The 72,089-nt window shown below is 33.0% G+C and overlaps 6 protein-coding genes across 7 annotated transcripts; 4 read left to right on the top strand and 2 right to left on the bottom strand.

The window, feature by feature from the left end:
• Nucleotides 1-3,615: 3,615 nt before the first annotated feature.
• On the bottom strand, nt 3,616-6,127 carry LOC141537104 (uncharacterized). Its single transcript, XM_074257943.1, has 6 exons — nt 6,098-6,127; nt 4,840-5,126; nt 4,706-4,747; nt 4,313-4,454; nt 4,062-4,233; nt 3,616-3,966 (listed from the first exon to the last, which is right to left on the bottom strand). The coding sequence occupies exons 1-6, from the start codon at nt 6,110-6,112 to the stop codon at nt 3,755-3,757; spliced, it is 870 nt and encodes a 289-aa protein (XP_074114044.1). The 5' UTR covers nt 6,113-6,127; the 3' UTR covers nt 3,616-3,754.
• A 3,326-nt stretch (nt 6,128-9,453) lies between these two features.
• LOC141537114 (uncharacterized) lies at nt 9,454-12,581 on the top strand. The gene is made up of 2 exons (XM_074257956.1): nt 9,454-9,465; nt 9,852-12,581. Exon 2 carries the CDS (start codon nt 10,184-10,186, stop codon nt 11,855-11,857), a length of 1,674 nt encoding a protein of 557 aa, XP_074114057.1. The 5' UTR covers nt 9,454-9,465; nt 9,852-10,183; the 3' UTR covers nt 11,858-12,581.
• Nucleotides 12,582-14,703: 2,122 nt separating this feature from the next.
• Nucleotides 14,704-17,318, top strand: LOC141537093 (uncharacterized). Its single transcript, XM_074257928.1, has 3 exons — nt 14,704-15,752; nt 15,864-16,963; nt 17,014-17,318. Exons 1-3 carry the CDS (start codon nt 14,704-14,706, stop codon nt 17,316-17,318), a joined length of 2,454 nt encoding a protein of 817 aa, XP_074114029.1.
• Nucleotides 17,319-17,836: 518 nt separating this feature from the next.
• Nucleotides 17,837-30,771, top strand: LOC141537123 (uncharacterized). The gene is made up of 3 exons (XM_074257963.1): nt 17,837-18,033; nt 18,114-18,262; nt 29,361-30,771. Exon 3 carries the CDS (start codon nt 29,365-29,367, stop codon nt 30,517-30,519), a length of 1,155 nt encoding a protein of 384 aa, XP_074114064.1. The 5' UTR covers nt 17,837-18,033; nt 18,114-18,262; nt 29,361-29,364; the 3' UTR covers nt 30,520-30,771.
• Nucleotides 30,772-48,319: 17,548 nt separating this feature from the next.
• LOC141537092 (uncharacterized) lies at nt 48,320-52,976 on the bottom strand. The gene is made up of 5 exons (XM_074257926.1): nt 52,958-52,976; nt 52,221-52,323; nt 51,573-51,726; nt 49,078-49,143; nt 48,320-48,966 (listed from the first exon to the last, which is right to left on the bottom strand). The coding sequence occupies exons 1-5, from the start codon at nt 52,974-52,976 to the stop codon at nt 48,406-48,408; spliced, it is 903 nt and encodes a 300-aa protein (XP_074114027.1). The 3' UTR covers nt 48,320-48,405.
• A 2,793-nt stretch (nt 52,977-55,769) lies between these two features.
• LOC141537126 (uncharacterized) lies at nt 55,770-69,562 on the top strand. Of its 2 annotated transcripts, none has more exons than XM_074257967.1 (4): nt 55,770-56,036; nt 66,452-66,685; nt 66,753-66,812; nt 68,896-69,562. In XM_074257967.1, the coding sequence occupies exons 1-4, from the start codon at nt 55,938-55,940 to the stop codon at nt 68,920-68,922; spliced, it is 420 nt and encodes a 139-aa protein (XP_074114068.1). In that variant the 5' UTR covers nt 55,770-55,937; the 3' UTR covers nt 68,923-69,562. The 2 variants fall into 2 exon arrangements, with proteins under 2 accessions (XP_074114068.1, XP_074114067.1); XM_074257966.1 differs by having other exon boundaries at nt 68,861-69,562.
• Nucleotides 69,563-72,089: the final 2,527 nt, after the last annotated feature.

Raw genomic sequence — 72,089 nt, 5'->3', positions numbered from 1 at the left:
ATTATGATATTTAATTGGTGTAATTCGAAAGTTAAATATTTGAACGTTTCCGCGCAGGACATAGTCGATTACATAACTTTGTTTCTATGCGTCTTGGAGGCGTAGAAATAGCCGTGATCGCTTGGAAATGACCTGCTAATCACGATTGTGATAATAAATTCGAGAAATTCGAGAGTTAAATTATTGAACGTTTCCATGCTGGAAAACGTCGATTACATAGCATAAAAATGGCCGAAATATGGCCCAGATGAGGCAAAAATATAGCACATATATGGTTAAAATATGGCCGAAATATGGCAGAAATATGGCCCGTATCTGGCTCAAATGCATCACAAATGTGGCTGAAGTATGAACGTTTCAGCGTAGGAAACAGTCGATTACATAACATAGCTATTATGGGATTTGGAAGGTTGGAAATAGTGTAGATCGCTTGGAAATGACCTGCTAAACACGATTATGATATTTAATTGGTGTAATTCGAAAGTTAAATATTTGAACGTTTCCAAGCAGGACATAGTCGATTACATAACATTGCTATTATGAGAATTGGAAGGTTGGAAATAGTGTAGATCGCTTGGAAATGACCGGCTACTCACGATTGTGATAATAAATTCGAGAAATTCGAAAGTTAAATTTTTGAACGTTTCCATGCTGGAAAACGTCGATTACATAGCACAAAAATGGCCGAAATATGGCCCAGATGAGGCAAAAATATAGCACATATAGGGTTAAAATATGGCCGAAATATGGCACAAATATGGCCCGTATCTGGCTCAAATGCAACACAAATATGGCTGATGTATGAACGTTTCAGCGTAGGTAACAGTCGATTACATAACATAGCTATTATGGGATTTGGAAGGTTGGAAATAATGTAGATCGCTTGGAAATGACCTGCTAAACACGATTATGATATTTAATTGGTGTAATTCGAAAGTTAAATTTTTGAACGTTTCAGCGTAGGAAACAGCCGATTACATAACTTTGTTTCTATGGGCGTTGTAGGCGTGGAAATAGACGTGATCGCTTGGAAATGACCTGCTAAACACGATTATGATATTTAATTTGTGTAATTCGAAAGTAAAATTTTTGATCATTTCCGTGCTGGAATCAGTCGATTACATAACATTGCTATTATTAGAATTGGAAGGTTGGAAATAGTGTAGATCGCTTGGAAATGACCGGCTAATCACGATTGTGATAATAATTTCGAAAACTTCGAAAGTTACATTTTTGAACGTTTCAGCGTAGGAAACAGTCGATTACATGACATAGCTATTATGGGAATTGGAAGCTTGGAAATAGTGTAGATCGCTTGGAAATGACCTGGTAAACACGATTATGATATTTACCCTGATAGCCACTTTACCAGAAATTTAACGGCAACTTGTATTGACAATTTTTCCGAAATCTACTGCCGGTATTCAACAACAATTTGTCCTCAAAAGTTGGAAAGTAAAGTTTACGGTATATTATCGGTCAAATTTAAAATAATTTTGTTACTGCAAAAAAAGATGGCGTTTATGCATTTTTATCATAAAAAAAGATAAGTTAGCGACAGTTTCAACAGTTAAAGTAACACTCTTGATTATAGATGCATGAAAGTAAACATTAATTCAACCAGATGGCATTATTTGTTCAAAAATCAATCATTCTATATATACGCATATACATACACACACACATATGTATATTAGGGTGGGTCAAAAAAATCGAATAATTTATTTTTGACTTTATACTCTGAAAAATAGGTTCGTAGACACCTAAAAAGAATTCTCTCCAAGTATAAGCTCTTAATTATAACGGGAAGGTCCTCCGCTTTGCGGGTTTCTATTTTTTTCGAATAATCAGATAAAAAAATTTATATCTCGCTTCCAACTGCTTGGAAAAATATTCCGTGGCATAGATTTTGTGAGAAATTGAATGCTTTACAAAAAAGGTCTCTTATGACTTTTTCAAAAACTCAACCGATTAAAAGATATTCATAGTTGAAGTATGGCTATTTTAAGGAAAATATTCGTTTTTATTATGAATTTTATAAGTCGATGAAAAAAAATTATTTCGGATTGCGGAACTCATGATTTTGTAGGAAATTCACTGCTCTACAAAAATGGTCTCTTATGATTTTTTGATTAAGTGAAGCCGTTACGAGATATTCATCGTCAAACATTAACGAATATCAATATTTCCAGTTTTTGATCAATAATTCGATAAATTTTAATTTAAACTATGAGTTTCAGGAAAATTTACATAAATTTGAGTTTCGATCGATAAAGAAATGTTATAAACAATTTTTTTAATATTGTTTTCAGTCTTCTAGATTCTAAAGCTAAAAGATTTGTAATTGCTAAAAAAGATTTGAATTCATTGGCGCAGAGAACTCTGAGTGACTTTGTGTCTAAAAAGTCATTAAATCTTTTCAAAATCTTCAATCTACCGTATGACTTTCTTGATGTCGATGTTGAATTATGGCCTACTAATGAGAGTTATCTCGAAAATAAAGAATACTTTCAACAACTAAAAGTTGTCAATGATTCAGCAGAGCGAGCTGTTGCATTAGTCAGTGAATATAATCAATGCTTGACAAAAATGAAGAACAATTCCAGTACTTATTGAAAGTTGTCAAAGAACATCAAAAACATTCCCAAATTGTAATAAAAGAAATTATTTATAGTAATAGCGTACTGTTATGTTAAAAATATAGACAATTATATTGCAATTGATAATTCAATAAAAAATTTATCTATAAAAAAGTTAAATACTGGTTGTTTCTCACTTGATTCAATACTTTTCATATTAAATTTGACAAAGAAATATGTCATTCACTTCAAATTAAACTAATCATTGGCTATATGTCGAAAAAAATGCTCTAATTTCTTGTTTTAATGCAATCAAACAAGCTCAAGACTGAAAACAATATTAAAAAAATTGTTTATAACATTTCTTTATCGATCGAAACTCAAATTTATGTAAATTTTCCTGAAACTCATAGTTTAAATTAAAATTTATCGAATTATTGATCAAAAACTGGAAATATTGATATTCGTTAATGTTTGACGATGAATATCTCGTAACGGATTCACTTAATCAAAAATCATAAGAGACCATTTTTGTAGAGCAGTAAATTTCCTACAAAATCATGAGTTCCGCAATCCGATATAATTTTTTTCATCGACTTATAAAATTCATAATAAAAACGAATATTTTCCTTAAAATAGCCAAACTTCAACTATGAATATCTTTTAATCGGTTGAGTTTTTGAAAAAGTCATAAGAGACCTTTTTTGTAAAGCATTCAATTTCTCACAAAATCTATGCCACGGAATATTTTTCCAAGCAGTTGGAAGCGAGATATAAATTTTTTTATCTGATTATTCGAAAAAAATAGAAACCCGTAAAGCGGAGGACCTTCCCGTTATAATTAAGAGCTTATACTTGGAGAGAATTCTTTTTAGGTGTCTACGAACCTATTTTTCAGAGTATAAAATCAAAAATAAATTATTCGATTTTTTTGACCCACCCTAATGTATATATACACATATATATACATACATACATAATTCTATAAATGTGACTAAATTATTACAATTAATGATTAAATTAAAAAAAAAAAAAGTAATTATTACAAACATATTTATTTTTGAATTTCTTGGTTTTACATCATGACATAACATACAATAAAATAAACATAAAATAATTTATAATATTTTAAATTATCTAAAACATTAAACTAGGAATATTTTTTAATATCTATATTAATCTTCAGTTATATTCATTTCACCATCATATGGTCCATCGTAAAATTCTTGTTGAATACCACTTTTTTTACTTTTTCCAGAATTTTTTATTTTTTTTTCTCGCGACATCTCGCGAGCTTTAACTCTTGCAGAAGCGGCTTTGAGAACTTGCTGAATAGCTTTTTGGTATAAAAAAATGGTGAGACTAGGATACATTAATTTTAACGAGTCTGAAAAAATACAGTATATAAAATATTAGAAATTGCAAAACTTTATTTTAATATAAGCTGTGATATTAAAAAACAAATCTGATCTAAATACTCACTATAAAGTGCGTGATCTACCCGAGTTTGCCCAATAACAAATTTGCCTTCTCTTGGCTGGATATACACAAGTTTGGCAATGAAATCTTCAGTAAATAATCGATCTTTACTTAAAATAAATCGAAGACTAGCACTTAGCGACTCTCCTCCACGATAATTATTTAAATAGTCAATCTGCAATAAATTAACTTAAATTAATTTTCAATTCTTATCTAATTTTCTAAAATTACTTCTATTATATTAATTTTCTTACCAATTGCTGATGAGCGTTCTCATCCATGTCTTTTAAATTTTCAACTTCCTTCATATTTTTAAAGGGAATAAAATTGGGTCTAAGCCCCATAAATCTAGGTATTGGCGGATTGGCAGCTAACTGTATACCTACGTCAAGTTGGCTGTAATTGTGAAGAAAATACTGTTTAGTAATCGATAAATATTTGTCTCGTAATTCAAAAAGATTACAAATATTGCGCTAAAGTTTACACTCTCATTTAAAATTAAAAAATAAAAAAATATTCGGACCAGACAATAAAATATGTAAATAGTATAAAACTGATTTTTTCGATAACGTAGAACGTTATCGATGTTTCCTCAAGCGGTTTAAGCTAAAAATTAAATTAATAAGTAACGAAATACAGATACTTACTTAACTTTATCCTTCAATAATTCTCCATTATTCTCGATTTTGCTAAAACAGAAAAAAAATCCAAATAACGTTTGAAATACATCCACATTATTTATGTTTTAATTTTATTGATTACCAAAATATGTAACACTTACTTCAATCTAGCATTCTGCTGTTCTATTCGATCATCTATTGTACTTAACATACGAATAATTTCATTACCCTCTACAGTCTTAACTGTTAGTATCTTTGTATTATTTATTACGGGTTTTTTTGGCTGAGGGGGATGTAAGGGGGACAAAATTACTTTTTTGTTAAGCAGCTTAAGTGACGACGTTGGTGTGGATGGTCTATTAATACAAGAGCTTGCAGCAGCACTAATATTCACAGTTCGAGAGCTTGTTGACTGCTGTGAATCGTTGTCTTCAGAATCACTCAATTGCTGTAAGAATTTTTTTCTTCATTAATTTAAGTTCAATATTGCACTTCATTAATATAACAAACAAGTCCCAATATAACTTTTAGATTATTCTTTATGGGACATTCTTAAAGAGTTAATAATTTAAAAATATATTTATAATTATAAACATTCTTACTATAATAATATAGAGTTAAATGTTTAAAAGCAGACATTTGTAAGTTTCATACCCTTTACATTTTTTCAGTTTACAATACAACAAAATTCATAAAGTGTAATTATTGGATTTAAATTGTTAACTTAAATCCTCTTTCTCCATTGATTTTAGGGATAAAGAAGTGGAGAATCCCATCATTCTGCGAATATAAAAATCACTTTAAATTTTAGATTTTGTGTCTCTCTGAAATTAATATTGTGAAAAACACAGTCAAATAGTACATTTTCACTATTGACTGAATTTCTTACTATTTTACATTAACAAAGTTCATTATATTTAAAAGCACAATTAAATACAGAAGTAAAATATGTTAGCATGCAACACTTAAAATAGCAAAATAATTTAATTAAAACTAATGTAATCGTACGTACACCACTATTGCGAAACAAAACAAGTAAGAAAACAGTCATGAAAAAAAATTTAATCGCCATTTCCCTAACCCTATAAAAATCACTTCAATCTTATTAGCATTCCAAAACAATTCAATACTTATACATTACCTTAATTACAGTTTTATTGCAGCGATAGTTACAAAATCAAATATTTATTAATAAGCATTGATTATTATAAGAACCTTGATTGAAAAAAAAAAAAAGTATTGAATCCCAGTAAACTGTTTATATACATAGAATATAGATATACAATTTGCCGGTGTTCAATGCTTTTTAGTATTTAGTTGTTCACAAAGTAATATAATTCAATAACATTGAATATCATTTGTTGGGACAAAATTTAAACACATTTAGCTATTAAAATAATTATGTGAAAAAATACTTACCAACTTAGAATTCATCGCGAATAATGAAATTAAAATAATAAAATAATAACTGAAGATTCAGCGAATGATGTCGAATATTTTTGCTTGCAAATTAACGTCTTGAACTGGCCTGAAGTTGTGACAAGTGACAATAGTGCGTATAATACTCTGAGCATGCGCGGATAATTATACCCCACAACGCTCTACCCATAGTCCACACAACGATACGCTACCATGTCGGTGAGCGAGCAGCGCCGATACCGCTCGGAAAGAGGTATAGGAGTTGTCGAGAAGCGCAGCCCCTCATGCGCCGATATTCCCCCACCAAACGCTAGGCATCTGTTGGAATCCAACACAAAAAAAAAAACATGCCAGCACCTGGAAATCCACGTGCTACATAAGTACAAAATTTTTATGACTCTAGGTTTTTTCTTATTATAAGCAAGTTCTCGTAAACTAATAATAAAAATAATTATTATTACAATTAACGGTTACTTACATGTTAAAGTTCTCAAATGCAACTTTTATGAAACCTAATACCTCTTGCTAATAAACTGATGTAATAGGCGAACGGTTAAATTTTTGTCTCAACCGCTATAAGTTTCGTGTTCGATTCTGCTGAAAAAAACTTTTTTTTTTTTTTTTTTTTTTTTTTACATAGGCTTCATTTCTTAATTTACGATTTTTTATTATTTAATAATTTTTATTATAATTATTGTAACAGGTAATGGTTAAGTAGAGGTTGAAGGTTGAAGTTCTCAAACACAACTTATTTTATATAATCTAGTACCCTACGCTGACAAATTGATACAATTATCTTAATCATTACCCTTACTTAATCATTAACTGTTACAATAATTATAATAAAAATTATTAAATAATAAAAAATCGTAAATTAAGAAATAAAGCCTATTTAAAAAAAAAATTTTTTTTCTCAGTAGAATCGAACACGAGACTTATAGCGATCGAGACAAAAATTTAACCGTTCGTCTATTTTATCAATTTTTTAGCAAGAGGTATTAGGTTTTATAAAAGTTGCATTTGAGAACTTTAACATGTAAGTAACCGTTAATTGTAATAATAATTTTTTTTATTATTAGTTTACGAGAACTTGCTTATAATAAGAAAAAACCTAGAGTCATAAAAATTTTGTACTTATGTAGCACGTGGATTTCCAGGTGCTGGCATGTTTTTTTTTTGTGTTGGATTAAAAAAATTATATTTGAGTGCCCAGAGAGTTAAATTAAATTTTAAATAATAATATAAGTAAATAAGCCAAAATAATAATTTTTTTTCTTTTCATTCCTATTGTTTTATGTAATTTTAATTTAGTAATTAAATAAAAATTATTAATTAGAACAACCTCCCACTATTAGTTAGTCATAAATTAAGTTATTAATTATTATGACTATTAACGGTTACTGATAACAGTTGCTAAGAATGGTTACTGGGAATCCGGTTATTATCCTCAAGCACAGTTTTTATATGAGTTCTCACTAACGATTCATAAGTGTCCGAATAGAGCCGAGCGCTCCTCTTTTGCTTCGTACGTGCAAAGGCGCAAGTTCAAACCCGCTACCAAGATGCCATATCAAAGCTAATTTTTTTTTTTTTTTTTCATTTAAAAGAAAACAGCTTTCCATATCACCCTGGAGGTACTGTGCCATGGAATACGTCCCCGTTATTTAACGTGACGGGATCCCCAATAGGCCTTCACCACGAACTTTGAATCTCAAATGAATCTTACTATATTTAAATAATTAAAAATTTATTACTAATTAATGATTTCTGTAACAAAATGAGTTGATTGGTAATTTGAGATTCATAGTTATAAATTATTCTAGTTGATAAAATTCTATCTAGTACTGTAACCAAATTAAACAATGTAAAACATTACGAAGAGAAGCTTTGAGCTCGAACTTCCTAATTAACTCGAACAAATAAATGAAATAATTTAACGAATAAATTTCTAACTAAACGAATGAATAAATTTACGTTTATAATGAATAAAGATCTCAATGACTAGAAATAAAAATAAAGCTAACTTGACTAGCAATAAATTAAACTCTAGGACGACTCTACGACGATTTTTTAATTTCCCTCCATAACCCAGTCATCACTACTATCATACCGATTTACGCGCAAACTCTTAAGCTCAGGGTTCTTTCTTATCGCATACAGATTGCACGAGGTCATCATCTCGACATAGTCTTTATCAATGAATAAAAAAAAAAAAATTAACATAGTCGCGGGTTTGAACTTGCGCCTTTGCACGTACGAAACAAAAGCGGAGCATCCGGTTCTATTCGAACACTTATGAAGCATTAGTGAGAACTCATATAAAAACTGTGCTTGAGGATAACCGGATTCCCAGTAACCATTCTTAGTAACTGTTCTCAGTAACCGTTAATAGTAATAATAATTAATAACAAAATTTATGACTAACTGTTCTAATTAATAATTTTTATTTATTTACTAAAATAAAATTACATAAAACAATGGGAAAAAAAAAAAAAGAAAATTATTATTTTGGTTTATCTGCTTATTTTATTATTTAAAAGTTAATTTAACTCTCTGCGCAATCAAACATAATTTTTTAATTAATTACAAATTTTATTATCGCATAAGTTCTTTGGTGTATGCATTTTAAACTTCGGCTATGCTCAGATTCTCACGGACACGACTTGTCGTTGTGTGTGTTGGCTCTCTGTATCACCCGGTAGGGGAATAATTTCTCCTCGATGTGACGTCACGCTCGGTTTCGTTCGGCATGATTCGGGAATCCGACTCACGGACAGGCGTCGGTCACATGTATGTGACGAGCGCGCGGTGCTAGAGAAGGGGTAAGTTTTACCCACGATCTAACTGCACTTTTTATTTATTATTCTCAAATCGATATCCCAGTTGTAGATTTTACTCATACACATTTGCATACATTAAATACATTTATAATATATTATAGACGTAAACTGCTCACCAGATAGAGAGATTTTAGATTTAATTACCTTCATTACAAGTTATAAATAAAACTAATGATATACCGCTTTTTTACTTATTTCTCGTATGTTAAAGTAATTTTTTCGATAAATAAATAAATAGTTCCTGCGAATAACCTATAAAGTTACAACCATTGGCGGTAGTTCAGCTAGTGTTATTGAAAATTTAAAATATAAATGAAAGTGTAAATAGCGATTACACCAGTGAAAAATTTTATATGTATTCATAATTCGTGACTATTATGTCATATATTTGAGAGATATTCATGAATGTTTTCAATGTCCAGTGATACATTTCAATTTTATATCTGCCAATGACTAAAGTTTGATTCCAGTTTCATAATTTATCAGGATTATTTGCAATATTAATAATAATAATATTTGAAAGTTAAGGTTCGTATTACTATTAATACAATAATTAATAAGTAATCTATATTGTCTGAGACTATTTCTCTTTTTTTTATTTCATAGGAATATGAGGTTATGTCATTATATGTACTCAGATGTATTTACGATGGGATAACCATTCATTTAATCGTAAAAAATTGTTACATTTTTTTATATAATTTTTTCAAACATTATGCAGAAATGATTATATTTAAATCAAGTTTATTTATATATCAGTATAATAACTCTTACAAGTTGAACTTTAATTTGCTTATGTGTTATATAAATAAAATAATCCTACGTATTCATATATTCTTAAAAATGATCATTTTAAACATGAAGACTAACTTATTGTATTAATATTACATGATTATTTGTTGTTATGATTGCAGATACTTTATATAAAAAAATTTATAAGAAAGGAACATGAATTTTCAAATAAATCAGTTTTTGGAACGACCAGATGATCGAAAACCTTGGAATGAATTGTCAGCTGATCAGAGGAGAAAGATACGGAAATACAATGCTGATAGTATTTTGCATAATAGTAATATAAGACATGTTCAAATTACAACAGCAGCTGATTCTCAAATAAATACCAGCAGCATTGAAAATCAAGCAATCGCAACTTCAGTGCACGTTGAAACTCAACAAAATCAACAGATTATTGCCGATAATTCAAGTTCGCTTTATAATATTGAGCATCACTACAAAATCTCTCCTCATGAAATCACAACGACAATTACCACAGAAAATTCTTCTACTACCATTACTGGTAAAGATGAAAAAAAAAAAATTACTTACTGACAATACCAACAATGTGAATAATTTTTTCATTCAGGGATTAATGACACAATTAAATTCAGGGATTCATGAACAAGAACAGCAGGAAAGTTTTTCGGATTTGGACCAACGTTTTTTACAAAGTCTTGGAAAGTGTTTCGTTGATAACAATATTAACCAATCTCAAGGCAAAGCATTGCTAAATGTATTACGAAGTTATCCACAGTTACAATTTGTTCCGAAAGACTCTCGATCTTTATTACAGACTCCACGAGATAGAATTGACGTAGAAGACATGCCTCCCGGACAATATCTTCATATAGGCATTCAGTCAACCATTTTCTCAATATTATCCGGTAAATTATTGCACCCAGTTCCGGAAGAGTTACTAGTCGACTTTAGTACAGATGGAGCTGAACTAAACAAGAATACACAAATGTGGCCTCTTCAAATTCGTTTGGTTAATTTTGTATATAACAAACCTAAGCTTGTTGGTATTTATGTCGGAGAAAAAAAACCAGCAAGCTTTAAACATTTCTTTGCGAACTTCGTTAAAGAAGCACAACAAATTATTAAAGATGGTGGTATAATGTACCGCAACACTCGAATATTGATCAAATTTCGATGCTTCATTGCCGATGCTCCGGCCCGATCATATGTTCTCAATCATATTTCTCACATAGGAATGAAACCATGTTCAAAATGTGAAGTTCAAGGCGAAAGATTTCAACATTCAACTCGATACAAAGGAATAAATCATAAAGTAAGAACCAATAAAGATTATCGAGATCTTGTTGATACAGAGCATCATACGGAACTTTCAGCTATAGATGGTCTTCCAATGGATCTTGTGAAACAAGTACCTTTTGATTACATGCATCTTCTGTGCCTTGGTGTTATGAAGAAATTGATTGAGGCGATATGTTTCGGAAAATGTATGGCACGAAAATTACCAACGTATAGCATTGAATTTTTATCACAGCGTTTAATTATATTACACAGCTTTTGTCCACGTGAGTTTGCACGAATACCTCGAGAGTTAGATAAATACACAAAATATAAAGCCACTGAATTCCGTCAGTTATTATTATATACATTTATCGTTGTAAGTAAAGGAATTATTTCTGATGACCATTACAATCACTTTTTATACATTCATACTGCTATGCGTGTATTACTAAATGATGCATCCTCACCAGAAAATATTGAATTTGCAGATAATGCTATAAAAAGATTTATTTTGGAAGGTCCAAAAATACACGGATTAAAATTTATGACTTATAATACTCATGGTACTTTGCATCTTGTGTCAGATTATAAAATGTACGGCTCTTTAGATTCCATCTCAGCTTTTACATATGAAAACAGTATGCCAGTATATCGTTCATTTGTTAGAAAACATCATCAACCGCTTCAACAAATATCTAAAAGAACATGGGAACGATTACATTTTTCAGAAGGTCTTGACAGCAAAGAAGATGAAATATTTAAAGGCTGTAATACTCATGATCAAGGCCCAATAATGGATATTATGAAAGATAATTCAAACCAATATGAGAATTTAAAATCGCCAAGTTTTTTTATTCCATTCATAGTAATGATAATACAGTATTAATTGGAGATTCTCAAATTGGCATAATAAAGAATATTATCTATTATGAAAACCATTATTACTTTGTAATTAATCTTTTTGAACAGATACGTCCATTCTATAATCTATATATATAAAAGAGGATGTTTGTATATATGTCATCGATAAACTCAGAAACTATTTGACCGATCATTATCAAAATTGGCATGCTTATGTATTTTATCACGGAGAAGGTTTATATGCTATGCCCATTGATGAACTCGCCACCAGGCGGCGCTGTCAAGTATCGACTTCCGCCCCGTTCAACCGATTGTCATAAAAATTGGCATGACCATGTATTTTTCCATGAAGAAAACGAACATGCTATGTCCATCGATGTAACTCCCCACCAGGCGGCGCTGTCAAGTATCGACTTCCGCCCCGTTCAACCGATTGTCATAAAAATTGGCATGACCATGTATTTTACCGCAGAGAAAGTAAATATGATGTCCATGTTATTAAATATCACCATCATATAACGCTTCAATGCATTAAGTTCTATAGCGATCAACTGATTTAAAATTTTATATGCGGCAATGAATGCAATAAAATGTTTTCTCATTAAATTCAATGAGTTATTTTACAACTTATATTAAATAAGAAAATAAAAGAAATTACTAACCTTCATTTGTAAATAAAAAAATATAATTTATTTAAAAAGCAAATCAGCTAACTTCAAATATATCATTTGTTATTGAAAATAAAAATAAAGCAATAAAATAAAAAATAACTTATAATTACAATTTAAATTATAATTATAATTTAAAATAATACTTATGTATTATTTTAAAATGACATGATCATGTACTAAAATAATTGATTTGTAATTTTAATTGTAAGTGTAATTTAATGAAATTCAATAATACTCTTCATTAGTAAGTATACTCAAGACTTTAATAATAATAAATAGTTAATTTAAATTGTAAATAGAAAAGAATTAACTAATTAATTATTTATGTAAATAGATAAAACAGGTGCTTCACAAATAATATTATTTACAATGCCACGGAAAAAATCAAATATCGGAAGATCAACGAGAAATACGAAGCAACAGGCAACCAAAAGAACTACAGAAACACCGCAACAACAAACAACACGATTAGAATCAAACAGACTTCGAGCTTCGTCTTTGAGAGCTAATGAAACAGATAGTGAACGTGTTGTTCGAGTTACAGACCTACGATCAAGAGCGTCTTCATCAAGAGCTGCCGAAAAACCTGACGAACGAGCTCAACGTTTGGATGATCAAAGATTAAGACAAAATCAGTTAAGAACTAAAACCGATCTTAATAAAGCAGCTTTTAATTACGATAAGAAATATGATTACAAGATCCATCCCGATGTGGTCATTGGTTCAATGAATGTAGTATGCCCGCATTGTCGCGCTAAGAAGTTTCAAAAAGAAACTGCCGGTTTGTGTTGCTCCAACGGCAAAGTTCATTTACCAACACTGGTTGAACCACCAGAACCTCTGCTTACCTACGTATCTGGAACTACTAAGGAGTCTAAACATTTTCTTCAGCATATTAGAAAATACAACTCCTGTTTTCAAATGACATCGTTTGGAGCAACAAATATTGTAAAATATAATCATTTTATGCCCACATTTAAAGTGCAAGGACAAGTATACCATCAAATTGGTTCACTTCTCCCAGTACCTGAAGAAAATCCCCAATTTTTGCAAATTTATTTCATGGATAACGTAGAAAAAGAGATTGACCGACGATGCATGTTCAGTACGACAACTAACCGGGAAATTATTACTAAATTACGGATTATGCCATGAAAATAATTGTTTGATTAGAGATTTTAAATCTGCATTAGAAGGTGCGACAACAGATGATTTCAGGGTCATTATCAGAGCAGATAAAAACCTTCGAATGAGCATGAAAGACGCTTTAATGCACCCATGGCTTCTGAAGTCGCAGCTGTAATTGTTGGTACAGAAATTACTAAAAGAGATATTGTTATCACTAAGCGAGATCAAACCAAGCAACGTGTTGCTGAAACACACCGATCGTATGACGCCCTTCAATATCCAATTCTGTTTCCGCGAGCAGAAGATGGATATCATCTCGAACTATATCAAACTAATCCCACGACAAGCGCTGTGACATTGAAGAGAGTTAGTTGTATGGATTTTTATGCGTATCGTATCATGATAAGAGATAATCAATCTAACCATATTCTTAAGTGTCGTCAACTGTTTCAACAATTTATTGTTGACATGTACGCTAAGGTTGAAAGCGAACGACTAAACTTTATTCGATACAATCAATCGAAACTTCGAGCCGAAGAATATACTCATTTGCGAGATACAATATCGAATGATAAAGAAGCTGCAAATATTGGACAAAGAGTAATACTTCCATCTACGTATACTGGAAGTCCAAGACATATGCAGGAATATGCTCAGGATGCTTTGACGTATGTTCGAAAATATGGACGTCCAGATCTTTTCATTACCTTCACATGTAATCCAGCTTGGGAAGAAATTAAAGATTTACTTCTGCCTGGGCAGCAATCATCGGATCGACATGACCTTATAGCAAGAGTTTTTAAACAAAAATTGATAAGTTTAATAAGCCTCATCACCAAGAAGCATATATACGGAGAAACTCGCTGTTGGATGTATTCCATTGAATGGCAAAAGAGAGGTTTACCGCATGCTCATATCTTAATTTGGTTGGTTGAAAAAATTGTTCCTTCTCAAATTGACAATATTATTAGTGCTGAGCTACCCGACCAAAAAGAAGATCCAGAATTGTTTGAAATTATAAAAAAATATGATTCATGGACCATGTGGATCATATAATCCAGACTCACCCTGTATGAAAGATGGAAAATGCACCAAAGGTTACCCCCGTCAGTTCTTGAAAGAAACACAAACTGGAGGTGATGGTTATCCGCTGTATAGACGACGAATGCCAGTTGATGGAGGACACACAACAACTATCAATGTTAAAAATGTACCTGTCAAAATTGATAACAAATGGATTGTGCCTTATACTCCAATACTTTCGAAATCATTCAATGCGCATATCAATGTAGAGGTCTGTAATTCCGTAAAATCTATCAAATATATATGTAAATATGTAAATAAAAGCAGCGATATGGCAGTTTTCGGACTCGAGAATTCAAGCGTGCCTATTAATGAAGTCGATCAGTTTCAAATGGGACGTTATATAAGCAGTAACGAAGCTGTATGGCGAATTTTAGGTTTTGATATTCATGAAAGATTTCCTACTGTTACTCATCTTAGTGTCCATTTAGAGTCAACGGTCAACGGTCAACGAATTTATTTCACGGAAGAAAATGCTTTTCAGAAAGCTATGGATCCACCAAATACAACATTAACAGCTTTTTTCCAGTTATGTACAACAGATGAGTTCGCAAAAACATTATTATATAATGAAGTTCCACAATATTATATTTGGAATCAATCTAAAAAACAATTTTGCAGAAGAAAACGAGGTACAAAACATCCTTCGGTAGCTGGCATATTTTCTACTGGTGCTCTGGGAAGAGTATACACTGTGCATCCTAATAATAGTGAATGCTATTATTTACGAATGCTGCTTCACGTGATTAAAGGTCCAACATCATTTAAAGCAATCAAAACCATCGATGGCCAAGAGTGTCAAACTTATAGAGAAGCGTGCTTTAAACTTGGTATGCTCGAGCATGATGAACATTGGAACAACACATTGACCGAAGCATCTGAAACACGTCATCCTCACCAAATCAGAGCTCTATTTGCTATAATTTTAACAACCTGTGTACCTTCTGATCCAAAATATTTATGGGAAAAACATAAAGAGAGTATGAGCGAAGACATATTGCTGCGAGAACGTCAAGACAATCCTAACCTGGATGTACAGTACTCAGAAAACATTTTTAATAAATCATTAATATTGCTTGAAGATATATGTATATTAATTAATAATAAAAATCTTAATCAACTGGGCCTATTCTCACCGGAACGTAATAGAACTGATGTTGTTGATAGAGATGTATTAAGAGAAAAGCAATATGACCTCGAAGTTTTGCAAAACTATGTTGAAACTCACAAAAAACTCTTAACAAATGATCAAAGACTAGCGTTTAACTTGGTTATGGAGTATATACAGAAAGGAAATGGTGGACTTCTTTTTCTTGATGCACCAGGAGGTACCGGAAAAACATTTCTGCTTAATTTGATATTAGCAGAAGTTCGAAGAAAACATGAAATTGCTGTGGGTGTAGCATCATCGGGGATCGCAGCTACATTACTCGATGGAGGACGCACGGCACATTCAGCTTTTAAGTTACCACTGAATTTAAATGTAGCTGAAAGCCCTGTTTGTAACATTGAAAAATCATCTGGAATGGCAACTGTATTAAAGAAATGTCAACTCATTATTTGGGATGAATGCACTATGTCTCATAAAAAGGGGCTCAAAGCACTTGATCGGACTCTACGAGATTTCCGAAACGATCAACGAATAATGGGTGGAGCTGTGATACTACTTGCTGGTGATTTCCGTCAAACTTTACCGGTGATTCAGCGATCAACACCAGCAGATGGGCTGAATGCATGCCTTAAGTATTCGTATCTTTGGAAATACGTCAAAAAAATTACACTATCGACTAATATGCGTGTGCATTTACTTAAAGATGATTCTGCAAAAACATTTGCTCAGCAACTTTTAGATATGGGCGATGGTAAAATTCCAGTTGATCCTTCAACACAGGAAATATCATTCCCACAGAATTTCTGTCAACTTCAGTCATCAATAGAAGATCTTGACAATAAAGTTTTTCCTAACATCGCCAGCAACTTTAAGAATCATGATTGGCTTTGTGAGCGTGCTATCCTAGCTCCTAAGAATGATGATGTAAATAAAATAAATGATAGGATACAATTAAAGATTCCTGGAACTTTTACGGAATATAAATCTATTGACACAGTTACAGAAGAAAATGATGCTATAAACTATCCAGTCGAATTTCTTAACTCTTTAGAGCCACCTGAAATGCCTTCACACAAATTGACGTTGAAAATTGGATCTCCAATACTACTTCTTAGAAATTTAAATACGCCAAAATTATGTAACGGAACTAGACTTTCCATTAAAAACTTATGCCTAATGTGATTGAAGCTACAATAATAGTCGGAAAATATAAAGGAGAAGATGTTCTGATTCCACGTATTCCTATTATTCCTAGCGATTTACCATTCACATTTAAACGATTACAGTTTCCGATTCGCCTTGCTTTTGCGATGACGATTAACAAAGCTCAAGGTCAGTCGCTACAAGTTACGGGATTAAATTTATCAAGTGCATGTTTTTCACATGGCCAGCTTTATGTTGCTTGCTCAAGATTAGGAAATCCAAAATTTTTGTACATTTATACGCCAAATAAGAAAACAAAAAATATTGTCTATCCGCTGGCCTTGAGATGAATTGTTAATTATGAATAATAAATAAATAATCTATATATATATATATATATATATATATATATATATATATATATATATACATTTAAATAATTAATTGAATAAAATTTAATTAATAGTTATTCGTAAGTAATAATTTCGATAAACAATACAAATTTACGTAAGATTACTTATAAGTTACAGTGCAAATAGTTTTATAAAGTAATAATGACATAATAGGTTTTGAGTAAACAACTTCACACTTCTATTAAATATAGAGTATGAGACTGAAATAGATTTTTTTATCAATATAACCTGTTTTTGTCTTTATTATTTTAATAAATAAACATAACATAAATTAAGCTGTCATTTCAAGCTAAGAAATTATTTTAATCGATTTTTAATTAAATATAGCTACAATTTTAATCTACATTTAATCATTTATTATTCACATTTCTTATTTACAATTATCGTTTTATTTTAATTCATTTTTTTTTAAATATAAATTTAATTTTATCTTATATTTTTAGAAAGAAGTTTATTTTATGAAAAATCCCTAATTTTTTTTTTTTTTAATTAAATTTTATCATTTAAAACATTAATTACATCTAAACGCGAGTGATAATATCATTAATAATTACCATGTCCAAGCTATTAAATCTGGAAAATTTGTGCAGTTATGCTGACAATGCGTTTGGTGAAAATAATTGGTCATATACAATTACCAATCAAGTAATCGGTGAGTACTAAAGCAAAAATGATAACGTTTGGTTTTTTAATCAATGAAGTGCGTTTGAAATAAAAAAATTATTTTCTAAGATTACGTTGACGAAACAGAGACTACTATTGCAATATCCTGTACAACCAGTACAAAATTTTATGTTACTAATAACTTATGTCGAGAGTCAATCGGAACGTCGACTATAGTTTCAGATGACAAATTAAATGCATTTCGACAAGTGAGGCAGGTAAAAAATTTCCAATTTATTAATTCTAGAAAATTTGTAAGTTTTCTGTTTATAAAACTTTGTTCATTTTTCTAGACATCATTTCGTGAATCGCTTCAAAATACATTGATGTTTTTTAAAAAAATTAGATCTGAAATAGAAAAAAGAGAGCAGAGATTACAAAAGCAAAAAGAGATGCAGGAACTTTGGAGAGCGAAAAGTATATTTTTTTAAAATTAATATACCGTCATAAATATGGAATTAATTAACATCGATTTGATATTGATTATTAAAAAATAATTAATAGTTAATCTGTTATTTTTTAATTTTAACAAATAATTCAATAATAAAAATAGTTGAAATGATTGAAATAAACTCCATATTTATAACTCCTATATATATATATATATATGTATGTCTAATGGGGCATTCGCCGACCAAATTTTTAAGGGTGTAAAATGTGGTATATATAGCAATTTCATACCCTAATAAGCCTATCTATGCATTCATTTTTCGAATGTATAGTTATTTAATTAATTTTTTTTAAATTTGTCGCGTGGGGTATATATTGCCCATACATGTCGCGTGGGGTTTAAGTTTGATTTTTAAAGCTATGAATTTATGAATGAAATTTATGGACTCTTGAACTTCCAATTGTGCTTGAGTTTCAACTAAATAAGTTATAAATTGCGGGAAATTGTCTTTTCTATAAAATTTTTTTTCTTCTTCGCGCTAAATTATTTTTCATCCTAATACCGATAGTTTTTATTCTATTGAAGACAGAAAAAAATCTGGAAAACGGTTGACCTAAAGGCCATCCCTGCACCTTCCCGCTAATTTCTAACACCAAGCGTTAATATATGACGCTTTTGAGCTCGTCGAGCTCAAAAATATATTGTTTCTGCTGTTTTTGAGCTCTTCGAGCTAAAAACAATCAGTTTTCCAATAGATTAAGCTCACCGACCTCATAGAAATAGCTGTTCAATGCTTTTGAACTCTTCAAGCTCAGAAATTTGATGGAAATAATAGCCATGTTATGTTCTCGACTGTTTCCAGAACGGAAACGTTCAAAAATTTAACTTTCGAATTACACCAATTAAATATCATAATCGTGTTTAGCAGGTCATTTCTAAGCGATCTACACTATTTGCAACCTTCCAATTGTAATAATAGCTATGTCATGTAATCGACTGTTTCCAACACGGAAACCTTCAAAAATTTAACTTTCGATTTTCTCGAATTCATCATCATAATCGTGATTAGCAGGTCATTGACAAGCGATCACGGCTATTTCGACGCCTTCAAGACGCTTATAAACAAAGTTATGTAATCGACTTTTTCCTACGCGGAAACGTTCAAAAATTTAACTTTTGAATTACACCAATTAAATATCATAATCGTGTTTAGCAGGTCATTTCCAAACGATCAAGGCTATTTCCACGCCTCCCACACCCATAGAAACAAACTTATGTAGTCGACGGCTCCCAGATCGGAACCGTTCAAAAATTTAACTTTCGAATTACACTAATTAAATATCATAATCGTGTTTAGCAGGTCATTTCCAAGCGATCTACACTATTTGTAACCTTCCACTTGTAATAATAGCTATGTTATGTAATCGACTGTTTCCAGCACGGAAACGTTCAAAAATTTAACTTTCGAATTACACCTATTAAATATCATAATCGTGTTTAACAGGTCATTTCCAAGCGATCTACACTATTTCCAACCTTCCAAATGTAATAATAGCCATGTTATGTACTCGACTGTTTCCAGAACGGAAACGTTCAAAAATTTAACTTTCGAATTACGCCAATTAAAAATAATAATCGTGTTTAGCAGGTCATTTCCAAGCGATCTACACTATTTGTAACCTTCCAATTGTAATAATAGCTATGTTATGTAATCCACTGTTTCCAGCACGGAAACGTTCAAAAATTTAACTTTCGAATTACACCAATTAAATATCATAATCGTGTTTAGCAGCTCATTTCCAAGCGATCTACACTATTTCCAACCTTCCATATTTCTCGTATATTTGTGTTATATTTCGGCCATATTTGTATTATATTTGAGCCATATTCGGTCCTTATTTGTACCATATTTCGGCCATATTTGTGCTATATCTGGACCATATTTGTGCCATATTTCGGCCATATTTGTGCCATATTTTAGCCGTATATGGGCCTTATTTGTGCCAAATGTCTGTTATATTTCTGCCATATTTTGGCCATATACGGGCCATATTTGTACCATATTTCGGCCGTATTTGTGCTAGATCTGGGCAATATTTGTGCCATATTTCGGCCATATTTATGCCTTATTTCGGCCATATTTGTGCCATATGTTAGCCGTATATAGGCCTCATTTGTGCCAAATGTCGGTCATATTTCTGCCATATTTGTGCTATATTTCGGCCATATTCGTGGCATATTTCGGCAGAATTTCGGCCATATTTGTGCTATACTTCGGCCATATTTGTGCTATACTTCGGCCATATTTGTGCTATATTTGAGCAATATCCGGGCTATATTTGTACCATATTTCGGCCGTATTTGTACTAGATCTGGGCAATATTTCTGCCATATTTTGGCCATATTTGTGCCATATTTCTGCCACATTTTTGCCCAAATTAGGCCATATTTCGGCCATATTTGAGCCGTATTTCAGCTATATTTGGGCCATATTTCGGTCATATTTGTGCAATATTTCGACCATATTTGTGCCATATTTCGGCCATACATGTGCCATATTTCGGCCATTTTTGTGCCATATTTCGGCCACATTTGTGCAATATTTTAGCTATATATGGGACTAATTTGTGCCATATTTAAGCCGTATATGGGCCGTCTTTGTAGCATATTTTCGCTGTATATGGGTTAGGTGATTCAAAAAAAAAAAAGAATATTTTTTTTTCGTTTGGTACTCTGAAAAATAGGTTCCTAGACACCTCTAAGAAAGCCTCTCCAAGCATGAGTTCTTAATTGTAACGGGAAGGTCCTCCTTCTTACAGTTTTCTATTTTTTCTTATTATCAGATAGAAAAATTTATATCTCGCTTCCAACTACTTTAAAAATATCTTGTTCCTTAGATTTTGTAGGAAATTGAATGCTCTACAAAAAGGTCTCTTACGATTTTTTTCGTAAACCCAACCGTTTAAAAGATATTAACGGTTAAAGTTTGATTATTTTTGGGAAAATTTTTTTATTTCTTATGAATTTTATAACTCAATGAAAAAAATCATTATGAATGATGAAACTCATAGTTTTGTAGGAAATTTACTGCTCTATAAAAATGGTCTCTTATGATTTTTCGATCAAGTTGAGCGTTTACGAGATATTCATCGTCAAACATCAATGCATATCAATTTTTCTAGTTTTTGATCAATAATTCGAAAAATTTCAATTTATTCTGTGAGTTTCAAGGAAATTTAGACAAATTTGAGTTTTTATTATAAAAGCAACTCCTATAGATGTTTTCTGTTCAAAAATTCATTTGAAAGTTTTTATTCTAATAATATTTTTTTAAATTTTATCTTTAATAATTTAAAATCTTAATCGCGTTGTCATTTATTATTATGAAATTTGTTCAGTGCGTATTTTTAAATTGTTTTTCACAAAATATACATAAAATTTTCGTTCGAGGGGATTTTTGTTTTGAATTCCATTTCTTCTTCTGTTTGTCTTCTGAAACTAACGCCATCTATGTTTTTACTCTCAACTATCTTCAGTATCTACCCATTTAATACCGTATTTTCAGTGTTCCTAAAACTGATCATCTTGAATACGTAATAAAATAATTCATTTAAAATAAGTCTTATAATCATCACATAAATTTATTTATCATCAATTAACCTACAATGAATAAAGAAATACGTTTTATCGGAATACCTCTACAAAGAATTTCGGAACGTAAGTTAGCAAAAGTGAAAGAGGTTATGCGTGTGTTTTTCTACCAACTTAAAATTTTAAAGTATTCAATCAAACAAAGTCCTAAAAATTCAGTTGACCAAGTTATTGAACTGTGGAGAAAAAATCAGATTCCAACTAGTGGAGCTCCTAATGCAGTCAAAAATTTCTTCGCTATCACAGTCAATGGTTAAAATTACAAAAAAATTTCGATAAAAAGAATTCAGCGCAAAACCAAAAGGAAATGAAATTTCAGACGGATCTTGAACAATTATTCGACATTGTGAGCGAAAAATCCTTAAAAGTGCTCGATGATAATATTAGAAAGTTGTATTTGGATCAAAAATTCGGTACCCATAAAGAGATTCTTTCTAATAATGTACCTGTATCAAACTTAACCACAACTATGATGGGAATAGATGAGAGTAGTAAGTATCTGAGATATTTAATTATTATAAAGTCAGGTAGTAGTGTAACTTTTCATAGATGACTAGATGACATTTGACTAGACAATTTTTGGAGTCCTTTCTTAATTATTTGTCATCAAAATGAATAAATTCTATACATTTTCTTCGTTTAATTTATAAAACAGATCTTATTCCAGACTTAGATCAACCGTCTACCAGTCATGCGATTGTTCCAAGTGAAAAATCAGAGTCGTTCTCAACGTATACATTAAGTGGAGTTACAAATTTTGGATCTGATTCAGAGTATGAACCTCCAATTCCGACAAAACGAGCAAAACTTGATGTCTTAACTCCTGAAGTCATTTTTGGACTCGACCGAGCTAATGTCAGCAGTAGAAATGCGATGTTTATTATTGCTCCGGTTTTACTAGCAGTAGGTATTAAAATTGAAGATACAATGCTCAGTTATAGTTCAATTCAACGAGCTCGTATGCTTCAAAGACAAGACATTGCTAAAGGACTTAATGACAACTTTAAGACACACGATAAATACTTTGTGCATTGGGACGGAAAAATGCTGAATGACCTTGTTGGATCAAAATCTGTGGAACGGCTACCAGTTATTTTAACTGCATTTGGTACCGAACAATTACTTGGGGTTCCAAAAATGAATTCTGGGACGGCAGACAATCAAACATCACCCATTTTATCGACATTGAGTGAATGGGGTATTACTAATTATGTTAAGGCGATGTGTTTTGACACGACGGCAGTTAATACAGGTACCTTATCAATGATAATTTAATCTAAAAAATATTTAATTATTAACGTTCTAGTTTAATTTTTATTGCTTACTGAATTTCACTTTTGAAATTATTGAGAATTATTTACTCATTTGGATTTTAAATATAATCTACAATTTGTTGAAAATATTAAATTTAACGATAGTTATCTATTTTCTTTATACAGGAATTCATAACGGTACATGTAAGGCAATTGAAAAGACTTTGGGAAGAGAGTTAATCTGGTTACCATGTCGTCACCACATTTTTTGAGATCATATTGAGAAGTGGATTTGAAGTATATTGGCCTGTGTCATCTGGGCTAAACGTACCAATGTTCGGAAGATTTCAAAAATCATGGGATGAAATAAATAAAACTAATTATAAATCTGGAATTGAAGATACTGTTGTTGCTGATATCATTTTGGATAAAAAAATGAAATATCTAGTTTAATTGCACAATCCTTACAGGTATGATTTAACTGCGATTTTAAGAAAAAAATTTCTTGTTTCTGACAAATTTTTAATTGTTTTTGATAGTTACTACAACCCCGAGATGACTATAAAGAATTGTTGGAATTGTCGTTGATTTTCCTTGGTGAAATGCCTCAAGAAGAAATTTTTTCAAACGTCCTGGTGCAATTCATCATGCTAGGTGGATGGCGAAGGCAATTTACAGTTTAAAAATGTTTCTATTCAGAAATGAATTTAAACTTTCTAATAAAGAATTGGACGGTCTTCGGCAAATTTGTATATTTATAGTTACACTGTATTTAAAAGCTTGGTTTTCATCAACTTCTGCAACAACTGCTGCTAATCATGACTTGCAGTTTTTGAAAAATTTATTCGAGTACAAAAATATCAATTCATTGATTTCTTCAGCAACTTGTGACAAAATGATTTTGCATATATGGTATTTAAGTGATGAACTTGCCATTTTATCATTATTTGACGATACCGTTTCATTGGAAGTAAAAAAATATTGTTGGAGCTGTTAATACTCGTAACGGTACAGATTCTAAAGCTAAAAATTTATAATTGATAAAAACGATTTGAATTCATTAACGCAAAAAAGTCTGAGTGACTTTGTTTCTAAAAAGTCTTTAAATCTCTTTAAAATCTTTGATTTACCATATGACTTCCTTGATAAAGATATTGAATCGTGGCCTACTAATGACAGTTACATTGAAAATAAAGAATACTTTAACCAATTGAAAGTTGTTAATGATTCAGCAGAACGAGCTGTTGCATTAGTTAGTGAGTATAATCAATGCTTGACAAAAATGAAGAGCAATTCCAATACTTATTGCAAATTATCAAAGAACATCGAAAAAACTACCCAAACTGCAATAGAGGAAATTATTTACAGTAAATGTGTACCGTTATGTTGAAAATATTGAAAATTATATGGCAGTTGATAATTAAATAAATAAATTCTTCGATAAAAAAAACACATGTGAAACACACTAAATTGAATTATATATTTAAAAAAATGCACTAATTTTTTGTTTTAATGTAATCAAACATGTCCAAGACTAAAAAAACTAATTAAAAAAATAGTTCATAACATATTTCTATTCATAGAAACTCAAATTTGTCTAAATTTCCTTGAAACTCACAGAATAAATTGAAATTTTTCGAATTATTGATCAAAAACTAGAAAAATTGATATGCATTGATGTTTGACGATGAATATCTCGTAAACGCTCCACTTGATCGAAAAATCATAAGAGACCATTTTTATAGAGCAGTAAATTTTCTACAAAACTATAAGTTTCATCATTCATAATGATTTTTTTTCATTGAGTTATAAAATTCATAAGAAATAAAAAATTTTCCCAAAAATAATCAAACTTTAACCGTTAATATCTTTTAAACGGTTGGGTTTACGAAAAAATCGTAAGAGACCTTTTTTGTAGAGCATTCAATTTTCTACAAAATCTAAGGAACAAGATATTTTTTCAAGTAGTTGGAAGCGAGATATAAATTTTTCTATCTGATAATAAGAAAAAATAGAAAACTGTAAGAAGGAGGACCTTCCCGTTACAATTAAGAACCCATGCTTGGAGAGGCTTTCTTAGAGGTGTCTAGGAACCTATTTTTCAGAGTACCAAACGAAAAAAAAAATATTCTTTTTTTTTGAATCACCCTATTAATCACACAAGTATATTTTAATAACGTGGTTGGTAATTTTTCTATTAATTGAGTCAGCTATGAGATAAAGTCAAAAAAATAAGAATTACAGTTACGCCACAATCGACACTTTTGTAGACCATTTAATTCTGAAGAAATTGCACTTTAAAACAATGTGATAGCATAAAATGCCGCTAAGCTATAGATATTTAATATAAAAAAATCGAATTTCACGTGTATTTTGAATGGGAAATCTTCTTACGCTCTAGGAGACTACATACAGTTAATATTACGGGCTCAAATTTTCTGGGAATTTTTTTTTTTGCAATTTCAACAAGATTTTGGGTGGGAAACAAAAAAATAAAAATAGTCGTGGAAAAAAAGCACCCTAATTTACATATATAAACTTTTGAACCGTATGTATTTTCTGAATCTCTTTGACGAGCCTAGTCTATATCTAGCAAAATTCTTCACAAGTTCCGTCGTGAGGACAAATAGAATAGTTCGTTTTCGATTAAATCTACTAAAAAGACAAGGAACGAAGTTTTTAGACTCAAATAAATTTTGATTCAGCTAAAATCAGTTTTACATACAAAATTTTTTTTCTGTTAGTGTAAAAAATTTTGAATAAAAAAAAATTGTTTTTTTATCATAAAAGATTTGTTATACAAATTTCAAAAATTAACAGGTGTCTGCTGATTTCAGTATCAATTTTTTATGATACTGAAATTCATAGACATAACACAATTTTTTAGATTTTTATACCAATTTAATTATTACTAAAAAATTTAGTCAAAAATTCCACTTGTAGAATATCAAAAAAATTATAAGCTGGAATTATTTAAATTATTAAATCTACTAAAAATCGCGACAAGTAATTATTGATAAAACTATTGTTACAATATAATTTTTGATAAAATAATTATTTTTAAAATTATTGATAAAATATAACCACGTTCTTTACTTACTTATACAATGTCTTGACACACTAATAAAACACGCTTGACACACAATGAGACGCTGAGACGTTTGCGAGTTGACGAACTGACGATCGCTCTGTATACGCGTCCTCCGTCACCCGATCCCCTCCACGCCCCCTTTTCGACTCGATAATAAGTCTGATTTTTAACAATACATTTTTAGGCTAATTGGAAATAAATAATAGTAAACGAAAAAATACCACTGTAAAAAATTTTTGGATTCTAAAAGACAGTCAAAATTTGATGTAATAAAAATCGAAAAAACCAAAAATTACTATCATCAAAAAATTGTCGATTGTTTCCAAAAATCGAAAAAAAAATTATAAAGATAGATTCGAATAATTTTGAAAAAAAAAAAGGTCTCAATAACTGAATTTTGAAAAAGTTATAGCTATTAAAAGAAAAAAAGCCAATTTAAAAAAAAATCACAATTTTCAAAAGCAGTTCAATTGGCGCGTAATGCCCCATGTATACATATGTGCAATCTCGAGGATTAATTTCCGCCAATCTTAAAAAATTATACGCGATACAAAAGTTTCAAAATAAAAATGCGTACAAATAAATAAGCTATAGAAATATTATAAGTTGTGAAAATCACGTATAATTAAATAATGCATCAAATAATTTCAAAAAATTAGAAATAACACTTCCATTAACCCGAAATTTAGAAGGTGGAAAGGCAGTTAGACTGACCAATCCTGAACGAGCTAAGAATCGTATCGCATTGTTTTTCTTAACCGCATGTAAAATATAGAAATATTGTCAGTTTTGGATATTTATATTTTGAAAATATTTATATTTTTTAATAAAATTATGGAATACGATGATTTTTCGTATCACCGTAACAAACGAATTCTGCAGAAACGAAGTTAGATTTTTGGGATTCGTGGTCAACGAAACGCGATTATACCCGGATCCTGAAAGGATTGCACCTGTGGTCAATTTCCCTACTCCTACTAACAAGAAACAATTAAGAAGCTTTCTGGGCCTGGTAAACTGGTACCACCGTCATCTCCAGAATGTTGCAAAGGCTCAAGGTCCTTTAAATAAACTAACTGGCGCAAATTCGGAGTGGAAATGGGGTCCAGAAGAAGAAAAATCGTTTCACGAATTAAAACAAGCTCTCGTTGATGCTCAGCCCTTGGCGATTCCAAAACCAGACTGGCCGTATGTATTATACACTGACGCCTGCGATACCGGTCTAGGTGCCTTCCTAGTGCAAAAAGAACCCGGAACGGACAAGGAACATTTAATTATTTGCCTTAGTCGCCAGCTCCGAGGCGCAGAAACTAGATATACGACTACAGAAAAGGAGTGCTTAGCTGTAGTCTGGGCGGTGAGGAAGCTGAGGTGCTATCTAGAAGGTGCTCCATTTACCGTAGTAACAGATCACGCTTCTCTATTATGGCTGCACTCACTTAGAGAACCCAATGGACGCCTGGCAAGATGGGCAGTGGAGTTATTCTCTCACCAAGTGACCATCAAGCATCAACGAGGTACAACGAACGAAGGCCCAGATGCTCTCTCTCTCTCGTCTATATGAAGATGATTCTCCCGAAGATTGGATGGAAATAAAGGACAGATTACAAACAGCAAGCTTTGTCCATATCCAGTCTTCCAGTTGGTATGACCTAAAATTCAACAATGTCAGAAAACTTCCGAAGAACTTTCCAGACTGGCAAATACGGGAGGATTGTCTTTATTATCGCAGACCCGATCCCCTTAAGGAGATCCTGGGTGACGAAGACGAATGGAAGAAGGTCCTAAGAGACTATGAAGTACCAGACATACTGAGGAGAAATCACGAAGAACCAGATGCTGGTCATCTAGGTCGTGACAAAATGTACGAGCGTATTAAAATAAAATTCTACTGGCCAGGAATGTCGAAAGACGTTGAAGACTTTGTTCAAGCCTGCGAGACTTGCAAACAGGTCAAGTACAAGCAGAGTACATCAAAAGCTCCACTTCAGACGAGACAACCGATTAAATCCTGGGCAGTGGTGGCAGCGGATGTCACGGGTCCCTTCACACGGTCAAAACTAAGGAATGCATACATTTTTATAGTACAAGACTTGTATACCCGGTTCTCATTATTCTACCCGCTGCGTAAACACACTGGTAGTCTCATACTGGAGTGTCTTAAGCGCTCTTTCTCACTCTGGGGATACCCAATGTTCCTAGTAACAGACAATGGGAAAGAGTTCATAAACTCTCAAGTACAAGAGTACCTGGGGCAAGTTGGAGTAAAGTTTAGCCCGATTGCAGTCTCTCATCCTCAGGCAAATCCAGTGGAGCGCATTAATCGTACTATAAAACCCATGATTAGAGCGTACATTCATAAGGACCAAACAGAATGGGATAGACATATAGGAGAGTTCCAATTGGCCTATAATAGTGCTTTCCACTTATCTCTTAAAATGTCACCCTATTATCTATGCCATGGCCAAGAACCACGTCAAGCGGGTGACATATGCCACCTGGAATTAGAAGACCTGGATTTTAAAAGCCAAGATTGGGCTAAGAGAGTACAACGTCTCGATGAGCTCAGGTATAAAATAGAATCCAACATGAGGAAGGAAAATGAACGACATGAAAAATACCACGGGTTAAATTTTAAGATTCCGGAGGTTTCCGTTGGAGATATAGTTTATTATCCTAATCGTAAGCTTAGTAATAAGACGGCCGGTTATAGCGCGAGTCTCGGAGCTAAGTACTTAGGGCCTGCAATAGTCTCTAAGTTAATTAGTCCGTTGGTCGTAGAGTTAAAAAACGAGAAGGGGAAATTGTTAGGTCAGCATTATATTCCTGATTTAAAACTCCCGAGGCACAGTAATCGATTAGCTGATAAAAAGCTCTAGTATTAAGGAAAAGTATGTCGTGAAAATTTTTCTAATTAATGATTTTTCCAGGATTATGGAGAGGGATGGAGGAGGAACCAGAAACCAAGGGAAATACCCGAGGCAGGGAGAGACAGCCCAGACCAATATCGGAGGAGTAAGGCCAGGGACCAACTCGGTGGCTGTACAATGTACTATCCTCTCTGGGCTGCCAACAATTCAGCCTTCTACGTCACGGGTATCTGCTTTTTGGAGGCTGGGACCTCAAGTGCCTGGTTCTCACATAGTTCCAGCAACAACTACACCCTCGGTGGCAAGCCCTGTGGGAGTTGCCGTTTACGAGGCGGATACTCCAGCCATAGTGGACGCTGGTCCATCGGTTTCAAACCGAGAGGAGTCCGCTGTGACTGGGGGGCGCGCCTCGACGACGCCAGCTGCCAAACCCTCGGTTTTCCACCGAATGGGGGTTGCTGGAACCAGCAAGTTGGAACCAAAATCTACAGAACCCTCGGTATCTCACCGAGCGGTACCAGCTCAAAATAAAAAGAAATTGACCCAAGGGAGAGTATACACTAGTGAGTCGAAATGGTATGGCTGCCCTGAAGGTCAGACCCGGCTCAACAGGCGTCGTGCCAGGTTTAATAAAATGTTGCAGGATCCCCAGACACCTAAGGTGAAACTGCGGGCTGCGTGGGCAAGAGCATCGACTGTGGAGGAGCGAGAAAAGGACAAAAGGCCCAGACATCTTGAGTTGTTGACTTTTGGACCTCGAGCTGTTCGCGTGGAGAAGAAAATAGAAACTTCCGCTCCAACGGTTCGAGTTTCTATCCCGCTGGAGTCAATTCAACCACCAACACCGGTGCTTCCACTCAGGCCCAAAATACCTATACCTGCGCCTGAAACGACTCAAGGACCAGAACTTGCTGTGTCTATTGCAACATCGGTTGGGGGAATTGGCGCTATACCCGGACACGTTCCAAGTGTGTCCAAGGGTGCTATACCCCGTCTTAAGACGACTTCTCCTAATATCTCGGTTGAGCCCAGAATACCAGTGAAGACCAGGGTCTTCACCCGGTCTAATGTTGCCGAGAACCTCGGCGACTGTTTGCTCCATGGAAACCTCCAGCATCTCGGTCCAAGCCAGTTCCACCCAATAAACCAACATCTAGGCATGCAGTGGGGGCTACGGCTGCTCCAACCCGGAGCCAACACGCTGCTGACACTCAGGTAGCAACAACTTCGACATCCACGTTCGTGCTACCTGAGTGCCCGCCACATCTGACACCTGCCTTCGCTGCATACCGGGCCAGTCTGTTCAAGGAGGCTATGGAACGAGCAGCTAGGATTGGCAAGATGGAGATTGGCATCCCGCGCGCCGAGTTGATGCCGGGACCGGAACCAAGTGACGTTCCGGTCCGTCGACGAACTGCCAAGAGGAAGAAGAAGAGGAACAAGAGAGAGCTCCGAGGGCCAAACTGGAGTGAGATGGAGATGGGGGCCAAGGCGAGCCGATATCAGAGGACTCGGGCCTAGAAGACATTAGGGTGTTCAATGACGAGGAGATCAGTGACGAAGATGTTCTCCAGCTAGACCTAGATGAGGTCCTGTAAATAGCGCTAAATAAAGATTTTCTAGTTAAAAATAATTACGCTGTTTTAGTTGTGATTCACCAACCCTGAGGAAGAACTGAGGATCGGGACCCCCAGTGCTGCTGGTCTGGTGGGGAGGAGTGTAACAGGGTAAATGACCCTAAATCGATAATTCACCTGAGATCGATAATTAGTCGACTCAGCACTAGCGCGCCCCGATCTTCGGGGTCTTCCGTATAGTAATTAAGAGGGGAGTGGAATGGGTAAGTATTCGGTAGTTGGAGGGTGACAGAATCAGAAGAGGTTTGGTAGTCAGCCGCACCGGTCACCACTACGGAATAGCAGGTAATTATTTTTTTCGCAAGCGTATTATCGGAACGCTGCGATGTTGTTTTAAGATTCTCGTTTCAATCTCTTAGGCGAGGAGTCTAATTGTTGCACTGTTACAGGAATATACCGAATTTCAAGTCAAGACATACCCGGAGTGGAGAATAAGAAAAAGGGAATTTACAACCTGCACCTAGAAGACTCACCACGGCAGATAGTATTCGTGAAAGGAGTAAAACGACTACCCAGGTACATTATTCATTCCGTGGGCGGAGGATGGACCGCGGTTTATACTCGGTCTATCATTCCTCTTCTTTTCCTTTTTTAATTTAATAAATTACTTATAGGACATTTGCTAGTTTTGGATTTAGTGATTTTCATGGGGGTTTATACCCGAGGATCACTTAATCGACCTTGCGGGGAAATTTTAACGTTAAAGAAAAAATTTATCAATTAATTAATTAACATCTGAAAAATCGTTAAATTAATTTTATAATAATTATCTTAGTAAAATTGATTAATTTTTGTCATTGGAAATAATCGACAGATTTTGTTCCTGGAATTTTCGCCAAGCGTCAGTTGCGTGTCGCATAAATTCCAATACCCAAGGTCAAGCAAGACTTACCTAGCGAATGTTCTAGCAAATAAAAATTTACTGTTTCGACTCGTGTCGAATGTTATAACTGACAAATGAGTAGATAATTATTAAGATTATTTTATATTGAGAATTAATTCTTAAGATTATTATATTTAGAATTTATTACTGAAAATAAGATAGATCGGAAAATTATTTAAGAATTAATTATTAAGAATATTTTATTAAAAATTTACCAAAAAAAAAAAAAAAAAAAAAAACGCCGATCGGGAAATTATTAAAGAAAATTTTGTTAGGAGTTTTTATTGAAATTATTGTATTATAAATTATTTTAACAACTATAAATTAAGTAAATTTTGGGGATTAAGTCCGTAAAGTAATTAAATTAAAATAAATGACACTTGATAATTGTCAGCGTGGATATTAAGTCCAAGTAATCAGTGATATTGAGTCAAGGTCAACACGAAAAAAAAGTTTAGTAAGAAATTGGTCATTATATAGGAATTTTCGTTTCACCGATAGCCAATGATTGAGTAAAATAAAAATAAATTGTAATTAATTAAAAATCATTTTTTAAATTAAAAAAAAAAAATTATAATTATTTAAGCGAAGTGTGGGTTATGTGTGTGAAGAATTGAACAGGTTGTGCGTGATAGAGAGTGCTAATAGTGTTAAGTTCGGTAGTCCTGTGGACTTAATTTTAAGTGTGGAGTTAGTTTGTTGTTAGTCCGGTGGATTTATAGTTTTAAGTTTAGTTCTAAGACAGGTGTGGGAGACCGTTTGTTCAAAAAAGCCCAATTAGTTTTAAGACAGGTGTGGGAGACCGTTTGTTCGAAAAAGCCCAATTAGTTTTAAGACAGGTGTGGGAGACCGTTTGTTCGAAAAAGCCCGTCTAGTCATCGTATCGTCAATTGGAGGTTCGTTTGTAAATATCGTTTATTTCGCAGTTATTCTCCGCTTCGTTAGATTATAAGTGTGTGTGTGAGCGCTTAAATTTGTTAAGTTTGTTAAATTTTCATTGTTAATAAAACTGATCAGATTGTTAATTAAATTTTTATTATTTAACAGCACCTTCCTCCACTCTCTCTACCCTAAGATAAGTTTTCTCAGCTCTGGACCGGTTCCAAGAACCGTGATTAATAATCCTGGTGGCGCCCTGGAAATTTTTATTGTTGTTAGTTTTGTTTAGTTAAATTTAAAATTGATTAGGGGCCAACCTGAGCAGGTAAAACTGTTACAAACACAAGTATTATAAGAAAAAGTAGCTATTTCCAACCACTGATCCCATTCCTTATCGTGTGTTACATACTGCTTTAGATACTCTCCTAGAACGTGATGCGACCGTTCTAGGGAACCGTTAGATTGAGGTCTAGATGCGGTAGTCTGAATCTTTTTGATTTTGAATCGTTTACAGATTCGTTGCATAAAGCTACTTATAAAATTTCTGCCCTGATCAGTTAATACCGCTTTTGGGGCACCGAACGAGCATATATAGTGTTTGATAAACGCGTCCGCGACTGTTGTAGCTAACATGTTGGGAAGAGCAATTGCCACGCAAAATTTGGACAGTTGATCTTGAATTGTAAGGATATACTCTTTATAATTCTTAGTACGAGGTAAAGGACCTACTATATCCATCGCGATTTTCTCAAATGCTGCCCCAGGAGTATCTGTGATTAGCATGAGTTGTCGCGTTTTTACTCGAACCAATTACTTTAGTTGGCATTCTAAACATTGCTGAATTCGTAATTGGATATCGGCTTTTAGATTTTCCCAAAAGTAATTTGCTCGTATCCTATTAAAGGTTTTGGAAACTCCCTTATGACCATCTATCGGGGACTTATGTGCTTCGAAAAAAATAAGATCGCGTTCTTCCCTACGTACATATCGAATTGTTCCGAGACAAATAATGATTTTTATTGGTTCCGATCCATAAATATCGTGAATTAATGCAAGGAATTCTGCCCATGGGATATTCAAGATGTAATTCGAGAAGGCTATTGATAACGAGGTTATCCCTTTATCATGGAAAATCCCTTGTAATTTTACTAGGCATTTGGCGAGGTTGCACCTAGTTCGAATGACCGATCCTCCTTCGACACCGTAAATTACTAAACCGAAATAATTTTTAGTCCCGAGTTTGCTACAATGAATTTGTCCGATATCCATGAATCCTGATTTCGGTAATCTATTCTGAACTTGTAAAGCTCGAGACCCTTCATCTATCGGCTGACCAGATTCATTTAGGAAATAAACTAAATTATCATCTCGGTGTTGAAAGAGATCTTTTACTACTATGATATTTGTTGCGCGTTTTGGTTTGATATGTTGATCGAGATCGTCTACTATAGGATGGTCCGATTCACCAGAAGATGAACTACTATCTGAGTGAGTATCTTCATCGGGTTCAATGGCGTCGTTATCATCGAGATGTGTGTTAATAATCTCATGAGGTTTCGGGGACCTCCCTCGTATGGGGACTTCCCGAGCGTTGATTTCGTCAACCTTTCCATCCAGGTTCCCGCGATTTTTCGAGGGCCTCCCTCTTTTCCGAGGAACTTCACGAGTGTTTTTGCGACCTGTCGGATCTCCAATAGTCCGGTCAGAAATGTCTGGTATTTCTGTCGACCGATGAGAAGAGTTAGTTTGGGACTTCCCTTTTGCTAATTGTGCGCGAGTGACTACATTTACGTTTTCTACGGGATTTCTAGATAACGCGTCGGTATTTAAATTTATCTTACCCGGTTTGTAAACTATATCATAGTCGTACTTGGCTAAACGAATACGCCATTTTAAGATTCGAGCGTTTCCATCTTTCGCGGATTTAAACCGATGGTTTGTGATCGGTATATATTATAAAATTCCTCATGTACATGAGTGTTATATCTGGGACATATTTGTGCCATATTTCGGCCATATTTGTGCTGTATTTCGGCCATATTTGTGTCATAATTGGGCCATATTTGTGCCGTATTTCGGCCATATTTGGCCATATTTCGGCCATATTTGTGCTGTATTTCGGCCATATTTGTGCCATATTTGGGCCATATTTGTGCCATATTTGGGCCATATTTGTGCCATATTTCGGCCATATTTATACCATATTTCGGCCATATTTGTGCCTTATTTCGGCCATAATTGTACCATATTTCGGCCATATTTGTGCTGTATTTTGGCCATATTTCGGCCATAATTGTGCCATATTTTGACCATATTTGTACCATATTTCGGCCATATTTGTGCTATATCTGGAACATATTTGTGCCCATATTTGGGCCATATTAAATATGACACAAATATGGCCCACATATAGCACAAATATGTGCGAAATAACGCGCAAATATGGACGAAATATGGCACAAATATAGTCCCGATATAGCGCAAATATGGCGAAATAAGGCACAAATATGGCCGAATTATGGTACAAATATGTCCGAAATATGGTACAAATATGGCCCAAATATGACACAAATATGGCCCAGATATAGCACAAATATGGCCCATATATGGCTGAAATATGGCACAAATATGGCAGAAATATGGCACAAATATGGCCATATTTGTGCTATATCTGGGCCATACTTGTACCATATTTCGGCCATATTTGTGCTATATCTGGGACTATATTTCTGCCATATTTCGTCCATAGTTGTACCATATTTCGGCCATATTTGTGCTATATCTGGGACATATTTGTGCCATATTTCGGCCACATTTGGGCCATATTTTGGCCATAATTGCGCCATATTTGTGCCATATTTCGGCCATATTTGGGCCATAATTGTACCATATTTCGGCCATATTTGTGCTGTATTTTGGCCATATTTCGGCCACAATTGTGCCATATTTTGACCATATTTGTACCATATTTCGGCCATATTTGTGCTATATCGGGGCCATATTTCGGCCATATTTGCGCCATATTTTAACCATATTTGTACCCATATTTCGGCCATATTTGTGCTATATCTGGGACATATTTGTGCCATATTTGGGCCATATTAAATATGACACAAATATGGCCCACATATAGCACAAATATTTGCGAAATAACGCGCAAATATGGACGAAATATGGCATAAATATAGTCCCGATATAGCGCAAATATGGCCGAAATAAGGCACAAATATGGCCGAATTATGGTACAAATATGTCCGAAATATGGTACAAATATGGCCGAAATATGGCACAAATATGGCCCAAATATGACACAAATATGGCCCAGATATAGCACAAATATGGCCCATATATGGCTGAAATATGGCAGAAATATGGCACAAATATGGCCATATTTGTGCTATATCTGGGCCATTCTTGTACCATATTTCGGCCATATTTGTGCTATATCTGGGACTATATTTCTGCCATATTTCGTCCATATTTGTACCATATTTCGGCGATATTTGTACTATATCTGGGTCATATTTGTGCTGTATTTCGGCCATATTTGTGTCATATTTGGGCCATATTTGTGCCATATTTCGGCCATATTTGTGTTATATCTGGGACATATTTGTGCCATATTTCGGCCATTGTTGTGCTGTATTTCGGCCATATTTGTGTCATATTTGGGCCATATTTGTGCCGTATTTCAGCTATATTTGTGCCATATTTCGGCCATATTTGTACCATATTTCGGCCATATTTGTGCCATATTTCGTCCATATTTGTGGGTTATATCGCACATATTTGTGCAATATCTGGGCCATATTTCGGCCATAATTGCGCCATATTTTGACCATATTTGTACCATATTTCGGCCATATTTTAGCTATATCTGGGACATATTTGTGCCATATTTCGGCCATATTTGTGCCATATTTCGTCCATATTTGTGGGTTATATCGCACATATTTGTGCAATATCTGGGCCATATTTCGGCCATAATTGCGCCATATTTTGACCATACTTGTACCATATTTCGGCCATATTTTAGCGATATCTGGGACATATTTGTGCCATATTTCGGTCATATTTGTGCCATATTTCGGCCATATTTGTACTATATTTCGTCCATATTTGTGCCTTATTTCGGCCATATTTGCGGTATATCTGGGCCATATTTGTACCATATTTCGGCCATATTTTAGCTATATCTGGGACATATTTGTGCCATATTTCGGCCATATTTGTGCCATATTTCGGCCATATTTGTACTATATTTCGTCCATATTTGTGCCTTATTTCGGCCATATTTGCGGTATATCTGGGCCATATTTGTACCATATTTCGGCCATAATTGTACCATATTTCGGCGATATTTGTACTATATCTGGGCCATATTTGTGTCATATTTAATATGGCCCAAATATGGGACAAATATGTCCCAGATATAGCACAAATATGGCCGAAATATGGTACAAATATGGTCAAAATATGACGCAAATATGCCGATATATGGCCCAGATATAGCGCAAATATGGCCGAAATATGGCACAAATATGTCCCAGATATAGCACAAATATGGCCGAAATATTGTACATATATGGTCAAAATATGGCACAAATATGGCCCAGATATAGCGCAAATATGGCCGAAATATGGCACAAATATGGCCGAAATATGGCACAAATATGTCCCAGATATAGCACAAATATGGCCGAAATATGGTACAAATATGGTCAAAATATGGCGCAATTATGGCCGAAATATGGCCCAGATATAGCACAAATATGTGCGAAATAACGCGCAAATATGGACGAAATATGGCACGAATATAGTCCCGATATAGCGCAAATATGGCCGAAATAAGGCACAAATATGGCCGAATTATGGTACAAATATGTCTTCAGAAGCTGTATTAACTTCATCTAACAACTTCTGATACTTCCTCAATTTTTCTTCATAAAGATGCCGCTTATCAATCGGATCTTCATATAATCGTTTACTCATAGTAAATATTAATTTTATCACTCACAAAGAAATGAAATAAATTATTAAACAGATTAAAATTGACAAAAAAAGAAAAGTTTGTTTACTAGTGACGTGTGGTTTCTAAGCGCACCAAAAACGTAATGAACAGGTGAGTGTCGACGTGATGGAGCTTGATATACTTTTGTTTTTTATAATCTGAAGTTGGTGATAAATATTGCGTACTAGAACGTTACTACAAGTATGATCTTTTCGAACAAAATAATCGTTATAATTATGACCGAGCTTCATCTAATTTCCATATATTTTCATTTCATTTTGTTATGTCCACCCCAAAATTTTTCTTTAAATTTAAATCACCCGCGCAGATGGAAGACTTCTCCATGCGCGAAAGCCACAATAAAATATAAGCTACGCGACTGCTGGTTGACTAGCGGGGACTTCTGCAATCTCAGCACCGCGAGTATTTAAAAAGGCGATCAACAGCCAACGCCTTGTCTTTGATCAAGTAATTCGACTTCCGCGTTTAGTTGACGGACCCGTGCCTTGTAAAAGTCACTTATCTTAATTTGCTCTGCACTTAGGACGAGTTCAGACTTGGTTCAACTGGCAGGCCACGTATTGGTCTTTGAGCAATTAATTCGACTTCCGCGTTTAATTGACGGACCCGTGCCTTGTAAAAATCACTCATCTTAATTTGCTCTGCACTTAAGACGAGTTCAGATTCGGTTCAACCAGCAGGCCACGTATTAGTTATTAGTTCTAAAAATCTAGAGAACCGGAATCTCAAAGTTCTAATTTGCTCTGCACTTAGGCGAGAATCCGGGCAGTAAGTTTAAATAAAGTATCTCTAAAAGCTAAATTTGCGCACTTTACCCTACGGGGGACTGGAGGACGTTAGCTCATTTAAATTACTAAAATTCATTAAATTAAATTCTTTAAAAAAAATTCAAATTGTGAAAGTGTAAGTTTTAATGTTTATAAAAATAAATCTCAATTAAAGTGAAATCAGTTTCCAACAAGTCATTTCATAAAATAAGAAGCCCGAAATATAAGCAGCCCAAATCCACCCTACTCCATCCGCTGCGAGAACCAACCAAAGGGCCCAATCAAGGAACAGGCACTAACAGCTGCCCTAAAATCACGGATCTGACCATCAATAAAGTTCCCGTAACAGTAAGTACATCTACTCTCAATAAATCCGTGAACAGTCTCAAACGAAGGCGTGGTAAATTCGTACTTCGAAAACGTCCCACATAAATAATTAAAACAACGGAATTAAAACCTCCGTTGTGTATTCTTTAAATTGTTAGTCCAAACCTCCACCGTTTACGCTACCGCTCTAAAAACGCCCTTGGACATAACAATTTCATACTCATAAAAATTCAGAAAAAGAATAGTTTATTAGTGTTATTTATAAATAATTGTAATATTATTATTCATAACATTGAAACAATTAAATTACCTTTACTGCATCAAGGCAGTAAAAAAAATTCTATTCGAGATAAAAAAAAATGTTTTGATATTTTCATGTCCAATTCGTTTTTATGTTCATAATAAGTGGGAATAATAAAAATTATTTTAAACAAATATTTTTAATTATAATTATTTGTGATTTTAATAATAATAATAAACTCGTATTAACTGCGTGAAGGCAGCAATAATTATTTTGCGTTTCTTGTTTCAAACTACAACAAAGTCAAATATTTCTTTTTGATTTTTCATCTTTGATGCTGCTTACCTTAAGATTATTCTAAAAAATTAATAACAATTGTCATGAAATAATGCGGATCAATTAATTATCACTTACTGCACCGAGACAGTAAGAGTAATTTGATACAGAAATAAAAAACATCATTGTGTCACTAAGATTCGTTCTTCTTTTGCAGATAAACTTAAACTTAAATAATTATGAGCTATCATTGATATTATTATTATTTAAAAAAAATAATTCCATGACGATAATCAATCAAAGGGACAAAATCATATTTACTGCGCACATACAGTAAACAAACTATTGAAGTAAATCGTATATAATTGTGCGATAAGTGTAATCACCAATTTATTTTGTATTATAATTAAAACGATCGTTAATAAAAATACACCTTCAAGGAATTTTATAATTTTAGATAAAATTTTTTTTTCAATTTTACATTTTATTGTTAATGATTCTAATAACTATAGATAATAACGAGTTACTTTTATCAAATATTCAAATTATTTATTTAGTGGATGGTTGAATTCAATTAATTCATTCTTACTCCATCAAAACGGTAAGTATGATTTGATAAGAAAATAATAAATTTAATATTAATAAGGTAATTAATAAGAATACTTATACTGCGATTCAGCAGTAAAAAGAATAATGGCGTCGTTTTTAAACAATTGAAAAGCGATTCTTATTCCCTAGCGTTATCTTGTTTAGCATTATTTATTAACGGATTAACGTTCTTATCGCTCTATAGTAAACCCTTCGATCTTATTCGTTCAATTGCATGTGTTGTTTTTTAATTATTGTTTATAATTTATAATGGATCCAAATAAACAAAATAAAAAAAAAGAAAAAAAATCAAAATCGTAAAAATCCTAAGGCCGAAGCGTGGAAACGAAAATGGGTATCAGGAGGATTTTCTTATCATGCCGTAAGCGATTCAAAAATTAATAAAGCTGACCAAACTGTCACGTAAGTAATATTGACTTAATAAATATTAACTCAATATAATTTGTATCGAGTGTGTAAGGGTTGTTCTGCATAAACGGAGCATAAAAATGCAACATTAGTCTACATTAATAAGATGTTTGTTTATTTCTTCAAATTACTGCTGGTTCGCAGTACTAGTAAAGTCCTTAATAATCTAAAAGTGTCTTAAAATCCCTACCGAAAATTTATTATTTTCATATAGAAATTAAAAACTAATCAGATTTGATTCTACTGTGGGTACGCAGTAAATTTATAAGTTCATTTTACTAAAGATTTTTTATCATTGAAATAGAAATATTTGCTATAAATTAAAGTTGTGGATAGAGCTTAGTACTAGGTTCAATAATTATTAATAAAGACTTTGCTTATAAGACGATAAATCGTAAATGAATATAAATAAATATTGTTTAAAGAAGTTTAAATCACCCGAAAATGTTTTTTTATGAAAATATCCAAACCAATGTCGATCTCTTATGGAGCTTCGAGTAGGCAGTAGATATTAATTTCAGTTTTAAAAAATGACGGGATATTACATCTACTCGAACTTTTTATATATAATATAGATATCGATTTTTGTTTTCTAGAATACTTTATGCTTATAGCAAGTAATTATTCGATTTCTTTATAATTAAAAACGATATTCTGATAATAAATTTTAATTTTTATAAAAAAATCTGTTTAATTTTAATACAGATATGTGAGATGCATTAAAGATTTCGTCCGGAAAAATGATGATCCCTCAACAAAATGCCTGGTTAGTGGTAAATTTGTTGATGAGATTTATATTCCCAGTAAAAATAATTATATACATAATCACGATCCAGATCATAATCTAATAGAAGATATGAAGTTCCGTAATAGCCTGAAAACATACAGTAAGGTTTTCGCTGCATCTACAAAAAGCGTGTATATGACTTCAGAAATCAAGTAAAAAAAATTTTCTACACTGTATTTTTTTATGTGATCTTTGATTGTTATTTCTATAAGTTGTCTTTCATTAATTAAATAAAAAGAAAGAATTAGAAAATATGGTCTATTCCAATTTATAATTTACAGTGATCCGAATGCAGCAACACGGCACTGTTATCAAGCAAGCAGGAGATTAATTCAATATTATAAAAAACAAGAACAGCCTCTTACAACGAGTTTAAAATGTAGTGATGTAAATAATTTTAACACCTTTGTGCAATCTTTAGGATTAGAAATAAATAATACGGCACTGTGTTATGGCACAAATAATGAGTGGAAACTCTCTACTCATTATGAAAAGTTTGATTTCGTGACAAATAATAAAAGAAAAAATGCACAAAACTTATATATTTATGATGAAGATCTCCTTCATGAACTCAGTGAAACTGTTCAAGAAATTTTTATCGATGCAACGTTTGAAGCAGTGCCACATTTTAATAAAAAAAATATCCAATTTCTGACAATAATGACCAAAATTGAAGGGAATTCAGAACGAACGAGTGCTGTAAGTTTCATCTTTTTTATTAACGGAATAAATTTCATTTAGTATTTAAGATAATATGCAATCATTTTTGTCTGCTCTAAAATATTTGATTTTAAAAATAAGAACATTGTTGCGCTAATTACTGCGTGTACTCAGTAAGAATCTCTATTTTATGATATTGAATATAAATTAATAGTTTTTCAGAAACGCCGAAATGCAAATTTATAGTTAGATTTTAAACGCATGAATGATTAGTAGTAACTCGGGGGTAGTCATGATACAATACTCCGTTTTTGCAATAATTTTTTTTTCGTAATGCTACTTTTACGTAGTGCACTTACCTATACAAAATAACTAAACCCGCTCGATTTATAAATAAAAATGATATTTTTCTGTTATTAGTAAATTTTCATCATCCGATCTATTAAATAAATATAAATATTGTTATGTACACAGGCCATACCCATTTTTTGGGCAATAATGACGAACAAAGGCGAACAATGCTACAGTAGAGTATTCGCATTCATGAAAGAAAATTTCCCAAAATTCAATCCTTTTAGCTACATGTCGGATTTCGAAATTGGTTTCCACAATGCTATAGAAGCTGCTTTTCCTGATATTGAAGTAAATCATTGTTACTTTCACTATGCCTAAGTAAGTATAAAAATTATATACACTTTTTTTCAAATAACTTGGTTATTTTTTTATATTATTGATTTCGTATTGATAATTCCGTGTTTTTTATCTAGTATTGAATCTACAAAGATTTGTTTTTGAAAAAATATTTATTACGATAAAAAACAAGCAATCAAAGATCCTCCGAATTATTTTCTTTAATATTTAATGAGAATTCAGAGTAGTTTATACTACTGCCGGGACGCAGTTCTTTATTTTGTTCTCTAAATTTCATTCTGTAGTAAGAATTCTTCCTTTCAGATAAAAAATAATATAAAATATTGCTATAAAAGAATTCGATAGTAAATTTCTTAAGATACGAATGTTTTTATAAGCGGAAAAATTGAACAGATCAATCCTTTATTTTATCAAAGAATATAAATATATTTTTACATTACTTCAGGTTCGCAGTTAGTAAATTAGTAAATATCACTTTGACAAAGATGATTAACAATAGTAAGTGAAGTAATTAAAAATATACAGATTAACATGTTAATATTCTGGCATAAAAATAACAACAAAAAAAGATGTTTATTTTTAGTTGAAGTTCCTTGTAAAAATTATGCATTTGTTACCAATCTTATATGAGTACTGAAAAAAACCCTGCGGGTATTTAGTGGTAATACAAAAAAAAACAAATAAATGTGTTTTATATTACTGTCGATATACATAATACAAAAAGTATTTAATTTTCCGACGACGAAAGGAAATCTCTTTATTATAATATCATAACAATTAATGTATTATATTAAATTCAATAATCTATCGAGATATGTAACATCTCTTAGATTTCATTTTGGAACAGATAAATTCTAATCTTTTTTATTTTTCAGGCTCTGATGAAAAAATGTACAGACTTGGGTCTGATCAATAAAAAAACTATCCAGCCTGATACAAACCCTGAAATTTATATTGTTATCAAGCAGCTTATTGCTCTAGCACTTTTAACCCTCAAATTGATTAAAATGACGTTCGAAAAAATTAAAACTGCGACATGGGAAAAATTTGGAGAATACTTCGATGAGCTTTTTGCTTATTATAACCGGTTTTGGCTCAAAATAGTTAAACCTGAAAACTTCTCCATCTATAATTCCATAGCTGATCGAACTAATAATTATATTGAGTCTTACCACAGAACATTAAATATGCACCTGTCAAAAAATCCGCATTCTAATCGTTTATTTTGTAAGTAACAATTATTTTTCATCAAACGTTTTCTTAAGCAAAATCCTTTGGGACTATTATCTTTAGATTTTTTCTAAGTTGAGAAGTATTCATAACTATAACTTTGAAAAAAAGTAAAGTATTATATATATGAAAATTTTTATTGCAGCAATTCTTAAATATTTAGCGTTTGACATCAGAGTGGTGAAAGATTCTGTAAAACTCAATAAATATATTAAAAAAACTCCCGAAAAACAATACCGAGATGATAGTGCAGAATTCATCGAATTTTGGGATAAATTAGATGACGCTATAGAATGCATTGGAGAAGATGAAATTGATGGATTAGATTTAATAAATAATCTGAGAAGTATTAAGCGTCTCCAAGAAAAAGAAGAATATCTGAATAACATTCATTAATAATATTTTGATATTCTGACTGAATTTTTAAATAATTTTTAGCTTACTGCAGACCAGCAGTAGATGATAAATTCTATATAGGGAACGCATAACTAGTTATTATAACTTACGTATTTTAATTGTAAATTAACTCTGTATAGAGAAATTATTTATTCTACTCATTAGATTAAATAATACTATTATTTAATTATTTGATTAAATTTTTTAAATAATATGTAGTTTACTGCCGACGAGCAGTAGATGATAAATTGTATATAGGGACCGTATAACTATTTACTATTACTTACTTATTGTAATTTTTATAACAGGCCTATTGTTAAAGATAGAAACGATTTTGCAAAAGCAGTTCTCTCTTAATTTATAGCAAATGTTGTAATTTTCATGTTTAATTTGAATTGTATTATTGATTTTTAAATAAATAATTTTGTGTTCTAAATGAAATTTCATTTCAGTACACTCTAAACATCCTACAAGTATGATCTTTCGAACAAAATATGAGTTATAATTAGATGTAAGAAATTAATAAATAATTACATATGTAAGAAATTAATCCTGAATTAGAATTTTCCCGGCTCTACCCATGTTACTGCGAAGACACAGTAACTATAAAAATATACACTAATTTAAGTATAAACTTTCATTATGACTAAATCCATTGTTAAATAGACATCTGCAGCTAACTATTATACTTTTTAGAGAGAATTTATTTTTTTACTACCAACATATCTATTAGTCCATGTAATTTTCAAAAATTTTTAAAACAAGGAAAAAATAATTATTGTGCTCTAATAAGAGAATACTGGAATACTTGGAGTACTGAGAGGGCTCACAATCATTTTTTAATTTAAACATTGATCAATTCAGAAATTTTTAAATAGAAAAGAAATTAATGATAGTTTTTTAATAAGAAACCAACAAAGCCTTCAACACTTTTAAAATATTTCGATTATTTTTAGTCTACTGCTACAACGCTGTTCGAATTAAAGTAATAAAGGAGCCTACACTTTTATTTACAGACTAACGTAAATTTTAGATGTTCGTGACTCGAGAAAATGAAGATCCTTTTCATTATCTGCAAGAAAACAAGAACTATTCAAAATTTCTGCAAAAATTAAAAGATTGTAGGTATACTGTTAACGAGCAGTAGAAAATAAAGTATTTTAGCCAATTTGTTTTTTTCATAATTCATTTTATGCCGAAGGAATATCAATATTGGTTTCCTAATCAGAAAAAAAAGAACCTTTGAATATTTTTATCAAATTTTTCAACGGTTTTTGATTTACTGTTATTGAGCAGTAGAAATGAAATTTTTTTTGGGAAGTCGATAATGGTTTTCATTCTAATAGTCCAATGATCATTTGTCAATTTTGTGTAATTAAATTATTAATTATGTGTGTCAACTAAAAATGTAAAGCAATTCATCCTATTTTCATTCGTATGAACGATTAAACTCCCATTTACTGTCGGTTGACAGTAAGAATGTCGTTTTATTAGGAGGTGAATATATATATATATATATATATATATATATATATATATATATATATATATATATCCTTATGGAAAAATTTCTCTGAAAAAACTCTTAAAAAGTTTTCAGAAGTCTGAATAAGACTTTTTGAAAGTCTTACTTTCTCTGAAAAAGACAAAAAAAGTCTTATTTTTGGTGAATAACTCTGACTAAGTCTGACAAACTCTGAAAAAGTCAAATATTCTCTGAGATTTGGGACTTTTGAAAAGAGTTATAAAGACTTACTAAGACTTTTTCAGATTTATTTAATTAAATGAATTAAGCAAAATAGAAAGACTTTTTCAGAGTTTTCAAGTATTAAAAAGACTTGAGCAATAACTATTCAATCAATTAAATATTCTTAAAGAAACAATTACACTGTTGCAATAGAGATAATTCTACAAAGGTTTTATATTTTATATTATCGAAAATTTTAACTTACTGACAATTAATCTTCTTTCCTGTTACACAGTAATAGAATATATTTTATTTTGAATTTATTATCGATTGAAAAAAATTGAGTAAAATATTACACTGATAATTTTATAGTAATTATTTATATTTTTCTTGGTACATATATATTAACAAAACTGTTGCAATAGTTATTTTTCTTTATTGCATTTGAATATACGTTATTGATACAAAATTATTAAGAATAAAATATCTAATTTTATTTTCAGCATGTTGGTTGTTACAATTAAATTCACACCAATACCATTGTATATTTAAACTCTAATCTTAATGTACTATCCAATTTTTACATTTATAAAAACAAAAGACCCTAAGAAATTGGCAATATTTTTCCATAGCTTATTCTACAAATACATTTATTGACTTTGTCTGTGTTAGTAATATCAATATTTTTAAATCGAATTTTATTTGGTATATAAAAATATAACATACAACATAGTCTACTCAAACAGAGAAGAAAAATTATGAAAAAAAAAAAAAAAAAAAAAAGAATTTTTTTTGACAACTATTTTATAAGTTAATGCATCACTCATTATCAAAAACGTTAGTTTGTTTACAAAAAAATAAATCCTTCCACAGTGGTCTATCGTAATTGAACTGGCGCCTTCTTCCTCATCTTTTTGCTGTAAAAAAGAATAAAAATTAGTCATTCAGTTTTTCTATGGTTTCCTAAATTATTTAAATTAGACGAAATTATAAAAGATATTGAAAGATCGTTAAAAATTTAAACAAAAATTAACGATAAAAATAACTCTATAAATTATTATAGGGTAATATTTTTCAGAAATTTGTCGAAAGCATATTTAGATTAAGAAGTATTCTTTCAACAAAAAGAAAATATTAATAGAATATTCATCAAAATCATAATTGATACATAATTGTATCGCCCTAATTAATTATTCGCCCTATAAAAAGCTAATTTTATTTCTCGTAACTGTACAATTTTAATTACTTAATAAATATTATTCAGCTTACTTGAATAGTGAGGAAGATTTCAGTACATCGCTTTAAAAAATATTTATCTTAAAAAAATTGCCGTACATTTCTTAGCAAACGTATCTTATCACAGATTATATATGAAGCAATAAATTGATATTTCTTTATGTTACTGTGACGTGAATAATTCTAAACTAATAGCGTCAATAATTATTCTCTTGTAAAACTAATTATACGATACATTTTCTCTTCATATGAATGTTGAAGACCTGTATTTGTTAAATTCAATGTATTCCAAACTAAATTATTAGAAAATAAGTTTCTGCCATTTATTTTATTTGTTGAATTACTGCACATCTAACATTGACACAATCGAGAGTAGGGGCCATCCATAAATAAGGAACCTACATTGAATTATTACATTTTTTTTTTAAATAAGAAATAAAAAAACAAGCATGCTTGTCACATAGAAAAATAATTATCAATGCAAATTCTTGTAGAAATATTTATATGATTTACTGGCAGTTTTTCTAATGTCTCTTGAAAACTTTTAGAGGTACAACAATATTTTTGGCCTCAAGTTGAAGAGAATAATTGCGGCAATAATCAAACAAATCTTGACAAATCAGAAATTGACCGAATTTGGAAATTTAAATAATCATAAAATCACATTGCAGCATTAATTTCAATCATTTTTTTCAGTTATGCTTTTACGAATCTCAAATTATTAAAAAATTCTTTAGGTAGTATTATTTTTGTTAAAGATATGAATTTTTCAATTTTAAAAAACCCAAGAAAAATATTTTTGCAACCCAGGAATGAAGTTATTATTAAATTAAAATACTTAGAGCAACGGAAAATTAAATCTACTACACTCACAGAAAGAATTTGTTTTGAAAAAAAAAAATAGACAATGTTGTTACGAGAAAATAATTTCTTGCATATTTACAACAATATTATTTCTTAACTTACTTCTTGAAAAAATTTTTCGTTAATTCGAAAATAAATTATTTCAGATAGATAATTAACTTTCAAAATTTCATACAAAATTGTTTTTTCAAAAATCTAGAAAAATCTTTTTTAATAAGAAGTTACTGTGTGAGAAAAATTTGGATTTTTTCAGCTAAGAAATGCAACTGTTAAAAATTTTCAACAATTTGATTTCTTATTATAACATTGCTAATTTTTTTTAACATAGATTTTTTTTTCACAATGTATGGCTTTAAAAAATGATGAAATATTAAAATAATTAACATTCATTTTTCTATTTTGTATAATTTTTTATTTGAATTAATAGTATGATAAAGGATGCTTTTCAAGTGATTAGATATAATTTTTTTTTTCAACTGTTCATGCCGACAATTTTTTTTGTCTACTTGGAAATTATGTTAAAATTAATGAATTTTTAAATCTGTGATCTTTGAGCTGTTTTTTTGGCGCTTTGTATTGCGCGGTCAAGATATTTGTTCATTGCACGTAACTGCAAATCAAAAACTCCCGACGAGTAATTCCGCTGACTCAAGAAATGTCGATAATGAATTGTTAGTAATTCTACTCTTCTCGGATCTAATTCTCTACGGTCTCCCGTATTTTTCTGCCGGCGAACTACAAGCTCCGAGATGGGTTCCACACCCCAAATAGCGTGTGACATTATTTTGATAAATTTCGATGGATCTATAGCATCGAATGCTTTCCGCGATTCCGAACTTAGAATGTAAATGTCATCTCCGATATGAAACGTATCATGTTCTAAATAGTGATACGGATCATAACGCTGTTGTTGTTGTTGTTGTTGTTGTTGTTGTTGTTGTTGTCGTTGTTGTTGTTGTTGCTGCTGTTGCTGCTGTAGATATGACTCTATTTTTAATCTGAATTGTTGATTTTGACGTCTCAATTTTGTTATTTCTTCTTCCTTCATTCGATTGTCTCTTATCAGTCGCGGCACCAACGGATTTGAGTCGAATTTCTGAAAACGAAAAACATGAATGGAGTGATGTTACGAAATTTATCACTAAATTATCGAAGTAATAAGTACAAACAAAATAACATATATGAGAATCGATAATATTAAGCTTACCGAGATATCTCTTAAAATGGGTCGGCTGCCATTTTGATCTTTTTTTGCTGATAATGTTGGTGGGTCCTGCGAAAACATGATTATGTTATTCTATATCGTTATTACTTTTAAGTGAGACTCAATGCATTTTTTTTATTTAGAAAAAAAAATCCAATGTTAACATTTTTTCTCACTCAGTAGAATTTTTTATCACATGAACAAGAGTTTTTTTTTTTTTTTTTTTTTTTTTTTTAAGAATGTATATTTTAAAGAGTAATTGTTAATTATTTTTGTTTGTTTTAAAAGCGAAGTTTACAATTGAACAAATTTACTGAATATGTATACTATTAATACTGTAATTATTTTTCAAAAACCTCTAACATAAGAAGTTGAATGATCTTAAACATCTCCAATGAAAGATATAAATTTGCGTCAATTTAAAATAATATTTTAAGTTGTTACTTTAATAACTCTCCTTAGATTTAAGCGCGATTCAAGAAAAGACGATTCAATTGATATTCGAATTTGTATGTGTTATTTATTCAATATTCTTCTGTCTGCAAACTTTGGTCACTACGTTTATTTATTTATTTATTTATTTTCTTATGAAAACAACCCAACAGCCCATAGGCCAATAACAAGATCTCTACAATGTTTTTAACATAGCTTAACTTACTTAGTCTTTATACAATTAAAGTTCATTAAAATTATTTATTCTACAAAAAAGTAAATTTTTTGAAATTAAAATTAAAAAAAGTTTAGAAAATCCAAAAATGCACGACTCATAATGCTCATTTAATTATGAAATATTAAAAAAAAAAAATAAATTAAAAAAAAAACAGTTGTACTAAGGAGATAATGCGCAGGCGCCCTTGGTGGAATAAATTTACATAATATCTATAGATATAGATATATCACCATCCATGTTAATTTTACATCGACTAGGAATTCAAATTGCGCGCATACGCGCGCCTTAATTTCGACCAATAAGGAATCGGGGACCATATTTTTTCGATATTTCGATATATTTCGATGGTTTTTGTTTTTTATTAATTGTAATTAAACGACACTGAATTACCTAGCCATTCGCATTCAGTGACCTATACTTATCATTAAGAATTAAAAAAAAAAAAATTTAACTCAAATAATGGATTTTTTCGCAAGTTACAGTGTTTTCGGAGTTTCATACATGACGGACAGGAAAATTTTTTGACCTATTTTGATGTTTTTTTCCGTTTCTATTGCACTAAATCAAATTTTAAAAAGTATGGAATTATTCTCTATTAAATTATCTTGACAATAGTATGCAAAATATCTTGATTCCGTGAACTAACAAGGCTATAATAATAAAAATAGTTGCCGAAATGAGGCGAAAAAAATTTTTCGATCGTAAAGCACTCTCTGATGCTTCGCATCATGAGTCGTGCAATATAAATTTTTTTTTTAATTTATTTAATTAGAAGATATTGAGAAATTTATCACATTTCGGATAGTGGTATTGAAATGTATTTCTCGATATTTGTTTTATTCTATAAATCATCACCCATACGTTCGCTGTCTAAGACAAATTGTTTACATATAAACTGATAAAAAAAATTAACGACTAAAGAGAAAAATTCTTGAACCAAGAATATCACTTTGGATAGTTTGATCAACTTAAAGCAAGTAAAATTTGATGAACCAACAAAAATTTGTTTGGTCAAAAATTTTCTAACTTGACTCAAGATTATTAAATTTTTCAAAATGATATTCTTGTTTCAATAAGTTTTTTTTTGAATCAAGTTATTTTTTTATCAGTGCACGTTTATAAAAAGAAATTGCGATTTAGGTTTTCGGAGACAGAGGATCATTAGAATAGTAATGTTGATTTACATTTACTTTAATCTACATTGCTCTCTGGTCGCCTTATAATCAGTGAAAATTCTGAATTTCTTCGTAGACCTTAATATATCTTTTCATGGTTGCAAAAATTGCAGACCAATCTAATAAGTAATTAGATATTTTAGATTTAAACAAAATATAAAATATGTAAAAATAATTGCGTTTTTTTTTTCTATCAATACAATTTATATGTAAGCATATCTTTATGATATTCACCGGTGCTTTCATAAAATGAACGAAATTATTTGTTTTTATTTTTTTCCTAAAATTTAAATACACAAATATTGATGAACACGAATATCTTAATATTTCTCTAATTAGCGTACAAACTTGAGAAAAGAAAGTCAGTCAATAAAAATGTAGTTTACGATTATAACATAGAAATTAAGTCAATCTTCATTAACACTGAAATTTCAGACATCAAAAATTTTCAAATAAATAACCGGTAATACAAATCTTTCAAAAGTACTACTAATAATTTTTTTCAATTTCGGCAAGCGCAAATTCATGAAATATTCTTGAATATTCTATTCATCACATTCAATTTATGAAGCTTATTCCAAAAAGATCTTAGACGTTAACTGATATCAAAATTTTAAATAATACTAAAGACATGTAAAGCAAAATGTATCTACCTGATTATTTGGTGGTGGTGTAATGGGCTCATTCTCTGAATCACTGCTTTCAATATTACTATGATTTATTATTGTAGTATTTGCATAAATGTGTCCGGGGTTGGTTCCATCAACGTTATCATTTTCATCAGCTGAGTCTGAAATAATTAATCGCCTTTTTTTTTCGTAATTTTATTCGTCTCATCATCTTTTTCTCCGTCAAATATATCAGACAGGTCTTTATCTTCATCGTCATCATTTATTTGATTTTTTATTTTAATTTTGTCAGCAGTAATAGATATTTTTCGAATATTTTTTTCGTTTTCAATTTTATTATCAGATATGATTTCATTGGTAACCTTTAACAAGTTTATACAAAATATAAGTCAAAAATATAAAGTATAAATTTATAATTATGTATATCTTAGTGAAGAATTTTTTAATTTTTTTAATACATACTTTTTCCTCATAATTTTTCCTACTTAGTTTATAAGTTTTAATGATTTCATCCGTCTTTTGTTTATTAGATTTTGTTTCATTTTGTTTTTTTTTCTGAAAAAAAAAAAAAATAATTTTTTATGAATAATGCTTTTATGGAAAATGCGGGTTTTCAACTACAGAAGATTTATATATACTTTTCTAGCTGCTTTTATATTATTGATTGCTGACTGATCTTCGTCATCTACTGAACTTGATGAATCCAGTGATGAAGGATTAGTAATAACAGGCTCTCGAATGCGAAATGATGGATTGGACAACTCCTCGTGTGAATCTGAGATTAAATTAATTTAGCCGGTATACAAATAATTGCTTGAGTTACTATTTATTTGGTAAAACTACGTATTTTCAATAAATAAATAATGATTTTTCCGTTGAGCGTGATACAATTTTATTATTATTATAGTCAAGTGATATGATGCGTTAGTAAAATAGTTTGATAAAATATCTATAAACTTCATGTATTAGATTTTAATTTACTATACAATTATTATTATTATTACTACTACTACTACTACTACTACTCAAGCGGACAGTTACATTACATTTTTCACCGAAAGTAGGTATATATTATTATCTTCATCATTTGATAGATTTTAAAAACGATTATTATAAAATCTTAGATACAAGTAGTCAGTGTTTTATTTCTTTCAATTATTACTTGCTTTTATTTTTTATCATTATTACAAAATTAAAATTTTAGTGTTTTTATATGACCAACGCGATTAAAAATGACATAATTTAAATAATAAAAAACAAATTAATATTGACCACAGTAAAAAATGCTACCGCGACGATTATTAATTTTTTTTAAATTTATGTAAAGCATGGAAAATTTAATTCTGCTACACATTAATTGACCAACATAATTGACAAACATAAAGACAAACCAATTAAATTTTACTTACTTGAAACATGTAATATCATGCATTTAAATTTTCTTGTACCATCATCGTAACGAAATATATTGTTTTTTGTATAAACGCCGTATTCACTGAATTTTAATATGTGACAAGTTTCAACAACAGTTTTTGTATCATTTTCTTTAAGTATTTTCACAAAGCGTATTTCATCATTTCATATAATTTTCACGTTATAATGAATAAACAAAAAATACAACTACTATCACAGCACTACAGCGGCAAGACACGTGATCTACTGTTTGGCTAGACTGTAAAAAATTAACAGAAGAATGGGCCTGTCAGGCTGTCGACTTGAACGAAATAGTCAAGCAGATAACACAGTCCCCCTCTCCGTTAGTCGCGCATGTGACACGTGCTACTGCAAATGACTACTAAACTAAAATATCACCAATCGACACAATAGTAAAGGTGAGATTGTAAAGAAAGCGCGACCACCGGACCATCTTAGTACGTAGTTCCTTTTCGTTTCATAGGTACATATATATATTTGTATGCGCTTGTGACATAATGCACATTTAAGTGTTTGTGTATTTGTGTACATACTTTGATGTTTATGTTACGCGGTAAAGGAAGCATTAAGTTATTCATTTTATTAATAAAAGTTATTTAATAGATAATTTTCTAAATGATGGATACATATATAATGATAGATATAATGAGATAATTACTGATATTCTTTCAATTTTCGTTTTGTTTTGATATAATTACTTCAAAGCAGTGATTTAATTTTTACATTTACACTTAATATAAATTATTACATGATATAAGTACATATTAATAAAATTGTTATTGCATCATATTATAGCTGTGTAATATTATCAAAAACTTATATCTTTAGAATTGAATAAAAAATAATTTTTGAAAATCAAAGTTTTAACACATTAAAATATGTTATTTTTATATTGTCGAGTTTGAAAATAAATGTAGGAAATTCGACATTGGCATAGTAAAAATTTTTTGAATTCAGTAAAATTTATTTTTTTCTATTTAATTATATAGAATTATAGATGGTTATTTCTATATAAATAAAACAAAATTTTAAACTATACAAGAATCGACCTGTTATGTGAACCTCGCGATTGAAAGATAGACTTGCTACCCATTGACCTACGAAACGGCTATTAATCATCAAGAAACACCAAAAATATGATATGTAATTATATAAAATTATATATAAGAATGATATGAATATAATTGAAAAAATCATTTAAATAGGCATAGTCACCTACTACTTTTTAAATTCATTTTTTTTTTTAAATAAAGTAAATACGCATGCACTGGGATGAAAGAGAGAGGGTTGATGACTACTTGGTGCATATCCTCTTTTACTCTCGCTTTCTAGATTTTGCCGAAGTAAGAATTTTAGTAAATCTTAGCAGTGAAAATTTTTTCAAGTCCCATCGTCTAAAATGTATAAATATAAAAACAAATCGACCAAATATATCGTATAAACTAATCGCTTTAGAATCTTACTAATAGAATTTCTGTGATATAAAAAATTTTAATTGACATTTTTTTTATGTTAATTGTTTGAAAAAAGTCCTTTTTTATAGAAAAAAGTTCTCTTCGCTATTGTTGGATACTATAATTTGTAAAAGTAATTGAAAAAAAAATCGTTTTACGGAATAACTTTTTTTTTTATTTTTATAGAAATACATAATGATTTTCACTTTTTTCAAATTTATAATTGTAAAAAATTTTTTTCTGGGTTGTTAATTTTTTTCTTAGAAGTTTTACGAATCACTGAAAAAATCAATTAAAAAATTATAAACATCCGGCTCATCCCGTAAAAATCTTAATTCTCAAGAGTGAAAGCTAATATATAAATTGTGTTTGGAAATTTGCAATGAAAAATCGTTAACAATTAATTATAAATGATAGACATTATTATTAATAATAATAATAACTACTAATAGTAGATGCGTAAAAATATTATTGGAGATACTTTATAAAAGAAAAGAAATATTTTCTGCTAATAGAGAGAAATTAAAAATCAAAATAATTATTAATTATAAATATTTTCTAACAATAACAGTAATCTATTTTTGTTCATCAGTCACCATTTTGTTTATAAAAATAAAATTCGCGACATAATTATTCCTATATATAGTGTATATTTTGGCTGCGATCGGACTCTTTGAATTTTGCACGTACACAGGGTACCTACTGTGTGAGTTATCTCTTTGTGTCGAGTAGTAGGGGTATTTCTGATGACACTAAAGTTGACAGACATCAGACAATTTTTGATATTTTTTTTTTGTTAAAGAAATTGTAAAAAAATAAAAAAAAAAATTGAACATGCCACATGTTTGAAAAATTATACGTGCAAGATTTTAAAATATTTGTTTTATTTTAATTTAATTGATGAAAAATATTAAAAATTGTCAAAGTTTTGCTGATTTCAGTATCATGGTTTATTCCTCGTTTTTTGTTTTTTTTCCTCTTACTGGGTGCTCGCCTAGCTGGCCTTTGAGATGTCCCGTATAGTATAGCCAATGTTTGTGGTCTTTATTGCTCTCGATTTGGCGGCTGAATTTCGGTTTCTCTCGGCTCCTTTCGGCTTTCCGAGACACCGACATTCACCTTTAACGTTGTGTGGCTCTATAGACGCCAGCCGACTGTATTGTTTTATAAGCACGTATTTTCTCAGCGTAATAATAAAAAATAAAGGGATTTCTGTTTCTGTTAAAATAAAGAAAATTTTTCTAGTATTATTTACTAATATTCGTTGAACTGAATAACTGAAATTTTCATTTATTTTGAAAAAATTCCAGCATTTTATTTGTAAATTGTAAATATTGACAAACAATAAAAAATACTAAAATTAGTGATGTGTATGTAAACGTGTAGATTACGACAACTTGACATAGTTTTAGTATAATTAACGGTGTAAATAAAAACTATAGTGCTAGTACTATTATTATTCTTTAAATAACATAAGTGATAACAAAAGTGAAATTTAAGTATGAAGCGAGGTCCATATAAATTATATTTGACCCCGGAGGGAAACGGTATTTTACCTCGATCGACCTTTTATGGACAATTGAAGAAGTATCGCTCAGCTGTAAGTTAAAATTTATATGACATTAAATTTAGTTGTCACTTCACAATTTTTTATAATACTGAAGTTAGCCGTCAGCTGTCAATTTTTAAAATTTTTTTAACAAATCAATTACAACAAAAAAATGCTTCTAAAAATTTTCACTTGTAATTTTTATTAATGTTCATGTTCACATGTGGAACTTTTTAATTAAATTTTTTTTATAATAATTTAATTGCTATAAAATTCTAAAAAAATTTTTAATATCTGTCAACTTCAGTGTCATAATTTTTTAATATTATTTGACAAAAAAATTTGTTCTGAAAAATTATTTTTGAAAAATTGCATTTTTAATTTTTTGAAATTTCTACATGTCAATTTTTTTTGCTATAATTGAAGTGTTACAAAAATTCTCAAAATTATCAAATAACTGCTAAATTAATTTTCATAAATTATTTCTTATTAATGATAATATTTTTGATCTTTTGTCATTTACTAACATTCGGACGAATGTTACGATTTTGATCATTTTGTGACCCAGATGTCGGAAAAAGGGTCTAGAGTAGGGAAGAGGGACTGAGTCGGAGAGAGAGGGCCGATGGCTAGTACGGGACAGCTGAGGAGTAGGGCGCGGAAGAAGGGACCAGAGGGGAACAACGACAGCTACCTACTCTTCATTACTCATGTTTGCCTGATACTTCGACGGGCGTATTTTCTGGCTAAATTATTATTTAACATTGTAAATAATTCATTTGCTTGATTTAAGTTGTTGTTTACGAGTGCAGTATTATTATTTTAATAATTATTACTATTGAAAAGTATTATTCACTAAAGACGTGTGAAAATATTTAGTTATTTAATTTAGTTTTGAATATTCAGAAATATATTTTTTTTAGTTAATATCGTTTTGTTCAAAACAATTAATGTTTAATAGTTCAGATGAGTTAATAATTAGTTAATCATAAAGTATGAGTTTGTCTGCGATGATTATTATTTGTGATTATATTTTTTTGTTTGTTTAAAAATTTATTGAAAGAAAATTAATGTAATTTAATTTTGGAAACAAATTATGGTAAATTTCAATTTATAAATTATTCTAAGTCCCGAGCAAATTTTAGTATGGGAATGTATTCTGTTGAATTTGTATGTAATCTGTTGATATTTGATTCCCAAACTCTGAATTTGACGATACGAATGAATATAAAATGAGGGAATTGCCAATTAAATTGCTAGTTTGTAAATAACGTGTAGAGGGCAAAAACGATTATTCTGGTTCGCTGTAAGTGACTTTTGGAAAAACTGATAAAAGCAAAAATTGGCGATCGGAAAGGCGAGTCTTGTGACCGAGTGTTATTGTGGGAATACTCTTCCATCAATAACAATTGGAGGGACATTACCTTGGTTCGCCTAGAACACTGGTAAGTACCTTTTGAACTCCCCACAAGATTTGACTTCCCCGGATTTTTGACCCTCAGTCAAAGATCCGGTAGGTAATCACCAACCGTGTAGGTGGGAGCGGAGAGGACACTCTCCATCCGCTCTCAGGGTAGAGTTTTAGGCCCAGGGGTGACGGCTAGTCTCCTGGAAGGTGGGTAACCAGTTTTTGGAGTTGTAGTTCGCGATTTGGACGCTCACGGGAGCCAGAATGTGTGCGAGATTGTCTGGTACAAACCAGTTTTGATCGAGCCTAGATACGCGTGCGTTGACCGACGTCATGAAGTCATTTTTTTTGTATTCTTGTCGTTTAGATTTAGTTTGCTGAGGTTTGATATAACCTAAAAATTTTGTATTACGAGAGTTCATTTTGTTTTGTAACCGTTTGAGACGATGTTGGTAAATAAATGATTTATTTTGTTTCTATATCATAACCTGTTTGATATTTTGAGTTATTTATTTAGACGTAGTTATTATTTACTTATTTACCTGAAAGTTCGTTTGGTTTTATTTTGGATCGTGTTTTGTGGTTCAACCCCCCTTTTACCCTGGACTCCGGCGAGCTTCAGATTCGAGCGAGGGGGGCGTTTTGAGTCGCAGTATCGTACATAGTCGTTCAGGGTTTATTCGTCAACAGAATAAAACCACCAAAAATTACCCGTTACAAATTTATGGCGCTCGAACAGGGACCCGGTGATTTTGTTTCGTGGTAGCGGGAATTCGGGGTACTGCGAGTTCGTTTTAGTTAGTTTCTCCAATCTTCAGTTAGAATGAGTAAGAAAACGGGGACACAAACGTGGCTGTGGTCGCTCAGAAAAGAGGCGGTCATTAGCGAGCTAGAAAAATATCAGGTGGCAATCGAACCAAAGGCGACGTTGCCAGAGTTAAGGTTTTTGTTGAAAACGGCGCTTAACAAATCACGAGCGGCGAACGCGGGTCGCGCGGGTCGATACGACCAATTGTTGATTGATCTCGACCGGTCCGAGGCGGAACTGGATAACCTGGAGAATCTGGATGACCCGCCCGAAGAAATAGACGAGCAGGAACAAGAGAATGAAGATGAGCAACCCTCAGGCGAGGACCTAGAAGACGAGAACACACCACCAGAGGCACAGACGGCCCGACAACGACGGGCCGTGGAGAAAAGAGTGCGAGCCGAGATCGAGGCGGAAGAACGAGAGCGGATCGAGGCGGAAGAACGCGAGCGGAGTGAGAGACAAAGAGTAGAACGGGAGGAGCGAATCGCTCGCGAGGCCGAAAAGGAGCTACGCGAACGATTACGCCGGGAAATAAGGGCGCGATTGTTGCGCGAAAGAGAGGAACAACGAGCCTACGAACTTCAGCTCGACGCAAACGAAGCGCGAATGAGGTACGAGGCCGAGCAGCAGAGAAAGGCAGAGCGAGAGACACGCAATAACGCTCATAGCAGCAACCGAGACCGTGCTCCGCGCATGGAGAATGTGCGACGTGACGACGACGGAAATCGCCGGTCAGGACGCATAGTCTACCCCGTGAGCCCAGCCAGGGCAGGCACCACGTTCTCAGGAACCCCCAGACACGACCCACATTTTTACCCGACGTTTGGGGAGGATTCCGCCGAACTCCGCAGGAGGGATCTAGTGCGGAAGTGGAACGTCGTGTTCAAAGGGGAACGTGACGTACAAGACTTCTTGGAACGGTTAGAAGAAATGGCAGACAGTTATGATTTCGAGATGGATCACCTGCTGCCATGCATCCCGATATTGTTGCGCGAAAAGGCCCTCCTCTGGTATCGCAACAACAAGAGGGACTGGGTCTCGTGGGAAGATTTTGAGTCGGACCTGAAATCTTTTTATCTGCCTCCGGGCCTCGAACTTGAGCTGGAGGAGCAGATCCGGAACAGCGTCCAGGGAGAAACCGAGTCGGCGGCGGAATACGCAACAAGACTGCAAACCTTGATGCGGAGACATGGCCAGATGTCAAACTCGGCCCGCCTTACCCGATTGTACCAGAACATGAGACCAGAATACCGACGTTACATGAAGCGCACAGAGTTCGCTGACGTCTCAGGACTTTTGCGGCTTGCAAGAGAGTACGAGCAACTCGTGGCGCAAGAGAAACCCCCCGCGGTCAAAGAGATCAGGCAAGCACCCCGGAAAACGGAACCTGCGTTCAATCGAAAGCCTGCGAAACCTGCCGAACCGGCACCCGTGGAGATTCTTGAATATAATTGGCGTGATTGTTGCTGGCGATGCCGCCAAAAGGGGCACACCAGAGAACAATGTATGAATCGGGCGGTAAAGTTTTGTATGCGATGCGGAAAAATGAACGTGTATTCGCGCGAATGCTGCCCCTACCAGGGAAACGCCGCGAGGACCGGCACGCGCTCCCAAAACCGGCCCGTGAACCCACAGGGAGCATCACAGCAGGGACAGAACACTGCGCCGACCAACCCAGAGCCCCAACCCGGCACTTCCAGCCAACCGCACTGAAGCCTGGTGAGAAACGACCCTTCGCCGAGATTGGACTCGGTGATATAACAATCCATGCATTGATGGATACGGGGGCAACCGCGTCTATTGTCTCCCAACGAGTCTGGGACTTTATCCGCGAAAAGAGCCTATACACGAAGCATAACCCCACTCCGATACGGGGCTCGACACTAGGGAATCAAGTGATTCTATCATCTGGTACAGTTTGGGTCAATGTCCAGGAAAATAATCACTCGTACGAACTACCATTTCACGTCATGCCAACCTACACAAACGATATGCTTTTAGGCGTTGACAACCTGGCGATATTAGGTTATCAATTGCAACGCAAGGCAGAATCTTTCAATGCGTTGGATACTGAATACGATTTGGAGACTGCTCGACAAGAGATAAAGACCTGGCTCAACCTAGACGAAGAAATAGTTGGCCCTACCCGGTGTGCGACGCACAAAATTAAAATTAAACCCGGAATCGAACCCGTAAAGGCGCGTTACTTTCCAAAGAACCCAAAAATGCAACAAATTATGAATGACGAAGTGGATAAAATGCTGAAAGACGGAATCATTGAACCATCAAACAGCCCGTGGAATTCTCCTGTCGTGTTGGTCAAGAAAAAGGACCGGAAATATCGGTTTTGCGTAGATTTCCGGAAAGTAAATGACGTCTCAGAGAAAGATGCATTTCCGATACCACATGTGAATGCATCACTGGACAAACTAATGAAAGCTAAATTTATTAGTACTATCGATTTGAAAAGCGGCTACTGGCAGATACCACTAGAGGAAGAAAGCAAACCGTTGACAGCTTTCACGATTCCTGGACGTGGACTGTTTCAATTCCGAGTAATGCCCTTTGGTTTACATTCAGCGCCTGCGACGTTCCAGCGCGTAATGTACGAAGTTTTAGGCGCGGATCTGGAAACACACGTAGTCGTGTACCTGGATGACATAATCGTGGTTAGCGAAACCCTTGCTGAACACATGACCATCTTGAAACAGGTCATGACTCGACTGCGCGCAGCGAATCTGAAATTAAACCCTGAGAAATCGCACTTCCTGAAGAAAAGTACCGTGTATTTAGGTCACGTAATCGACGAGCAGGGAATTCGGACGGACCCAGATAAGGTTCGAGCAATCACCGAGATTGCACCACCTCGGAATACCAAAGAACTACGACAGTTCTTAGGCATGATCTCCTGGTACCGCCGATTTATTCCAAATTGCGCCGATTTGACCAAACCTTTGTCCTCTCTCCTTCAAAAGAAGAAGCGTTGGAGATGGGGAACCCCAGAACAAATCGCGTTCGATACGCTAAAAGGCCACTTGAAATCGGATCCATTATTGGTTCCACCGGACTTCTCGAAACGCTTCGTACTACAGACGGATGCGAGCGACGTCGGGATAGGCGCTGTGTTGACACAGGACCATGACGGCGCAGAAAAAGTCGTCGCATATGCGAGCCGAGGGCTGACGAAAGCCGAACGGAATTATAGCGTAACAGAAAAAGAATGCTTGGCAGTAGTCTGGGCGATCCAGAAACTGAGACCATACCTTGAAGAGTATGAATTCACGGTTATCACGGACCACCAGTCACTGAAATGGCTCCGATCGATAGAGAGTCCAAGCGGACGCGTAGCTCGATGGAATTTGTACTTACAACAGTACCATTTCGACGTCGTGTATCGAAAAGGGAAATGGAATAAGGTCGCGGACGCTTTATCGCGAAGCACCCCGGAAAATTCCACCGAGAAAGATCCTCACGAGCCAGGAACTGATTTAATACTAGAAGCGTTAGAGCTTGGGGACACTTGGTATGAAAGAATCGTCAAAGGAGTCGAAAATGATCCCCAACGCTATCCCGAGTACTGCCTGAAACAAGGCCTGTTATACCGACATCAATATCATAGTTTGGACTACACTGATCGAGGCGACGTCTGGAAATTATGTGTTCCGGTAGCAGGAGTCAGTAAAGTTCTGAAGGAAAATCATGACGTTCCTTCAGCCGGACATTTAGGCATTGCTAAGACGATTGCTCGCGTTTCGAGTCAATATTATTGGCCACGTATGAGGGCAGAAATCACGTCCTATGTGCGCCAATGCGGGACATGTCAGGCATTCAAAGCCTCACAACAACCCCCGTCGGCCCCAATGGGAACAATCCCTGCCCTGAAGCCCTGGTCAGTCGTATCTGCAGACATAATAGGCCCCAAACCACGATCATCGCGAGGGATGAGCTATCTGGTAGTTTTTCAAGACAAATTCTCCAAGTGGATAGAAATCCAACCGCTACGGCAACAAACTGCCTCCGCGATTGCGATTGCTTTCAAGGAAAGAGTCTTGCTGCGTTTTGGTAGGGTAGACACAGTGATCACCGACAATGGTACCCCTTTTGTAAGCAAGGAGTTCACCTCCTTATTGCGACAATTTGGGATAAATCACGTTCGAACCCCACCATACTCGCCTCAATGCAATCCAGTCGAGAGAACGAATCGAGTTATAGGAACAATGATTGCCCAATTCGTAGGGACAAATCAACGAAACTGGGACAAACAAGTTCCAGAATTTACCTTCGCCTATAACACGGCAAAGCATGACGCGACAGAGTTTACCCCGGCGTATTTAAATTACGGCCGCGAAATTCTACCCCGCTGTCAATTCGAGCACGAGCCAACCGGGGAAAGACGAGGTCTATGATCCACATCGGGCAGCCAAGACCCTGGACGACACCATTGAGTTAGTCAAGGTTAACCTGGCCCGAACCTACGGGAAACAAGCCAAGTATTATAATCGCAAGCGTGGTTCCTGGCAACCAGCTCTTGGAGACCTGGTCAGCAAGAGGGAACACCATTTATCATCAGCGATTGACCACTTTTCGGCTAAACTTGCGGAGAAGTACGCGACGGGTTTTACAGTAACTAAGATCGTCGGTCCTTCCGTATACGAAGTTAGTAAAGAGGGTAAAACGTTCACTGCGCACATAAAAGACTTGAAACCGTTTCATGAGGGAAATCCCCCAGAATCTGAACAGGAAAAACCTGAACGCGAACAAATTGACCGCGAAAACCACTATCCGGATGTGGATGAAACCTTGGGACCGCGTCGTGTAACCCGAGCTATGGCCAAAAAGGCAAAATTAGTCTCTACCGCCGGAGAACCAGGTTGAAAGCGGAACGCCAAGTAAACTGTTAGATTCAAGTTGCATTTTTTTCTTTTGACGTATTTAGACGGGGGTTAGTTTTGAAAGTTCTATTCAAAATTGTATCACCTAGTAGTCAATCACGTAATCAAAATGTCGATACGGGGTTATGAGTCAAAGTCATGTCAAAAGAAATACAAAGTTTAGTTTTTTTTTATGTTGTAATAGTAAAATACAGCGAAAAGAGGATCAAAACTGGTTTTGGAACGTTGTTTGAATCATATTGTTGTTAAACCTATCGCATATTAGAATTAGATTTACACGATGGAGCCAGGATTTACGGAAGAGGAAGAAATCTGGTTGCTCGAAGAGATGTTGAGGAAGCCACTAGACATCATCCTGCACCACCTGCCAGAAGCAGCCAAACCGGTGAGCCCGCGCCAAAATTCTGCCCACGAGCCGTACGATCCAGCCAATCCAGGATTTATAAGACCTGATCGCCGTCCAGCCACACCGACCACCCCTGCGACCACCACAGGCGGAACGCAAGCAAAAAGGGTTAGCCAGGGACTATTCAAGCGCAAGAGGCCGAAAACACTGATCAGGCCAGCCCCGAACGGTTTGGTAAATCTGACCAGGAAGCTGGGAAAAAGAGCAAGAAGGTTGGAGGAGCTTTTCGGGGCCAGCCCCACACGGGAAAACGCTCCAGGGAAGAATCCAGGCATCGACGACGGAAACCACAGCACAACAACCAACCCGGGCCCACGCCTCAAGCGCAGTCCCCAGTTGATCGCTGCGCCGCAGCTGACGAAACCTGTGGATGCCATTGTACCGACTGCCGAACCTGGTACACCGATGGAAGTTGATGGACTTCCTAAACCTACCAAGGAGAATCCTGATGTCGCCGAGCCGATTGCCGAAACCGCCATCGAACCAGTGGAGCCTATAAAGAGAAAAGAAAGCGTTATCCGTCCGGGCCCATGCCAGCAGCACAGTCCCCAACGGAAAGGTCCGAGAATCCGGGAAACCACTGCTTTTCCGAAACACGTTCGCTGGGTAATACCACGAAAGCCGGTCGAGACGAGGTCTGAACCAGAAGCCCGCTGGGTGGTGCCAGAATACCCAGAACTGGAGGACTATCCAGAGTCCTTTACAGACAAGCCTGGAGACCTATTCACCAGCACGCTGAACACCAAGACACCGATGCAGAAACTGAAAGAGTCATTGGCTTGTTTGGAAACTCTACAGAGCCGACCTTTCTTGCCAGGACAGAAAGGCAAGCGCTCATTCAGCGCCTACGACAAGCAAGGACGCATCTGGAAAGTCACCCAGACGCGAAACCAGTGGAAGCCAACACTGAGGTTGACCCAGCAGCGTCTAGAAGACCTGGTGGGCAAGTTCAACTAAAGAAAAGTGGCAAACAAGTTCACCACTTTTCTTTTCCAAGGAAAGAGGGGTGTGACCCAGATGTCGGAAAAAGGGTCTAGAGTAGGGAAGAGGGACTGAGTCGGAGAGAGAGGGCCGATGGCTAGTACGGGACAGCTGAGGAGTAGGGCGCGGAAGAAGGGACCAGGAGGGGAACAACGACAGCTACCTACTCTTCATTACTCATGTTTGCCTGATACTTCGACGGGCGTATTTTCTGGCTAAATTATTATTTAACATTGTAAATAATTCATTTGCTTGATTTAAGTTGTTGTTTACGAGTGCAGTATTATTATTTTAATAATTATTACTATTGAAAAGTATTATTCACTAAAGACGTGTGAAAATATTTAGTTATTTAATTTAGTTTTGAATATTCAGAAATATATTTTTTTTAGTTAATATCGTTTTGTTCAAAACAATTAATGTTTAATAGTTCAGATGAGTTAATAATTAGTTAATCATAAAGTATGAGTTTGTCTGCGATGATTATTATTTGTGATTATATTTTTTTTTGTTTGTTTAAAAATTTATTGAAAGAAAATTAATGTAATTTAATTTTGGAAACAAATTATGGTAAATTTCCAATTTATAAATTATTCTAAGTCCCGAGCAAATTTTAGTATGGGAATGTATTCTGTTGAATTTGTATGTAATCTGTTGATATTTGATTCCCAAAACTCTGAATTTGACGATACGAATGAATATAAAATGAGGGAATTGCCAATTAAATTGCTAGTTTGTAAATAACGTGTAGAGGGCAAAAACGATTATTCTGGTTCGCTGTAAGTGACTTTTGGAAAAACTGATAAAAGCAAAAATTGGCGATCGGAAAGGCGAGTCTTGTGACCGAGTGTTATTGTGGGAATACTCTTCCATCAATAACAATTGGAGGGACATTACCTTGGTTCGCCTAGAACACTGGTAAGTACCTTTTGAACTCCCCACAAGATTTGACTTCCCCGGATTTTTGACCCTCAGTCAAAGATCCGGTAGGTAATCACCAACCGTGTAGGTGGGAGCGGAGAGGACACTCTCCATCCGCTCTCAGGGTAGAGTTTTAGGCCCAGGGGTGACGGCTAGTCTCCTGGAAGGTGGGTAACCAGTTTTTGGAGTTGTAGTTCGCGATTTGGACGCTCACGGGAGCCAGAATGTGTGCGAGATTGTCTGGTACAAACCAGTTTTGATCGAGCCTAGATACGCGTGCGTTGACCGACGTCATGAAGTCATTTTTTTTGTATTCTTGTCGTTTAGATTTAGTTTGCTGAGGTTTGATATAACCTAAAAATTTTGTATTACGAGAGTTCATTTTGTTTTGTAACCGTTTGAGACGATGTTGGTAAATAAATGATTTATTTTGTTTCTATATCATAACCTGTTTGATATTTTGAGTTATTTATTTAGACGTAGTTATTATTTACTTATTTAACTGAAAGTTCGTTTGGTTTTATTTTGGATCGTGTTTTGTGGTTCAACCCCCCTTTTACCCTGGACTCCGGCGAGCTTCAGATTCGAGCGAGGGGGGCGTTTTGAGTCGCAGTATCGTACATAGTCGTTCAGGGTTTATTCGTCAACAGAATAAAACCACCAAAAATTACCCGTTACAATTTTAACTCCACCAATATTTTTTTATCTTTATTTTAAGATATTTGACATTTTTTATTCACTATTAAATTTCTATTTACAAGTATTTATTGTCATGGCTGGATAGCTAGTAATATTAAAAGTAAGTTCTTTTTTTAATTAAAAAATTTTGAAAATCGTCAAAATCATGGTGAACGTATTGGTTTAAAATATTATAAAAGCAATGTTAAAGAAATTATTTAAAGTATCATACAATTATAAGACAATCATACAATCATCAATTATAAGACATTGGTGGGCACTGTTTGCTAAATTTTTGATCTTTTTTAATTTATTGACTTGTATATATTTTTATTGAATACTACATTTTTTTACTTGTATGTACTGTAGGTTACACTCGACAATAGTCTCGTTGGCAGTCAAGACATTTGTGATCAAGAAACAAATGCAAATAATCCATTGGATTTTTACGCAGTTCCTGATGATAGAAACTTGTCATCAGAAACTGTGAATAGGACTGACGCTTCTTACATCCACGATCTAAACTACGAACATGATGTATCAAATTTATGGCTTTATGAAGACTATGATGAAGAATCACTACTTGAAGAAATTTGGTTTGACGTGAGTTAATGGTATTTATTTAAAGAGTGAAAATTTGTGGAAATTAATTTTTTTTTTATTTCCTTAGGCTGAAGATTCATCATTGACAGATGATTTCTATGTGGATTACAATAATGAACATAATCAGGTATATTTTACAATTTAACAGTTTTTTATTAGTTGTGATAAATATTGTTTTGTTTATAGTATGAAATATTTTCAGTTTAACCTTATATGTAAAAAATTGTAGCTTAGTATCTAGTAGCTCGCACGGTAGTTGAGCTATTAAATTACCCCACATGTAATCACGTAAACCTGAAAGTCGCAACTCAATCTTGATGGTGATATTCTATTTTGAAATTTATATTTTTGCACTGCAAATACATTTGTAAATTTGATGTAGTATAAAAGTTACACCAAACAAAATGTTGAATTTAGGTGTACATTTTAAATTTCAAATTGTACAACAAAAAATTATTTATCATAGTTTTATATCAACGCAGTTGTGTAAAGTTCTCAGAGTGCATTATTACACTCAAATTTTTTACAGGACGAACGAAATCGTTAAGTTTGAAATAATGGTTCAAAATAATTATCAATATTTTTTGTCTTAGTTTGTCAAGTTAGAACCATAATACTGATATTTTAAAAATATCCATAGTTCAGTTTAAAAATGAGCCGAATTCATCGATAAACTCTAGTACTAACCACTTAACATTTTTGAAAAATAATAGAAGATAAATTATTTTACTAAACTCTAGAAGAACTTCTGGTTGTGGCAATCTCCCAAGTATTAAATAGAGTAGAGTTCTTAGAAAATTTTTTTTCGTATTTCTTTATTTTTTATTTTCTTTTTATTTGCAGTAAGTAATATATTATTTCAAAAGCATACAGTACTTGCTTCAGCAGAACATATACTTATTTCAAAAACATGCAAATATGTATTCACAACGAACGGAATAAATAATAGGTTACTCGTTAAAGTATATAAGCTGTATCGAAAAATTTTTAATATAAGATGAGAACGAAATTTAATCAGTCAAAATAAATATTTGAGCTATGCTATGTTGAAACGCTCAGTAATTGGAATCAACACTTTTGATGAAATTTAGTTAGGCGAATTTTTTCGTAGGATTCTGGCACTTATAAAATAGTAACGCAGCATTCAATTTTTTGGCTAAATCGTAATAAAAAAGTTTTTATAACCTGTAAATAAAGAAACGCTTAATAAACATAGTCCCATAGTTTTATGTATTAATGATTATATACAATGAAGGATTTGATAGATAGCATTAAAATATAGCAAATATTAAAAATTAAAATCATATTTGTATGTATTTTTTATGTAAACCATTTTTAATCTGTTTCGTTAATACATTGGGATTTTTTCCTATTATCAAAAAGAAGTTAAAACAATTATAATTTTATAAAAAAAGTATAATATCAATATTAACATTTATTTATATATAAGTTTAATGCCAGCAAAAATATTCGATTTCCATTCTAAAATTACTGTCACTTTCATTAATTTCCAAGTAGTCAAAAAAAATCTTAGGCATGGACAGTTGAAAAAAAAAAAATTATATCTAATCACTTGAAAAGCATCCTTTATCATACTATTAATTCAAATAAAAATTATACAAAATAGAAAAATGAATCTTAATTATTTTAATATTTAATCTTTTTTAAAGCTATACATTGTGAAAAAAAAATCTATGTTAAAAAAATTAGCAATGTTATAATAGAAATCAAATTGTTAAAAATTTTTAACAGTTGCATTTCTTAGCTGAAAAAATCAAAATTTTTCTCACACAGTAACTTCTTATTAAAAAAAATTTTTCTAGATTTTGGAAAAAACAATTTTGAATGAAATTTTGAAAGTTAATTATCTATCTGAAATAATTTATTTCCGAATCAACAAAAATTTTTTTCAAGAAGTAAGTTACTGTGAGAAAAATTTTGATTTTTTCAGTTAAGAAATTATAATATTGTAGATATGCAACAAATTATTTTCTCGTAACAACATTGTCTATTTTTTTTCAAAACAAATTTTTTCTGTGAGTGTAGATTTAATTTTCCGTTACTGAAAGTACTTTAATTTAATAATTACTTTATTCATACCCTTGCGACTTTCAAATCATTCTGAAATCAGTCTGAAAAAATTCTGGAAACATTATGGAATCATGATGGTTCCAGAGTGTTTCCAGAGTGGTTTTGTGCCTATTTTCCAGCATGAAACCAGAGTGCACCCAGACTAAAGCCAGAGTGGAATCAAAGTGAACTCAGAATAAAATTTAAGTGGAACCAGAGTGAACCCAGACTAAAGCCAGAGTAAAATCAAATTGAACTCAGAATGAAACTAAAGTGAAACCAAAGTGAACCCGGACTAAAGCCAGAGTGGAATCAGATTGGACTCAGAATGAAACTATAGTGGAACCAGAGTGGACCCAGACTAGAACTAGAGTGGAATCAAATTGGACTCAGAATGTAATTAAAGTGGAACCAGAGTGGAATCAAAGTGAATCCAGAATGAAACCGAAGTGGAACCAGAGTGATACCAGAATGGAACCAGATTAGAATCAAAGTGAATTTTACATGAAATCAAGATGGCTTCAAAGTGGAATCAACATGAAATTAAAATGAAATCAGAGTAAAATAATAATCAAATCAGAATTCATTCAGATTTAAACTAGCGTGAAGTCAACGTGAAATTTGCATGAGTCACAATGGAGTTATTAAAAATTAGATTAAACTGTCAGTAAATTTAGAATAAGTTCGGATAAAATCGAAATTAATTAAGATAAAACTACAGCAAAACTAAAGTCAGATCCGATAAAACTTCATAGGAATCTGAATGTGTAAATAATTTAATATAAATAATAAATTACCTTCATTGGAAAAAATTAATCAATTATTAATATACTTCTTAAAGTTTTTTCCATCTTTATTATATAAATGTACATAATAAGATGTTACATAGAGGAAAACGTATCCTTTTATAATTTCAATGATATATATTAATATATTAATCAACATTAACAGTTTGTTTATTTAGTCACAATAATCGACTGATTCCAGTACGGAAACGTCGAAAAATTTAACTTTCGAATTTCTCGAATTAATTATCACAATCGTGATTAGCAGGTCATTTCCAAGCGATCTACACTATTTCCAACCTTCCAATTCTAATAATAGCAATGTTATGTAATCGACTGATTCCAGCACGGAAACGATCAAAAATTTTACTTTCGAATTACACAAATTAAATATCATAATCGTGTTTAGCAGGTCATTTCCACGCGATCACGGCTATTTCCACGCCTACAACGCCCATAGAAACAAAGTTATGTAATCGGCTGTTTCCTACGCTGAAACGTTCAAAAATTTAATTTTCGAATTACACCAATTAAATATCATAATCGTGTTTAGCAGGTCATTTCCAAGCGATCTACACTATTTCCAACCTTCCAATTCTAATAATAGCAATGTTATGTAATCGACTGATTCCAGCACGGAAACGATCAAAAATTTTACTTTCGAATTACACAAATTAAATATCATAATCGTGTTTAGCAGGTCATTTCCACGCGATCACGGCTATTTCCACGCCTACAACGCCCATAGAAACAAAGTTATGTAATCGATTCTTTTCTACGCTGAAACGTTCATACTTCAGCCATATTTGTATTGCATTTGAGCCAGATACGGGCCATATTTCGGCCATATTTTAACCATATATGTGCTATATTTTTGCCTCATCTGGGTCATATTTCGGCCATTTTTGTGCTATGTAATCGACGTTTTCCAGCATGGAAACGTTCAAAAATTGAACTTTCGAATTTCTCGAATTTATTATCACAATCGTGATTAGCAGGTCATTTCCAAGCGATCTACACTATTTCCAACCTTCCAATTCTAATAATAGCAATGTTATGTAATCGACTGATTCCAGCACGGAAAGGATCAAAAATTTTACTTTCGAATTACACAAATTAAATATCAGAATCGTGTTTAGCAGGTCATTTCCAAGCGATCACGGCTATGTCCACGCCTACAACGCCCATAGAAACAAAGTTATGTAATCGGCTGTTTCCTACGCAGAAACGTTCAAAAATGTAACTTGCGATGTTTTCGAAATTGTTATCACAATCGTGATTAGCCGGTCATTTCCAAGCGATCTACACTATTTCCAACCTTCCAATTCTAATAATAGCAATGTTATGTAATCGACTGATTCCAGCACGGAAACGATCAAAAATTTTACTTTCGAATTACACAAATTAAATATCATAATCGTGTTTAGCAGGTCATTTCCAAGCGATCTACACTATTTCCAACCTTCCAAATCCCATAACAGCTATGTTATGTAATCGGCTTTTTTCTACGCTGAAACGTTCAAAAATGTAACTTGCGATGTTTTCGAAATTGTTATCACAATCGAGATTAGCCGGTAATTTCCAAGCGATCTACACTATTTCCAACCTTCCTAGACCCATAGTAGATATGTTACGTAATCGACCGTTCTCTGTGCCCAAACGTTCAAAAATTGAACTTTCGAATTTGACAAAATAAAGGTCGTAATCATGTTTAGCAGGTTACTTACAAGCTATCTAGACTATTTCCAACCTTCCTAGACCCATAGTAGATATGTCACGTAATCGACCGTTCTCTGCGCCCATTCGTTCAAAAATTTAACTTTCGCATTTTACTAAATAACGTACATAATCGTTCTTAGTAGGTTACTTACAAGGTATCTAGACTATTTCCAACATTCCAAATCCCATAGAACATACGTTACGTAATCGACCGTTCTCTGCGCTCATTCGTTCAAAAATTGAACTTTCGCATTTTACTAAATACCGTACATAATCGTTCTCAGTAGGTTACTTACAAGCTATCTAGACTATTTCCAACCTTCCAGGACCCATAGTAGATAAGTTACGTAATCGACCGTTCTCTGTGCCCAAACGTTCAAAAATTGAACTTTCGCATTTTACTAAATAACGTACATAATCGTTCTTAGTAGGTTACTTACAAGCTATCTAGACTATTTCCAACCTTCCAGGACCCATAGTAGATATGTTACGTAATCGACCGTTCTCTGTGCCCAAACGTTCAAAAATTGAACTTTCGCATTTTACTAAATAACGTACATAATCGTTCTTAGTAGGTTACTTACAAGGTATCTAGACTATTTCCAACATTCCAAATCCCATAGAACATACGTTACGTAATCGACCGTTCTCTGTGCCCAAACGTTCAAAAATTGAACTTTCGAATTTTACAAAATAAAGGTCGTAATCATGTTTAGCAGGTTACTTACAAGCTATCTAGACTATTTCCAACCTTCCTAGACCCATAGTAGATATGTTACGTAATCGACCGTTCTCTGTGCCCAAACGTTCAAAAATTGAACTTTCGCATT

Source organism: Cotesia typhae, unplaced genomic scaffold (genome assembly GCF_013202065.1).
Source record: "Cotesia typhae breed Kobodo isofemale line unplaced genomic scaffold, CoteBio_Ctyphae scaffold_58, whole genome shotgun sequence".
In the NCBI taxonomy this organism is placed as follows: Eukaryota; Metazoa; Arthropoda; class Insecta; order Hymenoptera; family Braconidae; genus Cotesia; species Cotesia typhae.
The sequence above is the reverse complement of the archived record's forward strand: the minus strand, read 5'-3'. Positions and strand labels throughout refer to the sequence as shown.

What these genes read in the sequence shown, in the direction of transcription:
- LOC141537126 (XM_074257966.1), top strand. Translation starts at nt 55,938, where the DNA reads ATGAAGCGAGGTCCATATAAATTATATTTGACCCCGGAGGGAAACGGT. An exon ending in TGAAGAAGTATCGCTCAGCT is followed by an intron (nt 56,037 to 66,451) that starts GTAAGTTAAAAT and finishes TATGTACTGTAG; the next exon opens with GTTACACTCGACAATAGTCT. An exon ending in ACAATAATGAACATAATCAG is followed by an intron (nt 66,813 to 68,860) that starts GTATATTTTACA and finishes TGATGGTTCCAG; the next exon opens with AGTGTTTCCAGAGTGGTTTT.
- LOC141537114 (XM_074257956.1), top strand. Translation starts at nt 10,184, where the DNA reads ATGAAATCACAACGACAATTACCACAGAAAATTCTTCTACTACCATTA.
- LOC141537093 (XM_074257928.1), top strand. Translation starts at nt 14,704, where the DNA reads ATGAAAGATGGAAAATGCACCAAAGGTTACCCCCGTCAGTTCTTGAAA. An exon ending in AATCCTAACCTGGATGTACA is followed by an intron (nt 15,753 to 15,863) that starts GTACTCAGAAAA and finishes GGAACGTAATAG; the next exon opens with AACTGATGTTGTTGATAGAG. An exon ending in TTTAAATACGCCAAAATTAT is followed by an intron (nt 16,964 to 17,013) that starts GTAACGGAACTA and finishes ATGTGATTGAAG; the next exon opens with CTACAATAATAGTCGGAAAA.
- LOC141537092 (XM_074257926.1), bottom strand. An exon ending in TCAGTAGATGACGAAGATCA is followed by an intron (nt 51,727 to 52,220) that starts GTCAGCAATCAA and finishes CGAAAAAAAAAG; the next exon opens with GCGATTAATTATTTCAGACT. An exon ending in CACCACCACCAAATAATCAG is followed by an intron (nt 49,144 to 51,572) that starts GTAGATACATTT and finishes ATGTTTTCGCAG; the next exon opens with GACCCACCAACATTATCAGC.
- LOC141537123 (XM_074257963.1), top strand. Translation starts at nt 29,365, where the DNA reads ATGGAGAGGGATGGAGGAGGAACCAGAAACCAAGGGAAATACCCGAGG.
- LOC141537104 (XM_074257943.1), bottom strand. An exon ending in CAGCAGAATGCTAGATTGAA is followed by an intron (nt 4,748 to 4,839) that starts GTAAGTGTTACA and finishes TTTCTGTTTTAG; the next exon opens with CAAAATCGAGAATAATGGAG. An exon ending in TTATTGAAGGATAAAGTTAA is followed by an intron (nt 4,455 to 4,705) that starts GTAAGTATCTGT and finishes TCACAATTACAG; the next exon opens with CCAACTTGACGTAGGTATAC.